Source organism: Vitis vinifera, chromosome 12, assembly GCF_030704535.1.
Source record: "Vitis vinifera cultivar Pinot Noir 40024 chromosome 12, ASM3070453v1".
In the NCBI taxonomy this organism is placed as follows: domain Eukaryota; kingdom Viridiplantae; phylum Streptophyta; class Magnoliopsida; order Vitales; family Vitaceae; genus Vitis; species Vitis vinifera.
This window is the reverse complement of record NC_081816.1, coordinates 21,954,256-22,026,344: the sequence shown is the minus strand read 5'-3', so window position 1 is coordinate 22,026,344 and position 72,089 is coordinate 21,954,256. Positions and strand designations below refer to the sequence as shown.

General features: G+C 32.9%; 4 protein-coding genes, 1 long non-coding RNA gene and 1 pseudogene across 5 annotated transcripts; 5 read left to right on the top strand and 1 right to left on the bottom strand.

Annotated features, from left to right (window-relative positions):
* Positions 1 to 17,271: 17,271 nt before the first annotated feature.
* Positions 17,272 to 19,516, top strand: LOC100252572 (cytochrome P450 CYP82J17). Its single transcript, XM_002264428.4, has 2 exons — positions 17,272 to 18,231; positions 18,654 to 19,516. Exons 1-2 carry the CDS (start codon positions 17,293 to 17,295, stop codon positions 19,272 to 19,274), a joined length of 1,560 nt encoding a protein of 519 aa, XP_002264464.1. The 5' UTR covers positions 17,272 to 17,292; the 3' UTR covers positions 19,275 to 19,516.
* A 1,368-nt stretch (positions 19,517 to 20,884) lies between these two features.
* On the top strand, positions 20,885 to 22,455 carry LOC100247463 (cytochrome P450 CYP82J17). Its single transcript, XM_010659809.2, is given in 3 exon segments — positions 20,885 to 21,247; positions 21,822 to 22,213; positions 22,215 to 22,455. Coding segments are annotated over 3 exon segments (813 nt in total). The 5' UTR covers positions 20,885 to 21,067.
* A 35,324-nt stretch (positions 22,456 to 57,779) lies between these two features.
* LOC132254780 (uncharacterized) lies at positions 57,780 to 58,804 on the top strand. The gene is made up of 3 exons (XM_059741295.1): positions 57,780 to 58,053; positions 58,136 to 58,246; positions 58,341 to 58,804. The coding sequence occupies exons 2-3, from the start codon at positions 58,136 to 58,138 to the stop codon at positions 58,773 to 58,775; spliced, it is 546 nt and encodes a 181-aa protein (XP_059597278.1). The 5' UTR covers positions 57,780 to 58,053; the 3' UTR covers positions 58,776 to 58,804.
* A 75-nt stretch (positions 58,805 to 58,879) lies between these two features.
* LOC132254740 (uncharacterized) lies at positions 58,880 to 59,904 on the top strand. The gene is made up of 3 exons (XM_059740952.1): positions 58,880 to 59,429; positions 59,538 to 59,714; positions 59,796 to 59,904. The coding sequence occupies exons 1-3, from the start codon at positions 59,200 to 59,202 to the stop codon at positions 59,902 to 59,904; spliced, it is 516 nt and encodes a 171-aa protein (XP_059596935.1). The 5' UTR covers positions 58,880 to 59,199.
* A 1,883-nt stretch (positions 59,905 to 61,787) lies between these two features.
* LOC132254812 (uncharacterized) lies at positions 61,788 to 67,615 on the top strand. The gene is made up of 3 exons (XR_009467192.1): positions 61,788 to 61,881; positions 62,504 to 62,632; positions 67,517 to 67,615. It is a non-coding gene; the product is annotated as an uncharacterized LOC132254812 (long non-coding RNA).
* On the bottom strand, positions 63,182 to 66,871 carry LOC100853728 (putative pentatricopeptide repeat-containing protein At1g56570; annotated as a pseudogene).
* Positions 67,616 to 72,089: the final 4,474 nt, after the last annotated feature.

The following is a 72,089-nucleotide window of genomic DNA, read 5'->3' as shown; positions in this document are numbered from 1 at the left end:
GAGTTCTCGACCCAGAGTCGATTTTCATTTATGACCTAAAGTAATTTCTTTTCCATTTAGAGATCAGAGTTCTCGACCTAGATTCGTTTTTCATTTATGATTCAGAGTCATTTATTTATTTATTTAGAGCCCAAAGCTCTCGACCTAGAGTTGTTTTTCTTTTATGACCCAGAGTCATTTACTTTTCCATTTAGAGCTCGGAGCTCTCGACCCTGAGTTGTTTTTCATTTATGACCCAAAGTCATTTCTTTTTCATTTAGAGCCTAAAGCTCTCGACCCAGAGTCAATTTTCTATTTATGACCTAGAGTCATCTCTTTTCCCTTTACAGCTTAGAGCTCTCGACCCAAAGTCGATTTTCATTTATGACCTAGAGTCATTTATTTTCAATTTAGAGCCCAGAGCTCTCGACCAAGAGTCAATTTTCATTTATAACCTAGAGTCATTTATTTTTCATTTAGAGCCCAAAGCTCTCGACCTAGAGTCGATTTTCCATTTATGACCTAGAGTAATTTCTTTTCCATTTAGAGCCCAAAGCTCTCGACCTAGAGTCATTTTTCAATTATGACCCAAAGCCATTTCTTTTGCATTTAGAGCCCAGAGCTCTCGACCCAGAGTCGTTTTTCATTTATGATCCAGAGTCATTTATTTTTCATTTAGAGCCCCGAGCTCTTGACCGAGAGTCGATTTTTCATTTATGACCTGGATTCATTTCTTTTCTATTTAGAGCTCATAGCTCTCGATCGTGAGTTGATTTTCATTTATGACCTATAGTCATTTATTTTTCATTTAGAGCTCAGAGCTCTCGACCCAGAGTCGATTTTCATTAATGACCCAAAGTTATTTCTTTTTCATTTGGAGCCTAGAGCTCTCAACTTAGAGTCGTTTTTCATTTATGACCCAAAGTCATTTTTTTTTTCATTTAGAGCCCAGAGTTCTCGACCCAGAGTCGATTTTCATTTATGACCTAAAGTAATTTCTTTTCCATTTAGAGATCAAAGTTCTCGACCTAGAGTCGTTTTTCATTTATGATTCAGAGTCATTTATTTATTTATTTAGAGCCCAAAGCTCTCGACCTAGAGTCGTTTTTCTTTTATGACCTAAAGTCATTTACTTTTCCATTTAGAGCTCGGAGCTCTCGACCTTGAGTTGTTTTTCATTTATGACCCAGAGTCATTTCTTTTTCATTTAGAGCCCAAAGCTCTCGACCTAGAGTCAATTTTCTATTTATGACCTAGAGTCATCTCTTTTCCCTTTAGAGCTTAGAGCTCTTGACCCAAAGTCGATTTTCATTTATGACCCAGAGTCATTTATTTTCAATTTAGAGCCCAGAGCTCTCAACCAAGAGACAATTTTCATTTATAACCTAGAGTCATTTATTTTTCATTTAGAGCCTAGAGCTCTCGACCTAGAGTCGATTTTCCATTTATGACCTAGAGTAATTTCTTTTGCATTTAGAGCCCAAAGCTCTTGACCTAGAGTCATTTTTCAATTATGACTCAGAGCCATTTCTTTTGCATTTAGAGCCTAGAGCTCTCGACCCAGAGTCGTTTTTCATTTATGATCTAGAGTCATTTATTTTTCATTTAGAGCCCCGAGCTCTTGACCGAGAGTCGATTTTTAATTTATGACCTGAAGTCATTTCTTTTCTATTTAGAGCTCATAGCTCTCGATCGCGAGTCGATTTTCATTTATGACCTATAGTCATTTATTTTTCATTTAGAGCTCAGAGCTCTCGACCCAGAGTCGATTTTCATTAATGACCCAAAGTTATTTCTTTTTCATTTGGAGCCTAGAGCTCTCAACTTAGAGTCATTTTTCATTTATGACCTAGAGTCATTTCTTTTCCATTTAGAGCCCGGAGCTCTCGACCTAGAGTCATTTTTCATTTATGACCCAGAGTAATTTCTTTTTCATTTGGAGCCTAGAGCTCTCGACCTAAAGTCGTTTTTCATTTATGACTCAAAGTCATTTCTTTTCCATTCAGAGCCCGGAGCTCTCGACCTAGAGTCATTTTTCATTTATGACCCAGAGTCATTTATTTTCCATTTAGAGCCCAGAGCTCTCGACCTAGAGTCGATTTTTCATTTATGACCCAAAGTCATTTCTTTTCCATTTCGAGCCTAGAGCTCTCGACCCAGAGTTGATTTTTCATTTATGATCCAGAGTCATTTATTTTTCATTTAGAGCCCAGAGCTTTCGACCCAGAGTCGATTTTCCATTTATGACCCAGAGTCATTTCTTTTCCATTTAGAGCCCAAAACTCTCGACCCAGAGTCGTTTTTCAATTATGACCTAGAGTCATTTCTTTTTCATTTAGAGCCTAGAGCTCTCGACCCAGAGTCATTTTTCATTTATGACTCAGAGTCATTTCTTTTTCATTTAGAGGCTATAGCTCTCGATCCAGAGTCGATTTTTCAATTATGACCTGAAGTAATTTCTTTTCTATTTAGAGCCTAGAGTTCTCGACCAAGAGTCAATTTTCATTTATTACCTAGAGTCATTTATTTTTTGTTTAGAGCCTAGAGCTCTCAATCCAGAGTCAATTTTGATGTATGACCTAGAGTCATTTTGTAGACCCTCAATTTTGTCCCTTTAGCACATGTCTTTAAATTTGTTTTTAGTGCTCCACAGTAACTCCTTAGTGACCCATTATTACTCGTATAACTTACCCTTTTCTGAGTCACCTCGGAGACTTTGGTTGAGGGATTATCTGACCCCTTATTGTGACCCTTGGCAGCCCTATTCTAGACTTAGGTTTTTCATTCATTTTTAAGATAGCTTTTAGGGTAGTCTACTTGGCCCATTTAGACACCCTAGGTCCATTTAGGCACCCTTGTCCCAACCTTAGGCTCATTTAGGTTCACCTAAGCCCTTTTAGACGCACTTGGCCCATTAAGACATTTTTTAGTGTGACTTGTATGACTTGCATGGCCCGCATGGGATGGACTGTTTTATTTCATTTCATTTTATTATGTTTTAATTTATTTATTTTTATTTTATTTTAATCCTTGATAAGTTGTAAGATTGCTAACTTTTTTATTTTTTTTATTATTCTCTCTATTTTCGTTTTTTTTGTTTGGCAAGAGAATGGGGGCTACTATTCAAATCTCACTAAGGTATGTGCACTAAAAAACGTAAGAAAAATATTTTGTGTGGGAAAAAGGAATTAATGTGGCTGCATACATATGGAAATAAGAGATCCTAAAGGAGCATTTTGATTTTCGAAAAAGGAAAGGAAAGTGGATTTTCTTTAGCATATTTGGTTTGAGAGGCTGATACAAATATAAGTGGAAAAGGAAAAAGAAGAGGGGGTGGATGAGAGGATCGTCTGAAATGAGGCATAGAAGAGAGGGACTTGGAATACGTATAGAGATGGAGAAGATTGGTGGACTGAAAAAGGTTTGGGGAGCAGATTTCTCAGTCGGGAAAAGGTGCAACAGCTTAGAACCAAGCAATTGGAGAGGAGAACGTGCAGGTATGTTTCCAGATTTTTGCTATATCACCATTTAGTTTCAATCTTTCCTGACTTCTTAGTTTTCTGAAGATTCATTCTTGTCATTTGTTGTGGACGCAAGGGCCACAATTTGATTATTTGAGACTGGTTTGCTTGCATGTTTATGCTATTTTAATATTCCTTTTAATGTCTTTGGTTCCATCCGAAAGCAATCTGAATATAAGTTTACCTTTGAATTTGATGCTATGGGTCTTGCGCCCATTTATGTCCCAATCTGGCTTTAAAATACCCACCGACTGTCTTCTTTTCCCCTGTTTTCTTTTCTTTTCTTTCTTGGTCTTTTTGCGTGCTTTTATATCTACGTTTCTTCCCTTTCTTTACCTTGGTATTCTTGGATATGGAGACCATGAACATTCCGAGAAAGTTGGGAACTTGATAAAGGCTATGTAAAACAGGTTTTCTTGGAGTTAAACAGATGCAGAGGTTACCATAGTTCTTGAGGGTTCTTAGTTTATGGCATCGCTCATTCCACCCGGACGAAAATTCTCACCAATTCCACCCGGATGTCTCACAGCCGCAATTCTATCCAGCCAACATCCCACTTTCTCCGGATGTCTCACAGCCGCCATTCTATCCGGCCGACATACCACTCTCTCCGGATGTCTCACAGCCGCCATTCTATCTGGCCGATATCCCACTCTCTCCTGATGTCTCACAGCCGCCATTCTATCCGGACGATATCCCACTTTCTCCGGATGTCTCACAACCGCAATTCTATCCGGTCGACATCCCACTTTCTCCGGATGTCTCACAGCCGCAATTCTATCCGGCCGATATCCCACTCTCTCCAGATGTCTCACAGCCGCAATTCTATCCGGCCAACATCTCACTTTCTCAGGATGTCTCACAGCCGCAATTCTATCTGACCGACATCCCACTCTCTCCGGATATCTCACAACCGCAATTCTATCCGGCCGACGTTCCACCTTCTCCTCTATTCGCTTCTTTGATTGGGAACTTATTGTTTTAAATTGAATTTTTGAACCATTGTTCAACTAAACATTCTCAACTTTGAAAAATTCATCTTTAGACCTTCTCTAGGCAATAAAATCCAGACTTCATCACCCTTTTGCTGCCATTTTCCTTCCGGCACGCGTTTTCACTATTTTATTTGATTTTCAACTGATTTTCTTGATTTTCCCAAGCATGAACAAACTTCATGATTCCAAACAATGGAATTCATTGAATCAATACGTGCAAAAGTAATATGGACTTTGGTGGGTGGTCCTACATTCTTGATATCTTCACTAATATTGATTTTAAAGATGATTGTTTGGTATTTAATTGATTTTTGATTCTTCTTGATGATATACATGAATTTGTTTCGTATTTATTGTTGAGATGCTCTTGATTTCCATAGAGGAGTACTAGCTTGCTATCCAGGTACGCTCTCTTCTCATCTATTTTTTAGAACTCTATGGACTTGAATGCCATTGATGACCATATCCATATTTGACGTGATTCTTGGATGACTTGATATATGCCTGACTTGCTTGAATAAAACAAATGTTGTGTGCTACATTTCTACACTAACTTTTATGTTTTATGATAGCGCTTGAAGAGCGGTTCAGGTACGCACCTTAACTCTCCTTTATTGCAATTTGATTGTGTTTGACATGCCACACTTTAAAATCACCTAGCCTACTTAGGTATCTATGACCAATCGATTAATTGCCATATTTCCGTCAACTTAGTCAGTAGAGACCTTTATAGGGCTTAGAGGGGTGCTACCTTTTAAAGGTACCTTCCCAATAAGTAACCTGATCCCCGGACTTAGACTCGGGTTTTTCAAAGACACGTTTTTTACAAAAATCATGGAGTCATTTTTTAGGGTTTTATTTCTTGTTTCATTTTCCCCTTTAAAAAAAATAAAATAAGTGGCGACTCAAACTTTTTTTCAAAAATCAAATTTTCACAAATAAAAAGCGAGTCTCGCCGATCGAGTGGGGGCGCACGTGAAAAATGCGGGTCCACACATTTCTTTTTCATTTGGAGCCTAGAGCTCTCGACCCATAGTCGTTTTTCATTTATGACCCAGAGTCATTTCTTTTCCATTTAGAACCCGAAGCTCTCGACCTAAAGTCATTTTTCATTTATGACACTGAGTCATTTGTTTTTCATTTGGAGCATAGAGCTCTCGACCTAGAGTTGTTTTTAATTTATGACTCAAAGTCATTTCTTTTCCATTTAGAGCTCGGAGCTCTCGACCTAGAGTCGTTTTTCATTTATGACCTACAGTCATTTCTTTTCCATTTAGAGCCCAAAGCTCTCGACCTAGAGTCGATTTTTCATTTATGACCCAGAGTCATTTCTTTTCCATTTAAAGCCTAAAGCTCTCGACCTAAAGTTGATTTTTCATTTATGACCTAGAGTCATTTATTTTTCATTTAGAGCCCAAAGCTTTCGATCAAGAGTCGTTTTTCTTTTATGAGCCAGAGTCATTTCTTTTTCATTTAGAGCCCAAAGCTCTCGACCTAGAGTCGATTTTCCATTTATGACCTAGGGTCATCTCTTTTCCATTTAGAGCCTAAAGCTCTCGACCCAAAGTCAATTTTCATTTATGACCCAGAGTTGTTTTTCATTTATGACCCAAAGTCATTTATTTTCCATTTAGAGCCTAGAGTTCTCAACCTAGAGTCATTTCTTTTCCATTTAGAGCCCAGAGCTCTCAACCTAGAGTCGATTTTCATTTATGACCCAGAGTCATTTCTTTTTCATTTAGAGCCTAGAGCTCTCGACCCATAGTCGTTTTTCATTTATGACACAAAGTCATTTCTTTTTCATTTGGAGCCTAGAGCTCTTGACCCAGAGTCGTTTTTCATTTATGACTCAAAGTCATTTCTTTTCCATTCAAAGCCAGGAGCTCTCGACCTAGAGTCATTTTTCATTTATGACCTAGAGTAATTTATTTTCCATTTAGAGCCCAAAGCTCTCGACCTAGAGTCGATTTTCCATTTGACCCAGAGTCATTTCTTTTCCATTTAGAGCCTAGAGCTCTCGACCCAGAATTGATTTTTCATTTATGACCCAGAGTCATTTCTTTTCTATTTAGAGCCTAGAGCTTTTGACCCAGAGTCGATTTTCATTTATGACCCAGAGTCATTTATTTTTTATTCAGAGCCCAGAGCTCTCGGTCCAGAGTCGATTTTCATTTATGACCCATAGTCATTTATTTTCCATTTAGACCCTAAAGCTCTTGACTTAAAGTCATTTTTCATTTATGACCTAGAGTCATTTTTTTTTTTTTCATTTAGAGCCCAGAGCTCTCGACCTAGAGTCGATTTTCATTTATGACCTAGAGCAATTTCTTTTCCATTTAGAGACCAGAGTTCTCGACCTAGAGTCGATTTTCATTTATGATCCAGAGTCATTTCTTTTCCATTTAAAGCCCAAAGCCCTCGACCTAGAGTCTATTTTCATTTATGACCTAAAGTCATTTCTTTTTCATTTAGAGCCCAGAGCTCTCGACACAAAGTTTTTTTTCATTTATGTCCCAAAGTGATTTCTTTTCCATTTAGAGCCGAGAGCTTTCGACCGAGAGTTGATTTTCATTTATGACCCAGAGTCATTTTTTTTCAATTAGAGCCCAGAGCTCTCGACCACAGAGTCGTTTTTTTTTTTTTTTTCATTTATGACCTAGAGTCATTTCTTTTTCATTTGGAGCCCAGAGTTCTTGACCCAGAGTCGTTTGTCATTTATGACCCAGAGTCATCTCTTTTTCATTTAGAGCCCGGAGCTCTCGACCTATAGTCGATTTTTCATTTATGACCTTGAGTCATTTCTTTTCCATTTAGAGCCCAAAGCTCTCGACCCAGAGTCGATTTTTCTTTTATGATCCAAAGTCATTTCTTTTCCATTTAGAGCTTAGAGCTCTCGACCTAGAGTCGTTTTTCATTTATGACCCAAAGTCATTTTTTTTCCATTTGGAGCCTAGAGCTCTCGACCTAGAGTCTGTTTTTCATTTACGACCCAGAGTTATTTCTTTTCCATTTAAAGGCTAGAGCTTTCGACCTAGAGTCGTTTTTCATTTATGACCCAGAGTCATTTTCTTTTCCATTTAGAACCCTTATCTCACGACCCAAAGTCATTTATCTCATCTATGACCTAAAGTCATCATTTTTCCACGTAGAGCCTTGAGCTCACAACCTAGATTTGTTTTATTTTGTGATCGTGGCCCCGTGTTTTGATCTTACTCTTGTCATGTGCTAGGACAAAATCTCAATTCCTTCTTTAGTTCTTCGGTATAGTTTAGTTTGTTCCTCTCATTATTCGTATTTTTACTCACATTCCCTACACTTGTAATCTCTATCGAAGAGGGGCATATTTGTAGACCCTCCATTTTGTCCTCCTAGCACATGTCTTATTAAGTATTTGTCCAGTACTTTACAATAATTACTTGGTGGCCCATTACTACTCGTGTAGCCTATCTTTTCTAAGCCACCTTGGGGACTTTGGTTGAGAGATTTACCTAACCTCATTGTGACTCTTGGTAGCCCTATTTAGACTTAGGATCACTTAGGCAAGCTCACTTAGGCACCTTAGTGTCACAGGATGCTTCAAATGACCCTCCCCATGGGCTTATATAGGAGGAGGGAAGCTTCTAGAGACTCCTGGAGCCATCTACACTAGGCCATTGGTGGGAAGAGTGTGGAAGGTTCTAGAAATGCCTAGAGATGTCCACACATCTCTACACTATGGTGGAAGGCATGGGAGGAGTCCAAGACTTTCTAGAGACTTCTAGGAATCTCTTGTATATTCTTGTACATAGGGTTGTACATAGAATAGGGTAGGATGTTCTAGAATATTCTTGATTTGTAAGGAACCCTCCAAGGTTCTAGAGAGTTCCCTTGGTGCCTATAAATAGGTAAGGGCCTCATTTGGCCAAGGCACCACCCAAATCACTTCCTAACCAAGCAAGTGAGCATCCAAGCACTTGTAAAGGCTTCTTGAGTTAATAGAGCTTCCATTCTTTCAAGAGTTGCCTACCAAGCTTCTTAAGCTTTTGAGTCGCGAGTGTCTTAGCCGAGCAAGCTAAGCATTGGGGAGTAAGGCTGACTTAGCAAGATCAAGCGTCTTGGCTTGTCTAAGTGCCGCACGAGCTTAGTGAACGACTAAGTCCGTGACATTAGGCCCACTTAGGCATCCTAGGTCCGTTAGGCACGACCTTAGGCCACTTAGGCACCTTAGGCCCATTTAGATGCCCTTGGCACGTTAGGCACCACCTTAGGCCCACTCTATCCCACTTAAGTCACCTTTCAGGTAATTTTTGCATGTTTGCATGTTTGCATGGCTGGTATGGATTGTATTTTTGTGTGGTTTGCATGGTTGCATGGCATTCTTGCATGGCTTGCATGATATTGGATTGCATTTCTTTCTTGCATGATATTTATTTTGTATTTTTAATGACTTTTATTTTATTATTTTCTAAAATAACTTTTATTCATTTATTAAACCTAATAATTTTATGTTTTTGTAGGAAACTTACCAAAGGGGTTTGGCATAGGAGAAATGGAAGATATTGATACCTCTCTTCGGACTGGTGAGGTGTCCTTTCCAGGCCGGTGGAGTCAACAGGATGTGTATGGGAAGTAGGGCTGTGTTAAGGAAACTCACCAAAGGGGTTGTGATTTTTTTGGAAAGAGAGAACCAGTCCGATGAGCAAATTACCAAAGCTGGTTTTGGCAAGTGAAAAGAGAAGGTTCAATGTGTATTTGGACAGAATGAGGGCTATGTTCAAGGAGGAGGAGTTCTGATCATGCTGGACTTTTTGAGGGGAAAGATGACCAGATTTTGGGAAGGGGGTATAAGGGGATTTTTGAAAGGGAGGCACCAGATTTTTGAAGGTGGATGTACCAGATTTTTTAAGGGAGATGCACCAGATTTTGGAGAGGAGTGGACACCGATTGTGATCAGGATAAAGGTGCAATTGCACCATTGGAAGGGAAATGTGAAAAGGTGCAGCTGCACCATTGAGATGAAAGAAAAGGTGCAACCACACCATCGAAAGAAAGTTCCCAGCACGTGGAGAAGGCTCGGAAAGTTTGATTTTACCAGAAATGAGGCTTGGATGAAGCACGCATCCAGAAAAAAAAAGGCCACACCAAAGAAAAAACGTTTTGAGCACGTGATAGAGGGTGGAAGAGGCACCATTCAACAAAGAAGAAAAGTGCAGTTAAATTGACAGAAAAGGAGAACGGCTTGGTTGAGATTGGAGAGGTTGGATCAACACTTTTGGGGAGGAACACGCATAGGCCAGTTGGGAGAGCAACACACAACAGGCCGGATACATCCAGAATCTTTTTGGAGGGGAAAAGAGGTTTTTAGAATGGATTTTCAGCATGCACTGGGGAAGGGCAGTAGGTTTGGAACCAGATATAACAGCAACAAGCATGTGTATGAGAGGGAGGTTCCAGGTTCTGGGGATTAGCATGCGTATGAGGATGACATGCTGCACGATATGTACATGGATGATGATTTACCTCTTCATCAAGAACAACATGATGATGGTGCAACGTATTTTGATTCCAATGACAACTTGGAAAACCTTTTTCGCTCATCTTGATGCTCTCCTTGCCAACAGTGCGGAAACTTTATCCCACAAAGCTGAAAATGTCATGTCATGTCCTTTAGTGAAGTTGTTAGTGGCCAAGAAAAGCACGATGCGGCACGATCCTCTTCTGCACTCCTTCAGCTGGTGAACAATGAAGATGTCAAACTGGATAGGGGTGGAACTGATAGTGAATCCATGTGTTACACAGATGCAAATCCTTTTTATATTAAGCTCCTTAACCGTGACAAGAGACGAGAGGAAGTGCAGCTCCGTTCAATCAAGAAGAGAGCTAAATCTTCAACCGAGAAAGAATGCACCAAGGGCATTGGAACAATAAAATCTTTCTTTGATGCCAACTTGGCTCTTACAGAACAGCCTCCAAAGTTTGAATTTTATGATCCAAAGACTCCCTTTTACACATCTCTTAGGAATGTAGCGCCCAACACTCCATAGTTGGTGTGCGCTCACTTTTGGAGTATGGTGTTGAGCTTAGGGATACTATGATGATGGGTGCAGACTATTATCAAACTGAATCTGAAATTGCGCCTCTGCTAGCAGAAGGTAAGTTAGAATTTTTTAGATTTTAGTTTTAATTTTTTAATAGATTGAAAGTTAGACATTTAAAAAAAATGTTAACTTGTAATTCTTAATGATAGATTGAAAGTTTGATTTTTTTTTTCATTATTTATTTATTTATTTAATGTTAGTTTATGATTCTTAATGATAGTTCAAAAAAAAAAATAGAATTTTTTTTTAAGAAACTTGTTTTCCATAGTTCTTAGTAATAGATTGAAAGTTAGACTTTTTAAAAATGATAGCTTGTAATTCTTGATGATATATTAACAATTGGATTTTTTCATAATTTATTTATTTATTTATTTAATGTTAGTTTGTGATTCTTAAGGATAGTTTAAAAGATAGAAATTGTTTTTTTAGACACTTGTTTTCCATAGTTCTTAGTAATAGAATGAAAGTTAGATTTTTTTAAGATATTAACATGTAATTTTTGGTGTCAAATTGAAAGTTGGATTTGTTAAAATGTTAGTTTACTTGATATAAACACCTTTGGTTGGTTGCTATAATAATTTTATCTTTAATTTGATTTTCAGAAGCCATCGAAAAATAGTGAAGATTGGCCTCCATTCCCACCACTTCAATTTTCTTGGTTGTAAAAAAAAAACTCTACCTTGTGATTTTGTTCTCTTTTGTTTTTGCTTGACATTTTATTCCTTATGTCTTGTTGTTTTCAAATTAATTTCTTTTATTTAAAAAAAAACACTTTTCTTAAAAGATCCCTTTGAAAAATCTATTTTAAAAAATACATCAATAGTCCTTAGAATCAAAATTTCATCTTCTTAAATAATATGCAACCATGTCTTGGTCAGTTAGCATCTTTCTTAGTTTTCAATAAAAGTTCCAGTTTTAAGTTTAAGTATAACACAAATCTAAGCTTGTGATCCTAAACAAATGGGATAATTTCTGGCTAGATTTGTGTATATCAATTGGGGAATTGGCGAAACCCTTACATAAGAAACTTTTTCAAAACTTTTCCTTGTTACCAGTTTTCACTCAACCACTGACCCTTTAGATTTAAAATTCGTTTTAGCAACTTTGAAATGTTTTTAAAAATTTTCCAAAACTTGTATGACTTTCCTTGCTCCTTGAAATTGAATTTAAAGTCTTGTTTGAGTTAGAAAGTAATTCTGGAATAGAAGATATAAATGAATCTTTAGGGAGGCTCTGTTTTCACCCAATTCTGGACACCCGAGATCTTTTTTCAAAATTAAAATGACAAACAACTTTTTAAATTTGATTCAATATTTTTCCTTAATTCTAGGCTTTTTGAAATTGATCTTAGACATGTGAAATATTAAAAAATATACCTTTTTGAGGGAGATATGATTTTTCAAAGTCGTACTTACTGCATATGCTGAATTTTGGACATCTGACTAACTTGAGTGTTTTAAAAATATTTTTGAGTACTATCCGACCCTGGATTCATTTTTTATGTGATATAGACACTTTGAAATAAGTATGTGATTTTTTTTTTATTTATGATTTTAGGTGATCATTTATTATTTTAAAAAAATTCATTTATGCATGACATTTTTTCTTACCTAGTCTGGACCTTTTGGAATTTTCGGGTGTCTTTGTTGCAATTTGTCATTCGAATGAGTGTTTGGATTTGGGTATCTTGTTTTAGACGTGTAGGAGTTGTTTCCTAAATTTTTTTGTGATTAAATTCCACTCCAAGACATTTTTTTTTTAGAAATTATTTTTGTGATGCTCTCTTTATTATATGCATGCTAATGACTCAGTACTTGCTTGAATTGGTATTATTTTTGGAGTCATTTGATTTATCTTAGCTCAATTTTGGATTTGGCAATGTATATTAGAAATAATAAAGATGTTATATGATATATACTTGTCTTAACCACTCTAGCATTTTTTTGAGGAATCTTATAAATTATGCAAGCTATCCAGGTACGTTTTCTATCACTAACTTTTTGAAATTTTATGAACATGCATGTTATTGTGAATTTCATTTATGCTTGATATGATCCTTAGGTGCTTAGATGTATGCTTGATTCGCTATGATTAAATACATGTTGTGTGCTATATTTCTATAATAACTCTGATGTTTTATGATAGCGCTTGAGAAGTAGTTCGCATACGCATCCTAACTCTCATTTATTGTGATTTGACCTTGTTCGGCATGCTATTTTTTGAAATCACCTTACTCTACTTAGGTACCTTCAATTAATCAATTAATTGCCACATTTCCCTCAACTTAGTTAGTAGAGACCTTTATAGGGCTTAGAGGGGTGCTATCTCTTAAAGGTACCTTCCCAATAAGTAACTTGATCCTCGAACCTAGACTCGGTTAAAGACACGCTTTTCCAAAAACCGTGGAGTTATTTTTTAGGGTTTTATTTCTTGTTTTATTTTCTCTTTAAAATAAAATAAAATAAGTGGTGACTTCGACATTTTTCCAAAACATTTTTTTTTCACAAAATAATAAAAGCAAGTCTCGCTGATCGAGTGGGGGCGTACGTGAGAAATGCGAGTCCACACCTATATATGGGGTTTAGAGATATTGCTACTAGTCTACTGCCTTTGTTTAAAATGGTTTCCCACAATACAATTAAGGGTGACATAATGAAGATTTATGAGGTTGAGAAAGGAAAAATGATTAGCTACTTAGAGAAATTTGAAAATAGAATTGCTATCATAACTAATATGTGGACATCAAATCAAATGAAAGGCTATATGTTAATTTCATTGATTAATTTTGGTTATTGCGACATCATATTGTAAGGTTAGCTATGTTAATTTTTTTTTAACTTCCTAAGTGCTTTTTAATTTGATCCTTTAATGATATCACTTGTATTAATGATATAATCTTTATATATATATATATATATATATATATATATATATTTAATGTAGGTTTGTTTATGTGCTACCTCCACACACAAAAAAAGTTCTTTCGGATGTGTTAATTAATGGATTTTTTATTGGATTGGAATATGAATAGAAAAAGTATATGAATAATTGCTCAAGTAATGACAAAATGATTGATATGCCTGTGAAAAAATTATCTTTGAGTGGTTCACTTTTATTGAATGGAAATTTTGTTTACATGTGATGTGCAACACATGTCTTGAACTTAATTGTGAAGGAAGGTTTGGACATCATTGGAATAGAAATTGAAAAAGTTCATGAGAGTGTCGCATATTGGTTGGCAATACCATTAAGTGTGAAAGAGTTTGAAGATGTAGCTCGCCAATTGTGTATTCTATGCAATAAGAAGTTAAGTCTTGATTGCAAAACACAATGTGTTGGGCTCCCTCATATGTGAGGGAGTGGTCCCCATATGCTTGGGGACCAAGTTGGTTGAATTGGAAAAGACAAAAAGAGACAAAAAGGTGATAAAGAAAAGTGGGCAAGAAAAAAAAGATTGGGAAAAACACAGAGAAGAGAAAAGAGAGAAAAACGCATCTCATTGCCCAAATTTCATCAACAAGCCGATCCCGCTTCATTTATGGTCCGATTGAGTTGAAATTTGGAGGAGAGGTTTGAAACTCAAGTAGCTACAATCTGAACGGTGGAGATCAGATTTTGAGATCAGGAAATTATGTTATTGCCCATGAATAGTAATGACATTTTTGGTATATTTTCTCCAATTTTCTTTGTTTTTGACAAGAGAGATTGTATAATCCAAGACTACATGTGTTCTTGATGTATTTGGCAGCCTCTAGAGATTATTCTAGAAAAGACAAGTGTAACACTATTGATAGTGGAAGTTTGAACTGGATTAGGTCCCGTGGTTTTTCTCTTCGCATTGGGGGGTTTTCCACGTAAAAAATTCTGGTGTCTGATTTATTTTCTATTGGATGAGTTCAATTATTTTTTGTTGCTAATTGATATTGCCTATTTAGTCTTGCACAAAGAAAGGGTAGAAAAATTATGGTGTTTGTTGGAATATTGTGAATTTACCTAATAAGTGGTATTAGAGTCAGGTTGATTATCAGTGGGATCTCTTGTGTGAATTAAATGAAGGACGATGACAGTGGAATGATTAAACTCATAACTTCCAATTATTCAATTTAGAAGACTAAGATGGACGATATTCTATATTGCAAAGAGTTGTTTGAGTCCATTGAATATAGGGGTTATAAGCCAGTTACTACAACTGAGGATGAGTACTGGAAGAAATTAAATAGGAAAACCATTTGATAGATTAGACAGTTAATTGATCAGAGTGTCTTCCATAGTTAAGAAAATTTTCTAATGACACCCTTCCTCAAAGAGAGGAGTTTGTCGGTTTATAAGACTTCCTTTTTACATTTTTTTCCTTGTACATTTTTTTTGGGTTATAGAAAATAACTATTGATCTCCAATTAATAGCGGTATACGTTTCTATTAATTGAACAACCATATATCCTGAAGACTACCTAAACTTTGTGTAATTTGGCAACTAGAATGGGTAAAATACGTTGGAGTTATGTTCCTATAAAAATTTTAAAACCAGAGCTGCCATCTTGAAAGAAGACAATTTTAAGTAAGAGGTTTAAGAATCTGATCCTTTTATAAAAGAAATTCTTCATATTTTTTTAATCCCTCTTTGATTTCAGATAACAGTATTTGTACTCAGAGGCATTACCATAACATTTCCTCTAAATGTCGAGTACACAAGTGTTCTTCAGAAATTTATTTATCCCAAAAGGCAAGAAAAATCTGTTTGCCTTTGATTATCGAAATGCGTGTTTGACTCCTTCTCAAGCACAACAGCCATGAAAATTTTGTATTGTATATAAAATTATTCAGTCTCGCAATCGAATGCAATACTCCATTCTTAGTGTTGAAAAATCAAACACATGCATTGAAAAAGCAGTAGAAAGGACAAACACATGAGAGGAAAAAATTTCCTGACGGGGAAAATTATTCCAATTTGGTGGCAGCGGGCATGTTGGAGTTTAAACATTGAAGCAAGGGAAATCAGTATAATAATTAGGCCAGTGAGGCCAGCAGTAGGCAGGATGATGCCATATCCGAATATTTAAGATTTGGACCAAAAAATCTCGAATCTAATCTTTACCAAGTATTTACATTTAAATTTTAGAATAAAAATTTATTTTTATAAGTATTTATTGATTAATTATTTAAAATTGATGAAATGATCTCGAATCTAATATTTCATATTTTTTTATTTAAAAATATATTTTACCATTTTAAGAATTTATATTTAGGTTTTAAAAGAAATATTCATTTTTACCAAAAAGAAAAAATATATATATTTTATCAAAATAAAACTCCAAAAAAAAAAGAAAAATTAAAATTTTAAAATTTAATTTTTAATAATTCTTTTAATCAAATAATCCAATATTTATATATTCATCTCAGACACAATCCGAGATGAGATTAAGAGGTCTTAAACATCTTCATAAGTTATTAAACAAAAAATTTACAATGAAGTATTTTAATAAATAACTGTGTAATTAAGAAGTTGAAAAAATATAATTATTTTTCATATTTTGTATATTTTAAATAAAACAATAAATAACATAACTGAAAAACATTTTAAAATAATAATAATGTACGGTTAAATGTGAAATTTGACCCTTATGTCAATGCCAAATTTTTGGGGTCTGAATCCTTTTAATCCAGCCCAATCATAACCCAGACAAATGGATAAGGCGGGATTTTGCAAGCATGGCAATCCGGAAATCCTTGTATTTAGGGTCCAAGTCATCAACATCTTCCGCTGAATTATCACGCATTCCTCTAAAGTAGTTAAGAAATTCTTCTAATGACACCCTTCCTCAAAGAGAGGAGTTTGTCAGTTTATAAGACTTCCTTTTTTTCTTTTTTTTCTTTTTACTTTTTTTGGGTTATAGAAAATAACTGTTGATCTCCAAACCTGATGAGCCGTCTCTATTTGAACAACCATAAATCCTGAAGATTTCCTAAAATGAGTATAATTTGGAAACTAGAATGGGTAAAATACATTGGAGTTCCTATAAAAATTTTAACCTGAGCTGCCATCCTGGGAAGACAAAAGTTTCAGTAAGCGGTTTAAGAATCTGATGATCCTTTTATAAAAGAAATTCTTCATTTTTTTTAATCCCTCTTTAATTTCAGATAACGGTATTTGTACTCAAGAGGCATTACCATAACATTTCCTCTAAATCTGTTTGCCTTTGATTGTAGAAATGGGTGTCTGACCCCTTCTCAAGCACACCAACTATGAAAATTTTGTATTGTATATAAAATTATTCACTCTCGCATGCTTCTTCAATAAAAAATAGAACCTCCAGATTTGATTTTCCGATACCTAATGTGATTTGAAAAACTCTGTATGCTACTAGCTAGACATAGCATCAAACGCAGCTAAATTCTTTGACTAACGCAATTGAATGCAATATTCCATGCTTAGTGTCGAAAAATCAAAACATGCATTGAAAAAGCAGTTGGAGGAGATTGCTCTGTAAGAGTGCATGCCGTACGTCTAGTTCCAAAAATAAATTATTGATGTTAGTGGACCATTATAGAGGAAATTAGAAAGGACGAACACGTGAGAGGAAAAAATTTCCTGAACGGAAAATTATTCCAATTTGGTGGCAGCGGGCATGTTGGAGTTTGAACATTGAAGCAAGGGAAATCAGTATAAATGTCTGGTAGTGAATCCTAAGTTGAGCACCATTCCCCAATCTCTACTCCAACATGGATTTGCCTTCTCATTTCCTAGCAATTGCAGGGCTTATTCTGGGGTTGGTGTTATGGTATAATCACTGGAGAGGTAAGACTCTTACTCACAAGAGTAAGGGCATGTCCCCCCCGGAGCCCTCCGGTGCCTGGCCATTTGTAGGTCACCTGCACCTACTACATGGCAAAGTCCCAGTTTTCCGAACCCTTGGAGCCATGGCTGACAAGGTTGGTCCTGTGTTTGTGATCCGGCTTGGAATGTACCGAACACTTGTGGTGAGTAATCGTGAGGCTGCTAAAGAATGCTTCACTACCAATGACAAGATTTTTGCCTCACGCCCAAATTCTAGCGCAGCCAAGATCCTAGGCTACAACTATGCCGCATTTGCCTTTGCTCCTCATGGACCTTATTGGCGTGAGATGCGGAAGCTATCCATGCTAGAAATTCTCTCCACCCGTCGCCTCGGTGACTTGATGCATGTGCAGGTTTCGGAATTGCATGCTGGCATTAAAGATTTGTACATACTTGGCAAAGATAACAACTGGGTGAATCCAAAAAAGGTGGTGATAAGTGAGTGGTTTGAACACCTGACCTTTAATGTAGTCCTGAGGATGGTTGCGGGGAAGAGATATTTTAACAATGTCGTCCATGGGGGTGAGGAAGCAAGGTCTGCTATAGCAGCAATTAAGAAAGTCCTGCTTCTAGTTGGGGCCTCTGTGGCATCAGATGTGATCCCATTTCTTGAGTGGGTGGATTTACAAGGCCATTTGTCCTCTATGAAACTTGTTGCAAAGGAAATGGACTCACTTATTGAAAGCTGGGTAAAAGAACATACAGGGAGGCTCAACAGTGAGGCCAGCAGTAGTCTGGACTTCATAGACATCATGCTAACCAAGCTCAAAGATGCTTCCCTGTTTGGCTACTCGCGCGAGACTATTATCAAGGCAACAGTACTGGTACGTTCTTTTATATCTATATATCTATTTCTTTATATATATATATATATATATATAGGGCATCTTCTTGATTATCAGGAATAGTAAGTAGGTTGAGCAAAAGAATTGACTGCCATCACCATGTTCACCCTAGTCATGGAAAACACATATACATCAAGCAAGGAAGACCAGAAAAGACTTGTATGAAAACTACTAGACTTAATCAATTGATCAACCCCAGGTCTTCCAATGATGTAGAAACGGGCAATATAATCATTGAAAACAACTACCAAATAATTCAAGCAATGCATACCCAAACTTTTTTGAACTGTCAATTCCCTTTCATATATATTATGCATTTGGATCAATTAGGTTCTTTCTTTTGATACCTTCTCTCTTCTAAAAGCTTTTGTTTTGTTATTTTCTGAAATTTAACACTATAGACCATGATCGTGGCGGGCTCTGACACCACTTCTCTTACCTCTACATGGCTCCTGTCCGCATTGTTGAACAATAAACATGTTATGAAGCATGCTCAGGAAGAGCTAGACTTAAAAGTTGGTAGAGACAGGTGGGTGGAACAATCAGATATCCAGAACCTAGTTTACATTAAGGCTATTGTTAAGGAAACCCTAAGGCTATACACAACATTTCCCCTATTAGTACCACACGAGGCAATGGAAGACTGTCATGTTGGTGGGTATCACATTTCCAAAGGCACCCGCTTGCTAGTCAATGCATGGAAGTTGCACCGAGATCCTGCTGTTTGGTCTAACCCTGAAGAGTTTCAGCCAGAGAGGTTTTTGACAAGCCATGCAAATGTAGATGTGTTTGGCCAGCATTTTGAGTTAATCCCATTTGGTTCTGGTAGAAGATCTTGCCCAGGACTCAATATGGGCTTACAGATGTTACACTTGACAATTGCTCGGTTGCTTCAAGGATTTGACATGACTAAACCATCAAATTCTCCGGTGGACATGACAGAAGGGATAAGTGTCGCTTTGTCTAAGCTCACTCCATTGGAAGTTATGCTCACTCCCCGCCTTCCTGCAGAACTTTATTAGTGCTACATAAGCTAATACCAAAAAAATAAAAAGACGAGCACACATAGCATTGTGTAGATCTCATGATTCCAACATGGTAGGGCATTGGCTCCATTCTTAGTTGATTCATCAGATTGTCTATTATGGGTATAAGTCATTGTAATGAATAAATGTAAGGGCATGGAGGATGAGCTTGAAGCCCATTTGTTTTTCATGTAAGTTTTGGCGAGTGGCTGCTAAGATATGCAAGTGATCTTTCTAACCATGTCAACATGATCTCTCCATATATGATTCTATGGATCAAAGTGGTCTAGAGATGGCAACAGGCAAGGTTGAGACAAGTGGCCCCTATCCCAACCACATTCAATTTATGAAAACTTATTTTCATTCTCATCCCATTTTAAAATTTAAACGGGTAAGAATATGGTAGGCATGAGAATTTCTCATACCTTTTGCATTACTGTCAGTTTACTTTTTATTTATTTATTTTTTATTTTTTTATTTTTAGTTTTAAAAAAGTTTTAATTACATTATGAAAGTTAATAGTGAAAAAACCGAAAGTCCAATAGGGAACACCTAGAGGGGGTGAATGGGTGATTTAAATATTTTCAATAAATTTTTTTGTGTCATACCCAATTTTTTTACCCTGCAAGATGTTAGGATAATCAATCCTATCAATTATATGCAATTCAAACAAAATATCAAATATAGAAATATATGAACAATAAGACACAAGATTTTTTATATGGAAAACCCTCATAGTAAACTCCAGGAGGTCTAAGACCTACTAATCTAAATCCACTAAACAAAATCTTCTAATGACACCCTTTCTCAAATAGAGGGGTTTGTTTCATTTTTTTCATTGTACTTCTTTTTTTGGGTTATAGAAAATAACCGTTGATCTCCAATAGAGCTCCATATCTGATGAGCTGTCTCTATTTGAACAACCATATATCCTGAAGATTTCCTAAAATGAGTATAATTTGGAAACTAGAATGGGCAAAATACATTGGAGTTCCTATAAAAATTTTAATCTGAGCTGCCATCCTGAGAAGAAAATTTTTTTAGTAAGCTGTATAAGAATCTGATGATCCTTTTATAAAAGAAATTCTTCATTTTTTTTAATCCCTCTTTAATTTCAGATAACGGTACTTGTACTCAGAGGCATTACCATAACATTTCCTCTAAATGTCGAGTGCACAAGTGTTCTTCAGAGATTTATTTTTCCCAAAAGGCAAGAAAAATCTGTTTGCCATGGCTGACAAGGTTGGTCCTGTGTTTGTGATTCGGCTTGGAATGTACCGAGCACTTGTGGTGAGTAATCTGAGGCTGCCAAAGAATCCTTCACTACCAACGACAAGGTTTTCGCCTCAGGCCCAAGTTCTAGGGCAGACAAGATCCTAGGGTACAACAATGCCGCATTCGGCCTTGCTCCTTATGGACCTCTTTGGCGTGAGATGCGGAAGCTATCCATGCTGGAAATTCTCTCCACCGGTCGCCTCAGTGACTTGATGCATGTGCATGTTTCCGAATTGCATGCTGGTATCAAAGATTTGTACATACTTGGCAAAGATTACAACTGGGTGAATCCAAAAAAGGTGGTGATGAGTGTGTGGTTTGAACACCTGACCTTCAATGTAGTCCTGAGGATGGTTGCGGGGAAGAGATAATTTAACAACGTCGTGCATGGGGGTGAGGAAGCGGGGTCTGCTATAGCAGCAATTAAGAAGCTCGTGCCTCTAGCTGGGGCCTTTGTGGCATCAGATCTGATCCCATTTCTTGAATGGGTGGATTTACAAGGCCATTTGTCCTCTATGAAACAAGTTGCAAAGGAAATGGACTCAGTTCTAGAAAGCTGGGTTGAAGAACATACAGGGAGGCTCAACACTGAGGCCAGCAGTAGGCAGGACTTCATAGACATCATGCTAACCAAGCTCAAAGACGCTTCCCTGTTTGGCTACTCGCGCGAGACTATTATCAAAGCAACAGTACTAGTATGTTTTTTTATATCTACATGTCTATTTCTACATATATATATATATATATAGGTGTGGACGGGGGTCTACAATAGGGCATCATCTTGATTTTCAGGAATAATAATTAGTTTGAACGAAAGAATTGACTGCCATCACCATGTTCACCCTAGTCATGACTATTTAGTAGCTAGAAATTAAATAGGAAAACACATATACTGATGCTGTCGGTATATAAATCGAATTTCTAGGTTGGTTCACCTATGATCAGTTGTTATCGGGCATGAACTACCGCCCATGGGTTGAGTAGCAGTCCATGAACTCAATAGAGTGCAGAAACAAGGAAGACCAGAAAAGCCTTGTATGAAAACTCCTAGACTTGATCAATTGATCAACCCCAGGTCTTCCAATGATGTAGAAACGGGCAATATAATCATTGAAAGCAACTACCAAATAATTCAAGTAATGTATTCCCAAATTTTTTTGAACTGGTCAAGCAATATTATGCATTTGGATCGATCCTAGGTTCTTTCTTTTGATACCTTCTCTCTTCTAAACCTTTTGTTTTGTTATTTTCTGAAAATTAAAACTACAGATTTTGATCGTGGTGGGCTCTGACACCACTTCTATTACCTCTACATGGCTCCTGTCTGCATTGTTGAACAATAGACATGTTATGAAGCATGCTCAGGAAGAGCTAGACTTAAAAGTTGGTCGAGATAGATGGGTGGAACAATCAGATATCCAGAACCTAGTTTACCTTAAGGCTATTGTTAAGGAAACACTAAGGCTATGCCCAGCAATTCCCCTATTAGTACCACTCGAGGCAATGGAAGACTATCATGTTGGGTATCACAGCAATTCCCCTGGGTATCACATTCCCAAAGGCACCCGCTTGCTAGTCAATGCATGGAAGTTGTACCGAGGTCCTGCTGTTTGGTCTAACCCTGAAGAGTTTCAGCCAGAGAGTTTTGACAAGCCATGCAACTTTAGATGTTTTTTGCCAGCATTTTGAGTTAATCCCATATGGTTCTGGTAGAAGATCTTGCCCAGGAATCAATATGGCCTTACAAATGTTACACCTGACAACTGCTCGGTTGCTTGAAGGATTTGACATGGCTACACCATCAAATTCTCTGGTGGACATGACAGAAGGGATAAGTATCACCATGCCTAAGTTCACTCCATTGGAAGTTATGCTTACCCGCCTTCCTGCTGAACTTTACTAGTACTGCATAAACAAATAGCAAAAAAATAAAAAGGCGAGCACACTTAGCATTGTGTATATCTCATGATTTCAACATGATAGGGCACTGGCTGGATTCTTAGTTGATTCACCAGATTGTCTTTTTTAGGTATAGGTCATTGTAATGAATAAATGTAAGGGCATGTAGATACTATCCGTAAGTCTTATTCCTCAATATTTACACTAAACTTCATATTCGTGATACAACACCATGCTTGCTCCCGGTGGACCCTACCTTAGTGCTTGGGGCATGTAGATCTTCTCAATTTAGAGAAAGCAAAGACAAACTTATTGAGAGTTTTGGGTGTGGGGAAGGCTGATAGGGTTTTTCCAATGTTCACATCATGAAACAAAACCTCTTTTTGGCATGATGTTTATGGGATAAAAATACCTACCAAATGGAAAGTTGAATTCCACAATAAAACCAATTAAAATATGGGAAAAATATAATTGTGAAGAGTTGAATTTCTGCCTTGAGCACTTGAGTGCCCTTAGGAGCGGTTGAGGGATTGAAGACTTAATTAAAACCAAGTTTAAAGCATTTTTCACTTAAATTAAAACCCTAATCCACTTCACGCCTTAATTGATTCCAACTAACCTTTCTAGGATCCCTTTAGACTTACCTATGTCATTCCTATTGAACATAAAACAACTTTGAATCTTCAATGGAGAATAATAAAACACAATCTAAAAAAGTCCTAAGTTAGAATGAATGAAACAAAATTGTCAACTTAAAATACATACCCTAATGTACCAACATATTAAAAATAAATATGTTTTATAAATAAATAAATATTTTAATTTTTATAATTTATTTTTTAGAAGTAAATAATTTTTATTATTTTTAATGTGTTAGAAAGAAGAAAATGAAAAAAATAATAAATTAAACCATTTTTTATTATAATTATACATTCAATCAAGGCATGATGAGGTGGGAGAAGTCAATACTTGAATCATCTTAAGTTTTAAAAAATATTTCAAACTCACCCCTATATCCTATTTATCCTCATTCCAAAAGCAGCTTTATTACTGGTGTATGTGTGAGGGGTGAGAGGGTTACCCAAAACGACCCGCTCCATTGTCATCCGTAAAATGGTTTTACCCCACAACTAGGGGTTCAACTAAAGAAGCATGTAAACAAAGTTTGTTTTGTACACATTAAATTTGCCAATATAGGCATTATGCTCACCGTTTACATCTCATATATAGGCCACTTAAGAACTAAAATTTATTCAAAATAAAAAGACGTTGGAAATGGACTTAAGAAAATAAAAAATTGAACAATTATGTTGTAATAATACTAATAATCATAAAGATATTTAAATTTCAAGATTACAACTTCTCCTTCTCAAGACTATATCGTTGACCTATCTTCTTTTAACTTCCATGATATTTAATACATTTTAACTTCTACTACATCCAAAACCATTAAATAGAGAATGTAATATTCCATAAAGTTTGGACTAGATGAAAAACATGGTTGGTAATAAACTAATTAAATTTTGTGATACTTGCTAAATTGTTTTGCACATATGCACTTGGACAAAAATTATTATCAAATATCTGTTAGTGCATTAGTTGCTTAGTTTAAGTTAGCAACTTAGTTCCATTCATCTTGGATGAGGATTTTTCTTGTTGACTGTGTCTTACTCTCCATTGAAGACTCAAGCTAGGTTGTTGCATGATCAACCCAAGATGGCACAAGTAAATAGAGAAAGGTCCAGGAAAGGCTAATTTGATTAAAATATGGCATAAAGTGGGTTTTAGATTTTAATTGGGCTAAAATATTTTTTAATTTAAATTTAAAAAGTTAGTCGAGTGCTTAAGCACTCAAACTTAGCACTTGAGCACTCAAACCTAGCATTGAAGTGTTGCGAGTGCTCCTTCAAGTGTTCAATCATTTAAAGTAGATTTTCCTAATTTCAAGTAGTGATTTGTTTTAATTCTTTCCATTTTCTAAAGTTTTGAAAACTTTAGGATTTTGTCCACCAGAATTTCATCTTTATAAATTCTATGCACAAATTTTTGAAAAATGATTATTAGCCTTTCCCACATCCGAAAAACTCTCAGACTATGTTTGTATTCTCATTCTTAGCTTTATGAAAGAGATTTACTTTCCCTTCACTACAAGAAAAAGGGTCATTGTTAACATATATTATCTTTACTTAAAGTAGTATATGTCAATATCTTTTATTTAAATGGGCAACTATGACATATAAAACTTAGTTAAAAGAAATAATGACATATATGAATTCCAGTGATTATTCCATGACTTATGACGATGCAACCTTGACAGAGAATTTATAAGTCAATATAAAATTAATATATTCATATGTAAAGGTATCTAAATAAAGGCAATAATGACATATGTGGAATTTGCTAAAATTTTCTTTAATTTATAGTAATACAATCTTGATAGAAAAATTATAAGTCAATATATAGAGTTAAAATATTTTTATGTCAAGGTTGGTAAAAGCTATCTTGACAAATAATTTATAAGTCAATCTAATTTTATTAATAAATCTATCAAGGTTATATTAGTAAATATTGAAAATCTCACTTCTCATTTTTTTTCTTTTAATTCTTTTATTTTTCTTTTAATTCTATCTAGGCCCATTCCCATCTACAAGCAACTTGAAAGAAAATCCTAAGACAATAGGCACCATTAAAAATTTTGTGAAAAGTAAAAATAATTTTTATGAAAATTTATTGAATTAGATATTTATTCTCCATGCAAATATATATCCTTTATAGGGTTTTAATTTTTGTTTTTGCTTTTTTTGTTTTTGTTTTTTTGCATTTTTTATGACATTTATTAAATGATGTAACATGACTTCCTTTTATTTTGCTTATTGTTGCAACCATAATAATGTACGCATGTAAAATGTATGCAGTCAGTGGTCTTTGTCACACATGGACAAATCATTTATAATGATATTTAGATTTAACAATTTGGTGTTATTTGTGCCTAATACTTAAATAGCCTCTGCAACTTGCACCCCAGTTACATAATACCATTTCAGAATTTCTACTAGTAGAGGGACATTTGGTGGGATAATAAAAATTATATGCCTAAATAAATGCCTTTGTGGGCAGTTTAAAGTTGCCCCAAATTATTTGAGTAAATTACAAAATCTCATAAATGCTCCAACGGGACCATTCAACTGTAAGTCCCAGAAATGACAACCAAAAAATATGTTTGTCAACCTTCTCATGGGATCATCCAAACATATGAGCGTGAGTTTAGCAGAATACTACAACAAAAAATGCCAAACCCACAAAATAGAGGGTTATTGGCTACAGATTTAACATTCATGGATTCATCTCAATCCTCCTCAAGCTCCATATGAAGGTCCAAACCCTAATAAACCATCTAATTCAAGAAAAGCTAGAGGAATATTATATTTGCAAACTAGCGCATGTAGAGTTTAGCATGTCAAATGTAGTTGTAAGAAGTCTTAACTAATGTAGGTGAAATTTAGCTGAAATAAAATAAGGGTAAAATTGGCAGAATATAGTCACGTGTCCCTGAAATTTCTCTTGTATTTGGTGTAATAATTATGAACTTTAGCTGTCTGTGTGAAATTGATAATCCTTTTAAAAGTAAGAACTAGGAAACCAGTCTCATTTCTTACTTTGGAATGTTCATGTATTATTCATCTCATTATATGCAAACAGTTCTTATTTAATAAAGAAATTCCACGGGGTAGGACATGGGATTGGAAGCTCAATCTGAACACTCATTCAAGGCTTCCACATCTGGTCAAGGGCGGCGCATTGATCTCATTTACAATGACCTGTTTCTTATGAAATACAAATTGTCCACTTACACTTCAAGGCACCGCATCCTCACACGTACATCACAACACGCCAAAACATGGCCAACTCATACATCTGCATTTTATTCTCCAAGGCAAGCTGTCAATAAACACAAGGATCATTGCTAAATTGTATCCCTGTTTCTACGTCCATTGTTTTTGTCCTGGTTTCGCTACCATTGATATGACTTCCAACAATGGAATATTATCTTTCGAAACAATCAGGAGAGAAACAATGGTATTCCCATTTCTCATTAATGGAAGAAACTTTCTGGGTGGTTTCTCCCCTTATTTCAGAGGGTTTTTTTTCCATATTCAGGAAGAATGGTGAACGTGTCTGCATGTTTTGGGAAGCTTCATGTGTGTCCTGGTTTCATCAGAACTGATATGACTGACCATTCCCGTGCCCAATCCACCAAACAAATGGGCCCGAGTTGCAAAAGCCCTAACCCCACTTAAAGATCAACTTTGAAGTGGACCAAGCAAAGCCCAATCCAAAAAATAATTGAACTTGGGTTGCAGCTAGAGCTCTTCCCATAGCCATGGAGTAAAAAATAGAAAAATTCCATTAGAAGTCAAGAATTTTGTGCGACAAAGATAGAAAGTTAGAGAGAGAGTTGAATAGGCCAGCAACCCCCGCTCAATTCCTAAGAGAATGTGGGACTTTTCTTAATAGTACGGTAATTTAAAAAAGTTATGCTTAAATTATTGTAGTAAAAGAAGTTATTACAAATATACGGTAGTTTTTGCCACTTAGGAGAGAGGAGAGAGGGTGAATGGATAATTTTTTTTTTAAACCAAAATCATCTTTTCAAAATTCAAAAGACAATTTTAAAAAAATTTAAAAAAGGAAATCATCACTTTAAGAGACGAGTTCCCATGAAAAAAAATTCTAAAATTAAAAAAAAAAAAATTCCATTTAAAAAAAATAAAAAAATAAAAAATTCGAGTTCCTTGAAAAGACAAGTTCCCATGAAAAAAATATATTTTTTTTTAAAAAAAATTCCCAAATTATAAAAAAAATAAAAAAATTCCTCAAGAGAACTCGTCTCTTGAAGAGACGAGTTCCCGTGAAAAAAATATATATATTTTTTTTAAAAATAATTCCCAAATTAAAAAAAAAAAAAAATTCCTCAAGGAACACGTTTTTTCAAAAAAAAAAAAAAAAATTTATATATATATATATTTAAAAAATTCCCAAATTATATTAAAAAAAAAAAAAAAACAATTCCTCAAGGTAACTGTCTCTTTTGAAGAGATTTTTTTTTTTTTAAAAAAAAAGAATTCCCAAATTATAAAAATAAAAAATAAAATTCCTCAAGGTCTCTTCAAGAGACGAGTTCCCATAAAAAATATATATTTTTTTTTAAAAAAAATTCCCAAATTATAAAAAAAAAAAAAAAAAAAAAAAAAAACAATTCCTCAAGGGAACTTGTCTCTTCAATTGGTTTTTTTTTTTAATAATTTGGGAATTTTATATATATATATATATTCATGGAACCCTCGAGGAATTTTTTTTTTTAAATTTGGGAATTTAAATAAAAAAAATATTTTTTTTATGGGAACTCGTAATTTTTTTTTTAATTTGAGGAATTGTTTTTTTTAAATATTTTTTTTAAAAAAATTATTTTTTTTCCATGGAACTCGCCTCTTGAAGAGACAAGTTCCTTGAGGAATTGTTTTTTTTTTTTTTTTTTTAATTTGGGAATTATTTTTTCAAAATATTTTTTAAAAAAAAATTATTTTTTTTCCCATTGAACTCGTCTCTTGAAGAGACGAGTTCCTTGAGGAATTGTTTTTTTTTTTTTTTTTTTAATTTGGGAATTTTTTTTTTTAAATATTTTAAAAAATATATTTTTTTTTCCCATGGAACTCGTCTCTTGAAGAGACGAGTTCCTTGAGGAATTGTTTTTTTTTTTTTTTTTAATTTGGGAATATTTTTTTAAAATATTTTTTTTAAAAAAATTATTATTTTTCCCATGGAACTCGTCTCTTCAAGAGACGAGTTCCTTGAAGAATTGTTTTTTTTTTTTTTAATAAATCGGGAATTTTTTTTCCATGGAACTCGTCTCTTCAAGAGACCAGTTCCTTGAGGAATTGTTTTTTTTTTTTTTTTTAATTTGGGAATTTTTTTTAAAAAAAATTAATTTTTGTTCCCACGGAACTCGTCTCTTGATTCCTTGAGGAATTGTTTTTTTTTTTTTTTTTTCAAAAAAAAAAATTGGGAATTTTTTTTAAATATTTTTTAAAAAAAAATTATTTTTTTTCCCAAATTAAAAAAAAAAAAAAAAGAATTTCCTCAAGGGAACTCGTCTCTTCAAGAGACGAGTTCCCATGAAAAAAAATCCCAAAATTAATATTATTTTAAAAAAAATCCCAAATATAAAAACAATCCTCAAGGTAACTCGTCTCTTCAAGAGACGATTTCCCATTAAAAAAAATTAATATTTTTTATTTTAAAACAAATTAATTTTTTTTTTAAAAAAAATCCCAAAAAAAAAAAATCTTCAAGGAACTCGTCTCTTCAAGAGACGATTTCCCATTAAAAAAAATTAATATTTTTTTTAAAAAAAAACCCAAATTAAAAAAAAAAATCCTTAAGGGACGAGTTCCCATGAAAAATAAAAAAAATTAATTTTTTTTTTTAAAAATCCAAAAAAAAAAAAAATCCTCAAGGAACTCGTCTCTTCAAGAGACGATTTCCCATTAAAAAAATTAATATTTTTTATTTAAAAAAAATTAATATTTTTTAAAAAAAAATCTCAAATTAAAAAAAATATTCCAAAAGGGAAATCGTTTTGCAATTTTTTTTTTTGTTGGCAAATCATTTCCAATAAACTAGCAACCAATAAAAGTTAGTATTCATCATCAATACAAATAAACGAAGAATAAAAAAAAACATGTATCATCAATTTATGTTCCATACAAGATATAAAAGTCATCAATGTGTGCCGCATGAAGGAGGCTTCCTTCTTCGTTGTGGCCGTTGGTGACATATTTCCAACTCGGATTGATCTGAGGGACCATCTAATGTTGCTTCATTTCCTCGTCCTCGACCTCTTCCTCGTCCACGTCCTTCATCTTGCACTTGTGCCTCTCGCTGTTGTTTAACAAGTGGTGACGGAAAGTATTGCATTTGTGTCGCCACATCATCTCTAAATGGATGTCCTAATGACTGCGGTGACAAAGCAATGAGTGGTGTTGTAGGTGGAGTAAATGATACATCGATACTAGACGACATAGGTATATGAAAAGAAGGCCCATCAATATAAGAATGCAATATCTCCTGCATGAATGATGTCCCAACATCTTCTTGTATCACCCCCTCAGCAATGGATGGAACTGATGAATAAGGCAGTGACTGGTCAAGTGGTGTAGAAAAATTGAAGGAAGAATGTTCCAGAGCTGATGGTGGAAAATTTATAGCTACATCATCGCTATGGAAGTGTGGATCATCAGAAATATGGCCTCCACGTGTTCGTACACCTCCGCCTCTAGTGCGAACACCTCCACCTGTAGGATGTACCCCACCACCTCTAGTCCGCACCCCACCACCTCTGGTCCGTACCCCAATATCTGTCATCCCAACCTCCTCATCTGATGAATGTCTCTCCGCATCAATGACATTAGGGGGAATAAGAAACTCATCGGCCTCGTGGATCTCTGAACGTCTAGTCCGTACCCCACCACCTCTAGTCCGCACCCCACCACCCTTAGTCCGCACCTCACCACCCCTAGTCCGCACCCCACCATCTCTTATCCCATCCTGATCCGATGATTGTCTCTCCGTATCAACAACATTAGGGGGAATAACTAACCGATCAGCCTCGTGTATAGCCTCTAAAGTGGTTGCACATAATTGATGAATTACATCACGATAACCGATATTCAGTGTGTCTGGAGCAGTCCATAAATGTATTTGTTGCAAACTGCGGTTCTGTAAGAATTAAGAATAAAAAGTTAGATGTTTTTGTAATAAGAAGAAAATATAGTAATAAATAAAAAGACATTGTAATTACCACTATCTCCCACGAAGATCCATGTGGAGTAAAAAAAAGGCGAGTGATCGAACGATACCACACCATATATGGGTGGTTATACCCGTACGAAGTATATGCTGCCTCAGCTCTAGCAAGATGATCGTACCTAGCCTCCCACCTTTGAATATAGTGGTGATGAATACTCATCCAATCAAAATCATGTCGACCCCTCAAATCATATCTATGTAAGCCCAATTCTGTATCGCATTGCTCGGGAATATGTTGTACTAGCCCAAATTGCCGCAAAACACGATCAGGTCTATGCCACTCCACTATGTGGAAACAGATAAGGGGTGAAATAGTCAACCACAAGTCAGAGGCAATAGTACAGTAATCTGGGAGTGCAGAGATCACATCATCAGTATATGGCTTCCATATAATCTGCAATTAAATTTGAAATATAACTCACATTATTTAATAATAATTTCATTATAAATCGTTTAAAAAAAATTATTCAAAATAATGAATTTATCACCTGCTCTGGCATAAGTCGATCAAGTAGATATCTATACTGGGATAGCACATGCATAGGCGTCGAAGTAGTACGGAATTCATCTCTCCAACTACAAAAAGAATATATATTAAAGGTTTTAGTAATTGTTTATTTATGCATATATGTGTTTACATATGCTATAACTATGGTTGAATACATACCGCATGCCTAAAGGTTGTTGTGGCAGTACTTCATCATGTGGTGCTAGATGTAAGCGCATAGGTGCCATAAAAGGAAATCCATCCCATATCCATAACTGTAACAAAATCAGAGGACTTGATACATCATGTGCATCAATACGGGATGCTCGACACATCTCTCGATATAGCCAAGCTAGGCAAGCACTACCCCAACTGTAAGTACCAGTAACTCCAAGATCCTAAAGTAGTGGTAAAAACATTAAGTGTGCCCTATTGTTTGATTTATCCGCAAAAAGAAAACCTCCAATCAACTGTAAGATGAATGCCCTAGCATAGCATCTCACGGACTCCACATCAGCATCAGGTGGCAATGAAGGAAAATGTTCTGTCAACCACATCAAACGAAGTCTTTGTCCAAATATATCTCTATCTCCAGGCACCACTCCTAATAGTGTAGCATACACCTCTCTCCAATCTAAGCACGTGGCACCGGTAACTGCAACACCATCAATCGGTAAGCCTAAAATAATGCTAACATCTTGAAGTGTTATGGTACACTCTCCCTGAGGTACATGGAAAGTGTGGGTCTCAGGACGCCATCTCTCTATGAATGCTGTAATAAGATGCCAATCCAATGAAATAAAACCTAATCGAGCAACACCGTAGAATCCAGATTGTTGCAAATATGGAATGATACGTGCATCCAAAACACTATTACGAAAAAAAACTGGCTTCACGACGTCGACAATGGAGCTCTCCGGGATCATTTCCTTCCCATATAAGTGAAGATCGGTGTATTTCCTGGTTATATAGAACTGAACGATCTACTGGTCCAGGATCCATGAGAATGTATTTCCTGCATCATTCAAATATTTTTTAATATTTTAATATTCTAACATTTTACAATTATATATTTCTTTTCTCTTTTAAAATGGATATTTAAATGTATATAATATTTTAACATTTAAATATATATTTTATACCTTTCATACTCACTGTTACTATTTTATATTATAGAAAATTACTTATATATATATATATATATATATATATTATACATTAAAATATCCATTTAAATAAATCAAATAATATTTTAGTTTTATTTATTTTTTATATTTTGGTCTCAATATCTTACAAGAATTATTTCAATAATTTAATACTAATATTATTTTTCATAAAATATAGAAGATAAATTCATAATTTCGATAATGTTCTACTTAAATTTCTTTTAATTTAATATTTTTTAAATAATATTATATGGAAAAAAATAATTTAACACTAACAACCATTAATAAATTTATTTATTTATTTTATTTTATTATATATTCTAACATTTTACAATTATATATTTCTTTTCTTTGTTAAAATGGATATTTAAATTTATGTAATATTTAAATATTTAAATATATATATATATATATATATATTATACATTAAAATATCCATTTAAATAAATCAAATAATAATTTAGTTTTATTTCTACTTTTATTTATTTTTAATTTTTAGCTATCAATATCTTACAAGAATTATTTCAATAATTTAAGAATAATATTAATTTTTTAATAATTTAACACTAACCACCATTACTAAATTTATTTAAATTAATTCATGTAAACAATAATTAATTCATGCACGTAATAATTAATTCTGTCTAATAATCCTCAAGTATAAAAACAACAGAAATATTTAATTTATAATACTGTATAATTTATTGCAGAAATTTAAACACAAATATTTGAATATGAAAAATTTGTTTATTGAAAATATACATTACAGAGAGTTGATGATTACAGGCTGGTTTACAGCAGAGGGATGACTAGACTGAAAAAAGAAAATTACAAGAGAAAATTTTTTGAACTCTCAAAATTTTGCACTCTCTAAATTTTTTCTGCTCTTTTTCTGCTCTTGAAGCTCCCAACTCTGCTTGAAGAAAGTTGAGGCTCTATTTATAGGCGAGGATTCGGACTTGAAATTCTATTGAATCTGCAATCTTGAAAAGTTTGAAATCCATCACGTGTAGAGACAGTTGGGTACTGAAGTCTACAGAGGGAGAATTTCTTTAGAGACAACTGGGTACTGAAGTCTGCAGAGGGAGAATTTCTTTTCTTTGTCAAAGACTTGAAAAGAGAAAAATTCACTTTATCTTTTATTTCATCTTTATTCTATTTTTGAATCGGTTTTGTTTTTCCTTGAAAAATTTCATGTCCTAAAAATCTAATTTTTGTTTGAAATAATTTTATTTTTAAGCAGAACAAGCCATTACATGTGCTTTAATGACATTGAAAATATATATTTTTAATTTGAGATTTTTTTTATAAAAAAAAATTTCACGGAACTCGTCTCTACAAATTCCCTTGAAGATTTAAAAAAATATATATATTTTTTTTCATAGGAACTCGTCTCTTCAAGAGACGAGTTCCTTGAGGAATGTTTTTTATTTTTTATTTTTTTTATAATTTGGGAATGTTTTTTTAAACAAATTTTTTTTTCATGGGAAATGTTCCTTGAGGAATTTTTTGGGATTTTTTTTTATTTTTATATAATTTGGGAATTTTTTTTTATAAAATATAAAAAAATATATTTTTTTTCATGGAACTCGTCTCTTGAAGAGACGAGTTCCCTTGTGGAAATTTTTTTTTTTTTTAAATTTGGGATTTTTTTTTCCATGGGAACTCGTCTCTTGAAAAGACGAGTTCCCTTGAGGAAATTCTTTTTTTTTTTTTTTGTTTTTTTTTAATTTGGGAATTTTTTTTAAAAAATATATATATTTTAAAAAAAAAATAATTTTTTTTCCATGGGAACTCGTCTCTTCAAGAGACGAGTTCCCTTGAGGAAATTCTTTTTTTTTTTTGTTTTTTTTTTAAATTTGGGAATTGTTTTTTAAAAAATATATATATTTAGAAAAAAAAATATTTTTTTTCCAAGGGAACTCGTCTCTTCAAGAGACGAGTTCCCTTGAGGAAATTCCTTTTTTTTTTTTTTTTTTTTTTTTAAATTTGGGAATTTTTTAATATATATATATATTTTTTTTAAAAAAAAAAATATATATTTTTTTTCCAAGGGAACTCGTCTCTTCACTTGAGGAAATTCATATATATATATTCTTTAAAAATATATTTTTTTCCATAGGAATCCTTGATGAATATTTTTTATTTTTTATTTTTATTTTTATAATTTGGGAATGTTTTTTTGAACAAATTTTTTTTTTTGGGATTTTTTTATGGGAAAGAGACGAGTTCCCTTTTGAGGAATTTTTTTTTTTAATTTGAAATTTTTTTTAAAAAAATATATATTTTTTTCCATGGGAACTCGTCTTTTTTTCATGGAACTCGTCTCTTGAAGAGACGAGTTCCCTTGTGGAAATTTTTTTTTTAAAAAAAAATATATTTTTTTTCCATGGGAACTCAAGAGACGAGTTCCCTTGAGGAAATTTTTCATGGCGAATTGTTTTTTGTTTTTTTTTCATTTGGGAATTTTTTTTAAAAAAATATTTTTTTTTCATGGAACTCGTCTCTTGAAGAGACGAGTTCCCCTGTGGAAACTTTTTTTTTTTTTTTTTTTAAATTTGGGAATTTTTTTTAAAAAAATATATATTTTAAAAAAATATTTTTTTTCCATGGAATCTCGTCTCTTGAAGAGACGAGTTCCCTTGAGGTTAATTTGGGAATTTTTAAATATATATATATATATTTTTAAAAAAATATTTTTTTTCATAGGAACTCATCTCTTCAAGAGACAAGTTCTTGAGGAATTGCTTTTTTTTTTTTTTTTTTTTTTAATTTGAGAATATTTTTTATTTTGGGATTTCTTTTTTAAATAAAAAAAATATTTTAAAAAAAAAATATTTTTTTTTCCATAGGAACTCGTCTCAAGAGACGAGTTCCCTTGAGGAATTGTCTTTTTTTTTTTTTCTTTTTTAATTTGAGAGTTTTTAAAAAAATTATATATATTTTTTTAATAGGAACTCGTCTCTTGAAGAGACGAGTTTCTTTGAGGAATTGTTTTTTTTTTCAAGGAATTTTCTTTTCTTTTTTTAATTTGGGAGAACTCGTCTCTTAAGAGACGAGTTCCCTTAAGGATTTTTTTTTTCCATGTAACTCGTCTCTTGAAGAGACAAGTTCCTTGAGTAAATGAGAAATTTTTTTAAGCATAACTTTTTAAAATTACTGTACTATTGAGAAAAGTCCGAGTTCAACATTGGCCTCGTAAATAAAATCATCATTTAATTATTCATATGAGTATCCACAAAGTGCTTGTTCTCACTATTCTCACCATCCTCATTATCCTTTCCGCAATAGTAGCTTCATTGTACATGATGTCCTCATCCTCGTCCATATTTGACACCCTTCTTTCTACTATATTTTCTCCCTTCTTTACGTGTCACTGTCACCCTAATATCAGAAGCTTGACACTTTATGAACTGAAATTTATTTGGATGTTTAAATTGCATCAAAATTAGAATTTGTTTAAATTAAAAATAGTTTGAAACTCAAAAGTAGACTAAATTAGTATTAAAACTTTTCAGACCAAAATTTGTTTAGATTAACTATATTGTTTTTCCTTTTCCTCACAACTATAATTTTTTGAATTTTTTTAATCAAGTGCACAAACTCCAAATTAAGAGAGACTTGAAGTGCTGGATTTGTTCATAAATTTAATTGTGTATAAAGGAAAAACCAATGCATTTAGTTTATCTAGAGCGAACTCAAAAAAAATATAATTACGGGTAAAGAAGAAACCAACATAATTATTCTATACCAATTTTAATTTAAGAAATTTAGTGCATGCTTGTACATAGTTCTTATCTTTTATTTGAAATAGAAAGTCTTACATAAAATATTAGAATTTTTATCACAACTATAATTTTTTGAATTTTTTTCATCAAGTGCCCAAACTCCAAATTAAGAGAGACTTGAAGTGCTGGATTCATCATTGCACCAGGAACAATATCAATTAGCATACCCAATAAATTCTTGAGCAACATCGCTAACGCACAGGTATGGTCGGTCCCCAACGGGTGTTTTTTTTTTTCAAAGAAACAACACACACCCCGACACCAGCGTTATTCTTTCTCCTTCTTGACGCCGTCGTCGTTCCTCTCTGGGCATTCTCGACGCTGGGAGCCGCTGCTGCCATTTCTATCATTGTCCATGTCGTCATCCCCCCCATGACAAACACAAGACCTGACTGCATGACTCCATCGGGTATTTAAAACATTGATATAATTTTTTTTTTCCCTTTTCCAGAAAAACCCACCAAAAAACACCCATAAGCATAAAGCTTGAAATGCTCTTTTAATTCAACAATTAATATCTAAAACAAGAGCTGAACAAAAGTTGCATGTCGACTTACCCGTGGTGACTTCCGATGGAGTTGACAATTGAGTTCGACATGATGAGCCAAAAAACGTTCGGGTCGAGCCATCCCAGCCACCTCTTCACTGATCATTTGCTGCATATTGAAAGTGCTATGGTGTTCAGTTTGAAGGAAAGAAGAGACGGAATCACAGTGAAGCTGGGAAACTGCTATGGTGTTCAGTTTGAGGAAAGAAGAGACAGAATCACAGTGGTGGTGCTGATCAAAATGTGCATGTGCGGAGGGATAGGGAGGGAGAATTAGTGGATGGCAAGCATGGATGGCTATTCATTGTGACAGATGGACTTTGGGCAGCCCAAAGCACGGGCTGTGATAGAAGAAAGACGGTTGATGTGAAGGTGGTAGGGATAGGTTTTTTTGATTGCCTATAAAGGATAGGCTGTTGCAAGGTATGGCATGGCCTGACATACTTGTCTTGAGCAACTAAAAATAAGCTTTAAAGAGAGGGTGGTATGGCTCATGGGTTAAGATACGTTTTCAGCCATATCAAATAGCAAGAAAACACGATTGATGGGTGAGAGAAATGGGAAGCTAGGCTAACTACCTATGGAGACTATTGTTGGATGGTTGACGCTTGGGTTAGATTAAGGTGTGTTTGCCTTGTTTTAAATTATATGAAGGCTAAATATAAATACTTCATAAAAGCATACAAGTTACATATATTTTTTTTTATTTAGAAAATTAATTTATTTTATATTTTGATGTGTGAATTTTAATATCATATATGGACTTTACTTATGATTCATGATATCTAAAAATAATAATTATCTTGACATGTTTATTATAAAAAAATAACACATTTTATTTTATATTTTAAGACATAAATTAGATAATCATAATCAACTCAAATTTTAATTTTGTTTTTGGTTCATAAAGTATTAAAAGGAGAATTCCTTTGATATATTAATAAACTCAAATCTTTATTTTGATTTAGGATTCTTGTAATGTTAAAAAGGAAAATTATTTTATCATAAAATAAATCTTAGAATATATATTTAATAACTTTAACATATTATTTTTTAGTTGAATCATTCAATATATTGATTAATAGCTCAATTTCTATAATTTATAAGATAAAGTTAACAAATTAAAAAAACTTGAATCTTATTAAATTATTTTAAAAAAAAACAAAAAAAAAAAAAAACTCATTCCAATTCATTATCAAAACTCTTATTGCAATTCATATTTTTAAAGAAAATGAAATCAATTATTATATTATTTTAAAACATGAATTTATTTGTAATAATTAAGGTTTTAGAATTCTAAACAAACTTAAATATGTTGTAAATCAATAAGAAAAAAAAAAAACAAAGTCCTAAACTAAGAATTAAGGGTAACTATAGACAAAATTGGGATCCACTTAGTCTCTTCAAAATATCTCATTAAAAATCTAAAACTAGTGATCGATATAGTCTTAGTGAACCATCAATAAGAGCTCAAAACAACTCAAAAAATGACTACGATTACACACTAAAGGGTAAAAGAATATAGGAAAACAATCCTATATGGAATGTGTCAAGAGAACAAAATAGAGGATTTATAATATTCTAAGAAAAAAAACACGTTACCATATACATAATCACTTGGTAAAAAATGTTTTCATTAGGATTATACTTAAAATGCTAATATATAAATTAAATAAGATGTAGAAATTCATTATGTTTCTTATATATTATTGTATTAGGATGGCATATTAAATTATAAATAAGAATTTATTGGAAAACAAATATAAATCGTGTTTAACTAACTATCAAATGAAAACTAGATGGAGCTAAATACAATTTTACAGTATTGTGTTTTCCTTTATTTGTATTTTATGATTTTTGATTTATTTAATCTTTTCGTGTATTTTTTTTTTTTAAATATGGGCAAAAATTTTCTCTTAAGAAGTTCCCTATGAGAAAACAATTGTATGATAATGATGTTAATTTCTAAAAATAATTTTTAGTTTTTAAAAATGAAACTATAGTTTGAATGGTAGTACTATTAGAAAATATTGTTATGATTGACTAACTTGTCTTATCTAGTAAAACAAAATGTTCTCTCTCCAAGTTCAAGATGTCTGTTTTGAGATTAGTTTATTTTTATTTTTTCTTATTTTCTCTCTTTTTAATCTTTCTTTTGTTTTACGATTCTCTAAGCATAATATGTGTTTGTCTTTACATTTATTATAATAATTATAAGAGATGGATGAATGCACCTCCTTATTTAAATTTTAATTTTGGGTGTTTAATGGTTAAGTTGTAATACTATTATATATTATTTCAGTTCTTCAAAGTACATTGATTTTTCTCATTCCCCATTTAAAAAAAATAGATTAATACAATGAGCTTTAAAATTTCATTTTCATCTTGAATTTTTCAAATGAAATGTCGTGTTAAGAAAATTAGGGGAGAGAAAATGGAAGAATATGAAATTAAAAAAAAATTATATTAAAACTTTATAAGTCCTTTTTTGGTATGTTATGTAATTTAAATTTATATATATTTTATATTAGAAAATGTAGTTTTTTTTAAAATATACTATTATTCCAAATGGTGGTCTTGGTAGTGAGATACTAAATGAATATATATTTACTCAATTCCAAAACTGCAAGAAGCATGACAAAGAGTTCATTGAAAAATAAATTGGACATGTTATCCTCCTAGCCAGCAAGTGTAAATTCAATGTTAGAGAAGGTTAGGAGCCTTGGAGGTAGTGGAGTCACGTCATCATCATCCTAACTATTGAGTGCTATCAAGTGCTTATTGGTTGCATGACTAATGGGAAGTGGAGAATTGTTATTCTTAATAATTATTTATATAGAATGAGGAAAATTGTTCTCATAATTTGTTTTTTTATCTCTACTAAATCTAAAAATCAAAAGGCCACCCACTTCACTGGCTCGGGCATCGAGAAGCCATTTCTAAAGTTGTCTTCCAGATATCTCTACTAAATCTAAAAATCAAAAGTCCACCCACTTCTCTGACTTGGGCATCAAGAAGCCATTTCTAAAGTTGCCTTCGAGACAAGAGAATCCCTAAAAAGGCCCTTGTTTTCCTCTGCCACTCTCATTCCTCCCAGGTACTAATCTAATCAGGTTATTATTATTATTATTATTATTATTATTTTTGCAATCCTTGTTTGATTCCTAAGAAAATCCATCCCCCATTCGACTTCCGGGAAGATTCATCCTCCTTTGATTTCCGAGAAAATCCACACAAAACCCCCAAGGAAAACAAAAAATATTGCTTTTTTTTTTTGCTCCCTGTGTTTTCTGGATTTGTTCTAGGGGTCTCTTTGCTTTTGTGCCATTGGATTTAAATTTCCTGAACCCTAAATCCACGATTTTTGACCCAGGCTGAAAACACAACCTTGGCTTGCAAATCATGATAAGCTTACCGAATAGCATCTTATGTTTTTTTTTAAAAAAAAAACGACGGATAGCTTTTGTATCCTGCCTTGGTTAGGATTTACTGTTCATATTTTAATTTCCGAAATTGCCCTTTATTTTCTAAATTTCTGAAATATTATATATATATTTTTTTGCTTTTTTTTTTGGGAGAATTATCTTTTAGGGGTAGATGGGCCCCAAATTAACAAAAGGTCCATATAACTCTTGAAATTGAGTTGAAGGATATGAAATAGTAACGGACAAATATACCTTTTAAGAACACATATAAAATATTTTATAAAATTAAGTTAAATAATTTTTGTTTCAAAAATAATAAATTAAATAAAAGTAGTTTTCAAAAATATTAAATTAAATAATTTTTTTTTCAAAAATATTAAATTAATTTTCTTTTTCAAAAATATTAAATTAAATTAAAGTATTTAAAAAAATATTAAATTAAATATTTTTTTAAATATTAAATTAAATAAATTTATTTTTAAAAAATATTAAATTAAATAAATTTATTTTAAAAAAAATATTAAATTAAATAAAAGTATTTTAAAAAATATTAAATTATATAAAAGTATTTTTAAAAAATATTAAATTAAATAAAAGTATTTTTCAAAAATAATAATTTTTTTTCTCAAAATCAACAAAGGGCATTTTTGGAAATAATGAAAGATGATATCCTTCAACTCAATTTTCATACTTTTATTGGGTCTTGGGCTCAATTTGAAGAGTTACATGGACCTTTTGTTAATTTGGGGTCCATCTACCCCCAAAACATAATTCTCCCTTTTTTTTTTTTCTCCTCCCTGCGTTTTGAGTCTCTGCCGCCGCCGCTGTTGCCGCTGCTGCTCTCCTGTTCGCTTTCTGGGAACCATGCAAACAAAAAAAATTGCTTTTTTTTTGGCTCCCGTGTTTTCTGGATCTCCTCCCTTATTCTTTTTCCGGGAAAATTCACCCTCGTTTGATTTCCGAAAAAATCCATACAAAAACCCCAAGGAAAACAAAAAAAAATTACATTTTTTTCTCCCTAATTTCTCTAGATTTGTCGTCGCCGCCTGCTCCTATGTTTTCAAGTGTCGCCGCGCCACCCCACCCTCCAGCATTCGTTTTTCGGGAACCATGCAAACAAAAAAAATTGCTTTTTTATGCTCCCGTGTTTTCAACTCCGTCCCCCCCCCCCCCCCCGCCATTCGTTTTCCGGGATGGTTGCAAACCAAAAAAATTGCTTCTCCCATTTTTTGCTCCCGTGTTTTCTGGATCTGCCACCGTCATCCCCCCCCCCCTCGCATTCGTTTTCTGCTGCCGCCCCGCCCCATCCTCGTTTGCTTTTCGAGAAAATTCTTGCAAAACCCCCAAGGAAAACCAAAAAAATTGTTGTTTTTTTGCTCCCCATGTTTTTTGGATCTTGGATATGCCGTGCGCCCCCAAGAGAGGAAAAAAAAATTCCGGTAGGAAGACCCCTAACCCCAAGAGAAAGAAATTTTTTTTTCCGATGGGAAGCTTTAAGGGTAATTTCGGAAATTAAAATTCAAAACCATATATTTATCATATGGAAGCCTATAAACACAACTTTCCCCTTTATAAATATGACTTAAGCTTGAATCTAAATTGATAGAATAAATAAAGTTAATTTTTGTATCCTACATCCTAATAATGACATAAAGTAAAATCCAAAACTAAGTCACTTTAATTTACAAGAGATTTCATTTTAATATAAATTCATATAAAATATTTAAATAGATTCAATATAATTCTTATAAATGAATTAAAATAGTATTTTATTTAGAATTATTATGAAAGCAATGAAAAAACTTTGTATTAAAAAAATATGAAAAATTTTATGGTAAAATTATTTATTAATAAAAATGTGTATCTATAAAAAAGATAAACATGAAATATGAAACTTCTAAAATTATTGAAAGAAAAAGATTATAAATGAATATCATAAATAAATTAAAATGGATATTTTATAATTTTAATGTATTTATTACAAAATTCATTATAAAATATTTTATTGCTATGTAATAATGGTCCAAAATTTCCAACCCATTATAGAAATAAAGCAAACCTTTCTCAAACTGCATTGGTACTTAATGATGATCTTATTTTTTAGCCTAAAAGTACAATAAGAAACATGAAACCTAGATGAGAAAAAAACCAACAAACAAGGGGAAAAAGAACTAAGAGTTTTAATGGAAATTGGTGATGTTCCTTCTCAAATATCAAAGACTAGTTCAGGTGCCAGTTTCAAAGTATTAAAATTTTAGTATGCATATTTCTAACTCTTCATCTATTGCACTTTCCTCCATTGATGACTCATTTCCACACTATTTGTTTGCTTTAAAGATATTCAATCTAGGGACATAAGGATTTTATTTTTTCCATCTCCTTCTTCATTCTCTACTCAAAGATCTAAGAGAAGCTTTTACCTATTCCAGCTACTGTTTTCCATTTGATGTTCTATTTGTACGTAGTTAACAAGTTTGTCTGCATCTAAAAAAAGCTTTTGCCTATTCTAGCTATTGTTTTCCATTTGATGTTCTATTTGTTGTTTAAAAGTTTATCTTCTTGTACCAAAAATGTAGGTCCTCTTAATCATGGGTTAGCTTTTTAATCTCTCAATCACTAGAGGACAATTTCAAGGGACAAGTCTTGTTAAGGTGATTCTTTACTCTCTCCGGTTTCTCTCTCTCTATACTTTGCAATGAAACTCTAACTTCTCAATACTTCATTTTTTTTTTAAAGGAAAATGAACATAACTAATCAAACTTGCAGTTGAGTTATTAGGTGGTTAGTAGATTTGGTCTAGTGGGTGGGTTTACTTTGGATTTAATTTGATTCCATTGAATGTGAGGTTATTTAATGAGTTACAATTTTTTTTAATGGTATATATATCAAAATCATATCGTCTTCAAGTCTAGAAACCCATAAAAAGATCAATGAACTTCATAACTATTGGGATATTGCCTAAGAAAACTCTCTTTCCTGTTAAATAATCACTTGTGGTATTCAAAACTTTCAGCAATTATATAATGTGGATCAAGTAGAGTTAACCATTCAAAGAAACGAGATCTCTATTGTTTCCAACACTAAAATAGCTTGTATCAAATTGGTGGCTAATTCAACTTGTCAATAACACTAATATATGCTTTGTGTCCTTAAACCTCATAAGAATCAACAACTCTTGTGACCTACTAAATCCAAAAAAAAAAAATTATATGATGTATGATTAGGGATATGTTATGAAAAGACTAAACTCCTTTCATTATGAATTTCCACATTCTTTGACATTTTCTTTTTAAAATATTACTATCTCTAATTTTTTTTTTCGAAGGACAAAGGCTCATTGTTATTACATATTATTATTATTATTTAACTTGCTCATTAGTATTGTAAAGAATATTGCTTATTTTAGAAACTTAAATGGCCTACATTATCATCTATGTATGGGTTTGCCTGTGAAGTTGATGACTTTATATTTTCAGTATTAACTTCTGTTTTTTTGTTGCCAAGTCTAATTAAATTTCCCTACTCATGAGTTTTCAAGTAAATATATTTCTTTTTTCTTCTACTAGGCAAATAACAAATATGTTAAATGATTTAAATGTATTACATTTTAATGTGTTTAGGATACTTAGATAGGATTTAAATAAGTTCATGCATGAAACATTAGAGTTCCCATTCTAGCATCCTTGTATGACAAAAAATTCTCTTATTACATGCTAAGGACATTTAAGTTGTCAAAGAATGAAAATGGTTCATTGATGAACAACTTTGAAGTTGACAACTTCTAAATTTGTCTAGCATGTGAATGAGACTATTTTTTTTTCTACAAATGATGCTTGAATTGTCCAATTGGACAATATAAGGAAAACATAATATCTTTGAAGTTACGCTCTTATGCTTGGTTCATTTTTTAGAAATTTCGACAGTCGTTCCTTTTGTTCTCTGAGTGCATATTTGGACAAGGCTGAATAATATGCCTTCTCCATTTTGTGTACTTAGAGAACTATAGGGAAATGCTGCCGAAATTTTTCTAAAATGAAACGAAACATAATAGTTGTTGACATGTAGGGATTATGTATTCCTATATGGGATAGGAACCACCACCTAAACTAGGAAGTTGGAGATGTTAGAATGCATAAGACATGTAGTATAAGTTGATATTAGTTTAACAAGATAGAATCATGAGAGTTAATTATGTTTCTTGGTTTAATATTTTGATATATAATTTTATTTTAATTTTACAGAAATATGCATAATAAATTATCTTTGACGATTCGAGAGTGAATAAAGACTTAAACAAATGTAAGATATATTTATTTCTCATTTGCATGGTAGCACATCAACTAGATAGGATCATAATTCTATAAGAGAACCACATTTATTACTTTGGTTCAATACCTAATGAAATTAAATGTATTTAATAAGATGAAATATCATGAAGTAATAGAAATTTTAAATTGATAATTTGTGGCATTAACTACAATGACATGAATTGAATAAGACAATTTTTATAATTAACTACCCCACTTTCATATACTTGTAGACAACATGGATATATTACATGATGAATCCTTTTGATATATGATACAACATTAACATTTCAAAAGTGTTAAAACAATTGCTTTTGTAGACAAAAAAAAAAAAAGGTCTAATGCATGGAGCAAGAGCCCTTACTCTTAACAAGTTGATTCTAATGTTAAAATTCCTCATGATTAATTCATTGTGTATTTGAATCATAGAATGGATCAAAGTTGGAGTCTAAAGATAGAATGTCAAGGGAGTACGAGGAAGGAGTTGAATACTTCATTAATTTTGCATTAGAACATTGTCCCAATCAACGTGGAATTCGTTGTCCTTGTATGCGATGTGGAAACTTAATACACATACACCTAACAAGATTCGGGAACATATGTTTTTCAATGGAATTGACCAGAGTTATTGTACATGGTATTGGCATGGAGAAGCAGGTCCTACTAGTAGCCAACCAACTGAAATGGCACAACGTTATGACACGATGGATTGTGGTGACGTTGCTAGTATAGTAGAAATGGTTCATGCTACAGAAGATGAGTTTATGACAGACCCAATGTCATTTAAAAAATTGCTTGAAGATGCTGAAAAACCTTTGTATCCTAGTTGTATAAAGTTCACAAAACTTTCTGCACTAGTTAAATTGTACAATGTGAAGGCACGGTATGGGTGGTCAGATAAAAGCTTCTCAGATTTACTCCAAATATTAGGGGATATGCTGCCGGTCAACAATGAGATGCCCTTATCCATGTATGAGGCAAAGAAAACATTGAATGCATTAAGGATGGAATACAAAAAGATACATGCATGCCCAAATGATTGCATACTATACAGGAATGAGTTAAATGAAGCATCTTCATGTCCTACTTGTGGAATGTCAAGGTGGAAGGTAAACAAGGCAGGGGCAAGAAACACTAAGAGGATTCCTGCAAAAGTGTTGTGGTATTTCCCACCCATCCCTAGGTTTAAGAGGATGTTTCAATCTCCCAAAATAGCAAAAGACCTAAAATGGCATGCACAAGGAAGAGAAAATAATGGTAAACTTCGACACCCAGTGGATTCCCCAACATGGCAACTAGTGAACCAAATGTGGCCTGAATTTGCTTCGGATTGTAGGAACCTTAGACTTGCCATTTCAGCAGATGGTATCAATCCTCATAGCTCCATGACCAGTAGGCATAGTTGTTGGCCTGTTCTCACAATAACTTACAACCTTCCCCCTTGGTTATGCATGAAGAGGAAATTTATGATGTTATCTTTACTAATATCAGGACCACGACAACCTGGTAAGGATATCGATGTTTATTTGGCACCATTAGTCGATGATTTGAAAACATTGTGGGAGGTAGGGGTGAAAGCCTATGATGCACATCAACAAGAGTTCTTCACATTAAAGGCTATTTTGTTATGGACGATTAATGATTTCCCTGCATATGGAAACTTGTCTGGGTGCACCGTTAAGGGATATTATGCTTGTCCAATATGTGGTGAAGAAACAAATTCACATTGGCTAAAACATGGGAATAAGAACTCATACACTGGGCATAGAAGATTTCTTCCATGTAACCATCCATTTAGAAAGCAAAAGAAGGCATTTAATGGTGAACAAGAGTTTAGGTTACCTCCAAAAGAACTTACTGGAGATGAAATATTTACAAAGGTTGATATGATTCATAACTCATGGGAGAAAAAAAAAAGGCTAAACAATGTGAATCCTTTGCTAATCCGACAAGTTGCTGGAAAAAGAAGTCTATATTTTTTGAACTTGAATATTGGAGATATTTTTATATCCGACACAACTTGGATGTCATGCATATAGAGAAGAATGTTTGTGAGAGCATCATTGGAACTTTGCTTAACATTCCAGGTAAAACAAAGGATGGAGTAAAGTCTCGACTTGATCTTCTCGAAATGGGCTTAAGGCCTGACTTAGCACCAAGGTTTGGGTTGAAGCGAACTTATCTTCCTCCTGCATGCTATACTCTTAGTAGAAAGGAGAAGAAAATAGTATTGCAGACTTTAGCTGATTTGAAGGTTCCAGAAGGTTATTGTTCAAACTTTAGAAACCTTGTGTCCATGGAAGAGCTAAAGCTTAATGGTCTTAAGTCCCATGATTATCATGCACTTATGCAGCAACTACTACCAGTAGCATTAAGATCCATGTTGCCTAAGCATGTCAGATATGCCATTACAAGATTGTGTTTTTTCTTTAATGCACTTTGTGCAAAGGTGGTGGACGTGTCAAGATTGAATGATATACAACAGGACATAGTGGTGACTTTGTGCTTGCTAGAGAAGTATTTTCCACCTTCCATCTTTGACATCATGCTTCATTTAACAGTGCATTTGGTGAGAGAGGTTAGATTATGTGGACCAGTGTATATGAGATGGATGTACCCATTTGAAAGGTACATGAAAGTCCTCAAGGGTTATGTTCGAAATCATAATCGTCCAGAAGGGTGCATTGCTGAGTGCTATATCGCAGAGGAAGCCTTAGAGTTTTGTACAGAGTATTTATCGGGCATGGATGCAATTGGGATTCCTTCTAGTATGAAAGATGAATGGAAATGTGGGGAACCATTACTTGGTGGTCGTGCAATAACTATTCATGATTATAAATTGGTGGAGCAAGCACATCATTATGTTCTACAAAATACAATCATTGTACAACCGTTTATTGAGTAAGTGTCATATATGTGAATATATGATTTTAAAACTCTAACTAATGTTTATACAAACCATGACTTGCCTATTTTTGCTTGATAGAGAACATATGAAATATTTGAAGACAAAATATCCTCGTCAATCAAAGAGAGTGAAGTGGCTAGAGGATGAACATGTGCGCACATTTAGTCATTGGCTTAGAAAAAAGGTATGAAACTATTCATACTCCCCTTAAAATTTAATGCTTACAAAATTTAAATTACATTAACTTACATATCATTAATGAACCTTATAGGTTTCAGATGACATAAGTAAGAAAGAACCTATTGAAAAGGAACTTAAGTGGCTTGCACAAGGACCAAGACAACAAGTTCTTACATACCCTGGATATATCATTCATGGTTGTCGTTACCACATCAAGAACCGTGATGAGGCACGAGTCAACCAAAATAGTGGTGTTAGTATTGTGGCATCGACCATGCAAATTGAAAGTTCCAAAGATAAGAATCCTGTGCTTGGTGACATGTGTTTTTATGGCATTATCACAGAGATATGGGACCTTGATTATAACATGTTTAACATTTGTGTTTTTAAGTGTGATTGGGTTGATAGCAAGAATGGTGTCAAAGTTGATGAGCTTGGTTTTACATTAGTTGATTTGAGCAAGATAGGACATAAATCAGATCCTTTCATTTTGGCAACGCAAACCCAACAAGTTTTTTATGTAGAAGATCAAGTTGATCCAAGATGGTCTATTGTATTATCAAGGCCAAAAATGGAGTTGTTTGACATAGAAGGTGATGACAACATAGCCGACAATTGTATGGAGCATCACCCATTTGCGAATGGGATGCCTAATATTAAGTCTTTTGATGAAGTTGAAGATTATGATGAAATTTGTATGCGTACTGATTGTGAGGGGATTTGGATTGAAAATTAAGCTTAATACTTTTTTTTGGTTGTGATTGTGATTACTAAGTGTATTATGTGATTTTTGAGTTATTGTTAATATACAATATGATGCTCAACAATGTTATGTTTTTATTTTATTCTTGTCAAATATATTTTTATTATTATATACTTGCTAAGCTATTCTAAATAAATGTACACTACAAGAAAAAAGTGAAATAATGACGCTTTTTAAGCGTCAAGAAAGGTAAAAGATGACGCTTCCCCGAAGCGTCATCTCCGCCCCTGTCATTAAATGTTACAATTAACAATGACACTTCCAAGAAGCGCCATCTTTTATTAATGCTTTCAATGGCGCTTTAAGAAGTGTTATCCTTTAATAATGTCAACAATGACACTTGTGAAAGTGTCATCTTTGAACATTTTAATTGAAATAATTTTTATAAAATTACCACTCTTGACACTTTTGCGAACGCCATCTTTGATTTAATCTTATTAATGACACTTTTAAAAATGTCTTCTTTGTTTCATGTTAACAATGACGCTTATAAAAGCATCATCTTTGAACAGTTTCTATTAAAAAATAATATTTTGATTCTGTTATTAAAACAATTGATTTCTTATATAATTAAATTAAAAAAACAATTACAACCAATAAAATAAAATCAAATATCCAAATATTGATACACGTGAACCTAGTTTAAACAATTAACGTAACCACCTATATATATTAATTACACATAAACTTGTTAATTATATCAAAATATTTCAATAAGAATTTCTAATTCTAACATAATAACAAACATTGGTACTAAGACTACTAAAATAAACCATAATCTTTAAAAGCATAGTTCAACCTCCTAATGAGTTCACTGATGTAATCTTCATGGTTTTTGACTTCATCTTCTTTAACACAATGGTTTCTCTTCTTTTAGCAAACAAGTTTCCTTTGCAACCTGTAAATAAAAATAAGGAAGAGTATAAAAAGTCTAAATTATTTATACATACAATAAATAATAAGCATAAATGAAATAATAACCTTCACAAAATTAATTTAGGTTATCAAGTTTGCTTACATGAATCCCCTTAGCCTCTTACATACATGGATTGTGCTCCTTTCAATTCATTATATGAAAAAAAAAAATTTATATTATGAAGTGTTTTCGAAATAAAATATAATAGATTATTCTAATGTAGATAAAAAGCTCTCCATTGTCATCTCTAAAAAGCTCTTCAAAAAAGACCTCATAAAAGAATTCATCAAAGTAAAACTAGACATACAAAACATTTCATTAAGGAGACCAATGAGTTGAAACTAAATAAATAAATTTGTACTCTATCAACAAAATACCCTGAACTACAATTTCAACTACCATATTATGCTTTCCCCAAAATAAGGAAAAAAAATGTACTTAAATTTTTTTAAAAAGTTTGATTTTTTATTCAACAACATAGAAGAAATAAATTCTGTTTTTATGGCAGTGAGTCTCATGTTAAACATTTCTTCTATGGTACGTTGTGGTTGGTCCACTTGATTGATTCCTCATGCTATTATGGTTCATAACAATTTCAAGTTCTGTTCTTGGTTGGATTGGTGTAATAGATTAATACTTTGTCCCAACTTGAATAATAAGCTTAAGAGATGTCAAAAAGCTGAAATTATTAAGCACTTCAACAATCCAACACATTGGCTTTAAAAAATAATTATTCAAGTCATTAAGTTAACACTTATATTGTTTTTCTTTTTTCTACTTTTTTACCCATTGTTTGGTTGCTAAGAAAATAGAGGATAAAAAAAAAACAACAAAATGGATTCTCACAAATTCTGTTTTTTCAAATTCAATCAAATGGAAATATCAATCCAACTAAGCCAAGTATGTGTATGGTGTATATATTAAACTCAATTAAAGATTTTGATTTCACTCATTTGCATATATTTCTCAACAATTAAAACAGAGCCTTATAAGAAAATCATAACTTTGAGAGATCTATATATACTCCATCCAAATCTTATATTTCCAAACAAAACAAACATCAAAACACATTAATCATGACATAATAGTCTGTTTGTCTCCAGGAAAATTTAGAGAGAAAAAAAGAAAAATAAATAAATAAAATTTTTCTTCCTCAGATTTTTCATTGCAACTGAGACTAATAAAACAAGCAGAAGACATAAAGATCCAAAAGCTTCATTTCCTTGTCTTTTTTCTTTTCAGCTACCAAATGCACTAAGTAATCTAAATATTAATTTTAAAGACAATAACACAATGAAGGATTCAGTCATTAATGGATAAAAAACAATCTTTCATCAAATCTTGATTCTCATATTTCTCACTCCAACTGTTGTAATACTACCACGTCACTCAAATCAATCAAATAACACAAAACACAAAGATTCAAAATTTTCTTTTAAAAGGAAAAAAACGAGATATACAACCACTACAAGGAAAAAGGTATATGGTGACATTTATAACGAGTCACCATAAACATAGGGTGTCACTACAACATAGCGTCACCTTCTCCACTGACACCATAGAGGGTACCAATTGGTGACATATTTGGAAGTGACACCAAAGTAGATAAATGGTGACCCATTTGGAAGTGACACCATATATTTCTAGTGATGATAGGGTGTCACATTAAATACATCATCTTTGAGTTATGATGTCACATTAAATGCATCACCTTTAAGTTATGGTATCACATCATTGTAAATTATTGTGGAAGATATGATTGGTTTTAGTTGTTGATTTTTGTAATGCTTATGAATTAATAAGATTAACCTATTTATATTTTGTCCATAAATATAACAATCATATTATATTTAACTCATTTTTCTGTAATGTTTCTGAAATAACTCATAATACATTGATCATCTAATAATATTTGTATATCAAATGTTCACAAAAGGATAGTACGTCCAACATATCAAACCCATCAAAACTAAAAAAGAAGAGTGAATACATACCAAAACATGATTTAGAAATGTTAAAGATCCCAAGATTCATGTATACCTCCATTTCCTAAGCATAAAACCGGCTAACCATAAAATGACATAAAAGTCCCATAAAAAAAATCTAAATTTCTCAGTTGCAATTAAAGTAATGTTTATGTCCTACAACGTATAACATAAGAGTTGCATTTAAAAACCCAAAATCTTGTTGCCTTCTTCTTTCTTTTTATTCTCCATTTCACCATCCCAAGAGTGTATACCTGCATTTCAAAATTTAATGAGTTTTAGAGATTTTTATTGAAGAAAATAAACATGGATCAATGTTATCATAAATGAACAAATCTAAGAACTATTTTTTTTTTTCAAATAGAAACATTATTCAAAGAATAAGCATTACTATACAATACCTATGGAAAAATTCATGTAGTAGCTAAGGGACTCACCATGCATGGTGATCATGATGCATTAACATGATTCATGATTAGTTGTAGCACAAAAGTAGCCCATTCTCCTCTAATTTCATCAAAGGGCGCTTCTTCTGATGAATAAATGGAAATATAATTCTACTTGAGAATATGTTTTTTTTATCACAAAACTGAAATCAAATAAGAAAATAACATTAAAATGCATAACATTTGGAAGCCTAAAACTATGTACAATTCATTAAATAAGTAATACCTTTGAAGCAATAATTGTAGGATAAAAAATTATCTCTTTAATGAATCTGATAACAAAGTAGCCACATTCGAACCCTCCTTCTTGTCTTGGACACTAATCGATCAATTATAAAATAACATTAGTACTCACATATATAAATGGTGCAAATGCATAAGCTAATGTGTAAAGAAAAATTTTTGGATGTCACTTGCACTAGTTGCTAAGATGACTCCCTCTTAGATGTTTTCTTTGCAGATATTCGAAGAGTCCTATGCAAATAAGTTCAATGGGTACATTTTAAAAATAGGTAAATGTTATATGTTTTAATATATATAAATAATAAAAAAATGTGTTTGAGGTGAATGTATTTTTTTTATTTAAAAGTAATACTATGAAAAATAATAGGAAGAACTTACATGTTTACGATATCCTTTAAGTCCTCACATGGTTTGTGATGCATAGGGTCAAGATAGTGGACTATCATTTTCCTTGGCTCAAGCACTACCTAAATATAAACCCTTTAAGTCCTCATATCTATTTTTATTAACAAAATATAAAAACTTTCCAAAACTCAACTACTTAAATATAAAAACAAAATCAAATAAAATATCTAGCTAATTGGATTTTAGAAACTAAATAAACTATAAATAAACTAAATATAAAAACTAAATAAAATATCTATGCCCATGAATTAATTGAAGGGGATAGAAAGACACAGAGAGAACATGGTTATGGTTATGATTTCCATCTTATCATCTCCCGTCAATACCACACATGCCCATTTTAAGGTTGGACACTACTTTTGTTGATGGACTTGGAAAGGGAACTTCAAAATTGAAAACATAAATAAACCCTTATGTAAAAAAAAAAAAAACAAACATTAAAATATAATTGAGCATTAAAATATTTACTCTCTTTCATCACTTTCATTTGAATATTAATAATCTCTTATTGAGATAGATACTTACAATTTAACAAAATAGAAATTCCTAATAATAAAAAATATAAAAATTTCTATTTCTATTAACAAAATATAAAAACTTTCCAAAACTCAACTACTTAAATATAAAAATAAAATCAAATAAAAAATCTAGCTTTTAGAAACTAAATAAACTAAATATAAAAACTAAATAAAATATCTATGCCCATGAATTAATTGAAGAGGATAGAAAGACATAGAGAGATCGAACATGGCTATGGTTATGATTTGCATCTTATCATCTCCCGTCAATACCACACATGCCTTCCCGAATTGGTCCTTTTGGGGTTGGATACTCTCAACGAAATTCTATATCTCATTCCCACTTAGATACAAATAGAAAAATCATTTTTTTTTCTCTCTCGTTTTTTAGAAAGGATGAAGATTATGTGATAGTATATCTCAAAAAAATTCTGTACTTGTCATTCTCACACAAATAGATATTAAAAATCATTCATTTTTTTTTTCCTGTTTTTCACTTTTTTTAAGGATTTGATCATGTGTTTGGTTTAGATTAAAAAATCAATTAATCTACAGTTTTTTCTTCTATGCTAGAAGATTAAACCTAAATTTTTCTTCCCTACAACTCAAGAATACACAATTCACAAAAACCATAATACAAAGATGTTGAAACAATTAATATAATGACATTAATAAAAGAAAAAAAAATGATAGATCCAAGAGATTTTGGGTTACCTGGGAGTCCACAAAGTGAAGAATGTCGGTTGTGAGCGTGTTGACTATGGGTGAGAGAAAAGGTTGAAGAAGATCATGATTTTATATATAGGATTTATATATTGAGATTTTTTGGATTGTGGGTGAGATATGGAAATAATGGGATTTTTATATAGTATCCATCATTATTAATTCTAAAAATGGGTTATAATACTTAAAAAAAATTATTTTATATGATGTCACTTCCCAAAAAATGACACTATAAATATAAAATTAATATCATCTAACTACCTCAATTGAAGATTTTTTATATGATGTGTCACCTTTATTAATTATAAATCCTATGGTGTCATTATTTTAAAAGTGACACCGTAAATAGTGACACCATAAACTATTTTTGTAGTAGTGAACCATTGACAGATCAGATAGAATTCTCCATCAAATTTCTAGTCCCAGATTTTTCACTCCAACTGTTCCAATTCCACTACATGATCAACAAAAAAAAAATAATTAAAATAGAAATAATTTTTAAAATTCAAAATTTAAAAACACACATTGCCACCACCACTACCAATAACAACAATGAGAAATATATATAGTTAATAAAAATAAAATCAATCATTTGTCAAATCTCTACATGAAAAAATAAATAAATAAAATAAAATATAAAAAACACACACACACAAAACATAAAACACAAAGATTCAAATATAAATAATAAGTAGCAGAATGATCGATAGATTAAAAAATTCCCCATGAAATGTCAAGTCTCATATTTTTCAACATCCAACTGCTATATATAATACTCTATGGAATACTCAATCATGAACAAAAATATGAAACACAAAGATTTACAACTTTCTTTTCTCAGCAACTTAACAATAAAGGAAATCAGAGTTAGAACTCTTCCAGGGATCATGTGGAAGAGTCTGTTATAGTCTCAAAAACCTATTCTTCCCAAGAGTATAGCATATTATTCTCACTTCAACTGTATCTAAAATCACTACGGAAACTGTCACAACTCCACACCAAGTAAGCTAATAATTTCTGCCACATTAGAAAGAGTGGGAGGATTATGCATGATAACCCTTCACTTTTAAGTAGATCAAATGTGGCAAGATGCCTAACCGGTTTAATCAATATGGAGGTGAGGTGGCTCCCACACCCAATGCAGACCTTTTGCCTTCAATCCACCAACTATCCTCACCAGCTGATGCCAACACAACCCCCACCAAGTTGATATAACCACATAACACTCACCGCCACCACTTTAGATGTCACCACACAACCATGAACATTATCCTATTCCAAACTAATAAATGCACTGGGTTCATAAAATCAAATGAGTTTGAACCCAATACTGGTTTATTGTTTATTGAGTTAAAATTCTACATCAAATTTAAACTTAACGCTAAGGAATTAGAGAGCCTGACCTTTCCATGCCTACCAGTGCAGAAAGCAGGAGGAATGGGGTACCTCTCACTCAACCTCTCCCTCACTTTTTCCTTTTGGAATGGCGGGGTAATACTGCTACTCTGTTGGGCCTCCTTGAGACAGGCCGTCCGGGATGACTGTTCTTGGGAACATTTTTCAGCGGGTGTATGTTGCAGCTTCTCTGTTTCATCCCTGGCGGGACTACCATCTGAGAGGACTGTCAGTTCACTAACCAGGGAAGGAGTTTCCTCCAGCTCTTTGTCTGTGACAACCCTTAGGCTCGGGCAAACCTTCTATATGATGATGGACAATGAACAAAGCATCCTCTTTTGTTCTTCAGCATCCCTGCAGTCTACACGTAAGAAGAACTCCAAGACAAAGTCAGATGAAGGAACATGAATACTCTACAGGCGTATTGCAACAGCAGCACATCGAAAACAATTCTCCATCAGCATATTATTCTCACTTCAACTGTATCTAAAATCACTACCTGATCCAAAATATAAAAAAACACAAAACATGGAGATTCAAAATTTTCTTATTCTCCCAAATATAAAATAATGAGAAATGCAGTTAATAGTGGATCAATAATAGAACAAAATCAAAACTTAGCATTTCATCATGAAAAAAGAATGAATCATAGAACAAAGGAGACTATTGAGTTACTTTTGAAAGAAGTCTTCATCGACGACAACAGCTATGTCGATGAGAAGGTTGCTCGTGTTCAAGAGAATTCCTTTGTAAGCAATTGGTAGTGAGGAGGTTAAGCTTCTGGCACTCCTTGTCAGGAATGAAGATAGTTTTGGTGCGAGGGTAGTGATGGTGGATTTTCGGGAGTCTCTAATGGATTAGGGTTTCATTTCTAAATATTGTCGATAAAGTCTTTGACTAATGGCTGGTGGTCTGTAGTCGTTTACTGGTAGTCACCAGTTGGTTCCTAGTGGTCGCCCATGTGTTCGTCGGTGAAATCATCTACAGGTAGCTTTCCTATACAAATGGGGGTTTGTCGGGTTGAGATGGTGTTTGTGAAGATGAAATGCTATTTTAGAGAAGGGAAAATATGGATTGTGTATATATAACGAGAGACAATGACCCTTGTAAAAAGTGCTAAGAAAAGACATTATGTATATGCAGGAGACAATGACACTTGCAACAAGCGCCAAGGATGTTCATATTTATCAATGACACGTTTTTAAGCGTCATCTTCAATAAAGCGTCATTATTTTATATACGAAAACGCCAATGTTAATTGAATTTCTTCAAGCGCCAATGTAAATGTTAAGGAAGTGTCATCGTTTAAAAAGCGCCATTATTGGTTTAATTCATTGACGCTTTTTAAAAACGTCAAGAAATTAAGCGTCATTATTTAGTATTTTTGTAGTAGTGGTAGTTAGCATCATATTTATATATTTTGAATAGTTTGAACTTTCATTTGAGCTTAATTGATATGTAGTTAAATAAATGTTGCTTATATGTTGATAATGTATGTTTAATTTAAGATTAGACAAGATAAAGCCATTACTCACTTATTTCATATTGATTCAACTTTTAAATAATTTAAGGGGTAATTGCATTGAAGGTTTCCATAGATTTGAATTAAAAACTTTAAATCAAAGTGTTAAACTACGTACTATGCAAAACAAAGCAAAAGGTTTTATGGGAAGATAGATTGAATCCACCAACCCATAATGAACCGGTTTGAAACATTAATAAATAACATATATGAACTAACTGTAAACATAATAACAACCTACCTTATATGAAGTTGATCTTCGTTAGGAGTCATCTAACAATGGAAAAATATGTTTTTATTGATAGTTGAATATTCTTATTTCCAACTGAAACGGTGTATGAATACCATAATTTTTATTTTCTTGCTCCTTCCTTTGTTTTAGGTCACTTGTTTATGCTAGAGAACAAAACTTTTGAGAGATAATTGATCAAGTTGATAACATTAGTTTTAAAAAATTCAAATAAAGTTTCATTAATGTGAATTTGGTGGATTTTTGACTTTATGTGAATTTAGAGAAAATCTTCTTCAATTTATTTTACTTCAACGAATGTAGTCTTTGGTTTGTTATTGTTAACTATTAGTGACATTACTCCATCCTCAATATTGTGTAAGTGAAGCCATGTATCCTAGAATCATTAAAGTTAAGGCAACCACATCTCATTACATATGATTAATACTTATATGCTTAATAGTAGGAAAATCAAACACCTTGCAATGCATCCTCAACCCACACTCTTAAACTTCATTTTATGAGTATTGCATCCTAACTAGAAACATGCATTCCAATTAGGACCTTATAACAGCAGTGACTAAAATAGATGTAATTTAACTAAGCTATAATGGTAGAATGTGTGTGTGTGTGTGTTTATAAGATAAGTCATGGTAATTTTCTTTAAACTCGATGATATGTTGTTGTTGAGGTTTAGCAATAGATTAGCCTATTAATTTTATGCATATTTCATAATCAACATTTAAGATTAATTTTCATATATTGCAAAGTTTGTACAACAATGATTTATTCATACTTATGAAATCATTTCGTAACTAATTTCTTTAGATTTAGTTGAGATACATTTTCAAGTGTTGTTTATTATTGCCTAATTCTGAATTATTTGGGAACTTGGGAGAAAAGTGCTACATTTTTACGGATGGCTCCAAGAAGAGATAAAAAGCAGGTAACTATTAAAATATCATGTTTTACTTTTGAATGTAAGATATATATATATATATATATATATATATATGTATGTATGTATTATGAGATTAATCATATTCTTTTGATTGCCATGTAGATGGATGAAAAGGAAGGAAAACAGAAGATTACTTCACCAAAAAGGTTAAGAGGCCCAACTTTAAAACCTGAAATTGCTAAAAAGAGAAGTGAAGGACTGAAAATTGACATTCAATATAATGATGATGGTGAGGGAGTGGGTGAGGGATATGTACAGCTTGTATCATATATGGGTGTGTTAGCACGAACCATGGTGCCAGTTTATCATACTGATTGGAGAGTAGTGCCTGTGGAATTGAAGGAGAAATTATGGGATTGCGTTAAGGTATATAGAAATCTATTGAAATTATTTTTCTATATTTTGTGTAGACTGACATGATTATTAAATAATCAATATCTTCTTATAAAGTATGTAGTAATCTAATGAAATTATTTTCCTTTATTTTGTGTAAATAATCAAGATCTTATATTTTAGGGTGCATTCTTGGTTGATGAGAATAGCAAAAACAACGTCATATCATCTATTGGGACTAGCTTTAGGTCATTCAGGCACAGATTGACAAAAGAGTATATCCTGCCTTATAAGGATAAGCCCGAGTATCTTTTGCAGCCACCAACTGAATATAATTACATTCCAATTGAAGACTGGAGAAAGTTAGTGGCTAATAGGTTGTCAAAAGAGTTTCAAGTTAAATCAAAAAAAGGAAAAGAAAGGAGGGCAAAATACGTTTATATTCATCGAGTGAGTAGGAAAGGATATGCAGGACTTCAAGAAGAATTGGTAAGTTGAATTAGTATATTTTATTTTGTTGGACATTTACTTTTGTAAAGTTTAATTACTTCACTTTTTTGTTTTTTGATAGATGCAAAAGACAGGTTCGAGGAAACCTATTGATAGATGGGTCTTGTGGAAGCTAGCAAGATTGAAAAAAGGTGAATATGATGAAGTTACGAGGCCTGTAGTGGAAAAGATTGTAAGTTGTCAAACCTATACTTAGTTTTAGTCAATTTCATTTGTTTTTTATTTTATTTAATATGACTTTTGAAGTATCTTATATTTTTTTGGAGGATGAGTTGACAAAGGCTGTTGAGGAAGGGAAGATCACATGTGTTGGCCAAAAGGATATCCTCACTTTAGCATTGGGTACATTAGAGCATCCTGGACGGGTTAGAGGAAAAGGTGGAAAAAAAAAGCCCAAACAATTCTTCAACATACTAAAACCCACAAAAACTCTTGAAGAGGAGGAATGTCAAAGGATGTTAATGGAGAAAGTCAAGAGCTTGGAAGAGGAGATCATTGCTTTGAAATCTGGAAAAAAAGAACCCCTCACACCTCGCTCTAAAGTGAGCAGCACAAACATAAGGAAACAATTGTTGCAACATGAAGAAATAGGAGGGAAGACTCATGATAGTGCTCATGTGGAGAACCTATCAGCACAAGGGACTCGAAAAGCTTCTCCACTAACTCAGGTATATATGCCTTTTTCTAAGTTAAATTTATAAAAACAATATATAAAATAACTATAATGAAAGACTAAGGATTACAAAATATGTTTTTACAGGTTTATAAATGCAAATTAGCTCTTGAAATTGAAGATAACATTGTTGCATATGGAACTTATTTACGAGATTCACAGATTTCCATTGATGGTGCTAATATATTAGTAGTCATCCTTTACCCTCTTCAACCTAATGCACTTCTTCCATTCCCACTTTCTGAAAACATTAGGACAATAAGGGAGGGTGTTGGATATGAGGTTTTGTGGCCTATTGCATTTGTGATAAATGATGATGATGAGGTGAATAACGTTATACCCAAACTTTCAAAGTTGAGTTATATTTTCCTACACTCTTGGTTTCTTTATTTTTCATTTTAATGTCATGCATCTATTTATGTGTTTAGGATGTTGGCAAGAGGAAGAATAAAATGAAGAAGATACAAGCATCCCCAAAGAAAATCAAATATGAGAATCCTAGAGATGTACAACTTTTTTCTAAAACAGTTTCAGCAATGTTGGAGGGTAAACCGACACCCAAAGTTGACTTTCCAATCAATGTTTTTGGGATGAAATTTCAAACTTTCCTCTTGACAACTGAAATGAATGATGTAATTTCTGCAAAAGAGTTGACTATGAATTGCATATGTTTCTATATTTGGTGAGATTTTGTTGTAAATCTTTATGTTACATTCATGATATAAATAAGTAGAAGTTGTTTTTTTTTTTTTTTTGTTAAGTAATTCTAAATTGGGTGATATTTCATTAGGCGGTTGCATGAACATCTGGATGAGACACTACAGGAGAAAATTATATTTATTCATCCAGGAATGGTGTCCAAGGCTGGAACAATGGCCCCACAAATTGAAAAAAGAGCAAGGTTCATTGCTGATCGCCTAATTGACTCCAAATTGGCAAACTTGGTTTTTCTTCCATATAACCCAAGGTAAGTTGTTAATCATAATTGTTTTTAATTTCTTAGCCTTATAAATGCTATTTATCTAAATTATATGTTAATATATTGTAGGTTTCATTGGGTTTTGGCTGTAATTGACCTCAAATCACAAATAGTCTACTATTTAGACTCGCAATTGCAACAATCATACCAAGATATAAAAGATATTGTGAACATGTAAACCTACCATAATTTTAGTTTTCATATCTCAAAACGAACACTAATGTAATCTTATTTTTTGTAGGGGGTTTCAAATTTTTGTATCTCAAAAGAAGAAAGGATCTAAAAAAGAGCTCAAGTGGATGGTTGTTGAGGTTACATTTTTTTTTTCTCCTAAACTTTTTGAAGACTTACCTACATTTAAGTTGCTTTCTTGAATGAAAATTTACTTGATTTTTGAAATGTAAAGATTCTATATGGCTTTCTCTCACATGAATATATATATATATATATATATATGAATTTTCTTAGTTTATAATTGTTTTTGTTATTATTTCCTATTTCTAACTTGAGTTGAGAAGGATACCATATATGTTTGTTTCACTACCTTACGAAAATATAATCTAAAATGCTATGAATACAATGTACTCATATGTCCATTATTCCACTATTAATTAATGAAGTAGTACTAAAAAAGAACAAACCCATTTTTTCATGTGATTGAAAGATTTATGATCCATTTTTACCTTCTACAATTAATATTTCAAGAAATAGTAATAGAAACTAGAAGAAAAATAGTAAAATTTTTGTTAAAAATGCATGACTAGAAGACTTTTTTCAATTGTATTATGATGTGGAAGATCAAACCTTAGAAAATTCAAGCATAAAAAAATTAATATATACATAATTAGTCAATTTGAAATGTTGGTCATAGGAAGAACAATTATTAAATTTTGATCACTATATCCATAGCATTTACAATCCTTTAGAACAATTTAGATGTGTGTGTGGGTAAGGAAGCAATGGGGATCCTTTAGATAGCTTTGATCATGTTACTTAGGTGTGAGTTGTTCTTTATATCTTTCTTTTAACCTTAGTATGTCTTATATACATCCTATATTTAGTTTAGATGTTTCTTGTAAGGCACAACCTCTCTCTCTCTCTTTCTCTCTTTAATCAAAACTCTTTACTCTTTTATCCATCTTCAATCAAATTGTTCATATGTAAAACATTTATTCCTTATAATTACTAATTGCATTTCTCTTCTATAATGTCAATCTATGAGATGTAAAATGAGGTTAATACTACATATTTCCAAATATATTATCGATAATTGCTCTTGAAGCTTGATTGATTTACCTTAATGAAGTCTTCAAAGTCATGATCTTTTCTAAGGGATATTCTCACATAGACAAAAGTTAACTATTATATTTTTTTAAAGTTAATCACTATTCTTAATAAATATAATTAATCATTACCTTTATCTATTCATTTTTTTTCTCCATATTTCACATATACATGTTATTGTACATTCTTATATTTTACCTAATTTAACCCCCCAAGTTGTAAACATGGGAGCTTAAGGTATTATGCTAGACATGTATTGAGTATAATTTAGGTGCAAATTTTACTTGAAACTAACATTATGTCATTCATTCTTTTTTTAAATTTAAAATGTGAATGATGAAAAAATTGACCAAATTTATATGATGTCATATTTGATTGTGAAATTTTGTTGCTATAATTTTGCTCATAGGGGCCCAAACAGTTGGATGGTGTCATGTGCGGATATTTTGTCATGCGATACATGCGAGACATAATTGCAAATAGAAGTCTCTTAACATCTCAGGTTTATCTGCCTATGTATTTTCATAAGTACATGAGAACTTATACATATATTTAATGTTTCACAATAACATATTTTCTCTTGTCATATATTTTAGTTTGAAGGAAAAAAAACCTATTCACGAGCTGAGTTAGATGAAGTGAGATCTGAATGGGTCTCATTTTTTAGCACTCTTATCTTAGACCAAGTATAGTGGGTATGTTAATTTATAATTTTTTAATAAAATTTCAGACATACATTTCAATTAATGTTGCATCTTTTCTCTTTGCAAGGTTTCAGGTGACATTTGCAGTTGTTGCAATTTTGAGATGACAAGATCATAAGTAAGATCTTATTGTCATGCATAGATGCTGAAGTTTTGGATACTTTTGGGTGCATACCTATATCTTTTAAAAGATACATTTGATGAAAGTACTAATTCATGTTTTTTTTTTTATTATGTATGTTTGTTGGATTCTTTTCGCATAAATTTTGGTACATGTTAATATCATTTTAGTAAAATTTCAAATATAGACTTAAAGTAATGTTGTTTTGTTTTGTTTTTTTTTTACTTGCAAGAGGTTGGGTGGCATTTGTAGCACTTGCAATTTTTAGAGTATAAAATCATGTATAAATTCTTGTTATCATGCATAATTATTTAATGTTTGGTTCTTTTTTAGTAAATATCTTATATATATATATATATATATATATATATATATATATATATTTGATAATAGTATAAGATCATGTATACTTGTTAGGTTGTTTGTGGATACATTTTGATATATTTAGGATACATATTTATATCTTTTTAATGAACTTTCAAACACAAATATAAAATAATGTTGTTTTTTTTTCATACTTGCAAAAGATTAGGTGACATGTTTAATATACATTGGATGTAGATTTTATGAATAAAAAATGATACATAATCTATCTAAAGTAGATTTTACTTGGCTGTCTTAGTAATGCTACAAAATGAGTTTAACCTTGTCTTTTGTTAATCTTGCAGGTTCATAGAAATGTTATCCAACATAAAGGAAAGTGCCACTCTTCCTCTCCATTGAAATGGTGTTCACCATGGAAGGAAAGCTCCTCTCATCAATTAGTTTTTGGTTTGCCAATGCCATAACAAGTTAAGGTTAGCTCCTTGCTAGTGATTAAATTTGAGATTTCAAAATTTTCAAAGATCGTATCAACCTGAATTTGGTTTAGGAGTTGAATGTCTTAGTCCTACATGGTATGCATTTTAAATAACACATCTTGTCTTTCATTTCACATCCATGGATTTGAGGTTGTAAACATGTTATCAAAATCTAAAGCTACAGTCCTAGAAGTTGTCCCAAACAACAAAGGGCACTCACAACCAAGTAAGTTGAAGAATAATCTTTCAATGCATTTCTCTTTGGTTATTAATGTGTTGTAGTACAAATTAAGGTCATAAGATAAGTACATTATGAATTTTGTATATAAAAACAATGGTCTTTGTTGATCTGATAAGATGTCTTATTTGTTGCACACCATCATGTTATTACTACAGATCATTCTTCTTCTCTGTTATAATAAAATAGGATCTCTTTCAAAGATGGAAAGGTCAATTCACCTCGAAACTTTCTTGCTAGTACCCACTTCGAGGTTGTTCATAAAAATCAAATGACTCTCTTCAATCCCCCATTTGTATATGGTTTTCTCACCTTTTGGACTTCAACTGCTTCTCAAGTGCCATCTTCTAAGTCATATATCAAGCAATCTAAATCAGGAACATACCTTGATTCCTTCATATGCCCAATCAAATTTTCCAGAACTTGATATATCCCCTCTATTTTGGGGCCCACCTCATCCCCAACAACAAAACTATAGACATGATTTCCTACCTCGACCTAGCTCCTACTAGTCTCCTTTTTATTTCCCATTCTTTTCATCAACTTTCTCAGTCTTACAAACTCCCCCACTTACCATCAGCTGCATATATATTTGATAGCATCACATAAGTCCCTGCCATATTAGGCCTTAGATCCAATATCCTGTGAGCAGCTAATTTTCTGGAATTGGGAAACCTGTGTGCTTTACAAGCTCCAAGAAATGGCCCCCAAACGCACTCATCAGGCTTGAATGGCATGCTCTCTATGAGTTCATAAGCTTCCTCAACTTTCCCAACATGTCCTAGCAAATCCACTTCACACCCATAAATCTCTTGGTCTGGACTAATGTTATAATCACCCACCATTAATTTAAAATATCTCAAGCCTTCATCTACAAGTCCAGCATGACTGCAAACACTAAGAATGCCCATAAACAAGACTCAGTCAGGCTTAATATCTGACCTGACCATCTTGTCAAACAATTCAACAACCTCTTCTCCATACCCATGAGTCCCATACCCAATCATCATGGTAGTCTAAGAAACCAAATCTCTATGAGACATACCCCCAAAAACTTGGTGCGAATCAGCAATATTTCCACATTTGGAATACATGTCTATAAGGGCATTAGACAAGGCCAAATTCCCATCAAGGCCTCTTCGAATAATCCTCCCATGAATCTGTTGTCCACAATTCAAAAATGCTAAGGTCATGCAGGCAGCCATAATGCTGGTAAATATGAAGCTAACTAAGATAAGAAGAAATAACATGTAGGATAAATCACTCAAAGAGGGTATATTTGAAGTCTCAGAAGAATTTGACACTGGTCGGATAAATTTTATACTTAAACTGAATATAGAATGTCTACCCACCTGGTTTGAGTGAAGATCTAATGTCCCTAAAAGAGAAAGTGCCCCAATCTCTGCTGGTAGCAAAGACAACACGTTATTCTTGAAACTTGAAGCCATAACAACTAGATGAATATCAAATATAAAAAGATTTAAAATGAAAGAAAATCTACGTACACTAGACACTCCCAAATATCTAAATTTTGTTGCAACAAGGAATGAGAATATGACCCCATATAAAACTCTACAAGGAAACAACAACCCTTTATTGATGCTGGTATTGATGAAATTCCTGCATAACTCAGATGCACATGTTTCATTAGAAGAGTTGAGAGAAAATAGTTCAGATAAAAGAGTATACTTAAAAACCACTATTAATTCCTCTAAAACTTTACATACGTACTGGAAAAACCTTGTAGAGACTTGATTCACTCACTGTTCTGATGAAAGTCAAGATGAATGAGACGTGAAAGCCTTCAAATATTCTCTGGCAAGCCAGTCAACAAGTTTCTTGCTATGAAAATAGCAAGCAAACACAGTTTTGAGAATACTTTAAGTATATTTAAACAAAGAATCAGATATTGGTGGCATCAGATAAAGGACTATTTACATGTCTCAGTTGGATTGGATCTTTCATATCCTGCGATCAAGGTGTTCCATGTGATCAAATCCCTTTGATTCATTTCATAGAAATATCTATTTGCTTTAGAGAAACAACTACACCTGCAATACATGTCTAGTATAGAATTCATGACAAGAAGATTGGATTCAAACCCATGTTTAGTCACTGCTGCATGTAGTTTTGGACTAATTGAATCAAGTTTCTCACTATGAGTGGAATTGGATGAAAATGAGTGGTAGATAGTAGTCATGAGTGGATACATCTAGTGTTCTGGAATGTAATTCAAAAGCTTTGGTGGCTCTCGCCCATAAATGACATCGAATGGGGCTTATTAATAGTTGAATGCCAACTTGTGTACGTTGTAATAGTATTTTGCCCATGAGAGCTGGCCATTTCATTCATTCTTTTAGCCTAGAACTTGTGAAGCATCTCAAGTACATCTCTAAGGTTCGATTAACCACCTCACATTGACCGTCAATTTGAGGATGGCAACTTGAGCTAAAATTAAATGAGGTTCTATTTAAGCAAAACAAGCCTTTTCAAAACACACTAGTAAAAGGAGGATCTCGATCACAAACAAGGAATTTTGGTTGGCCATGTAAGTTGAAAATGTAATAAAAAAATAATCTTGCTACTTCAATGGCAGTATAAGGATGTGAAAAAGGAATGAAGTCTGCATATTTGGAAAGTTTATCAACAGCAACAACAAAAATAGTAGACTTACTATTTGACATGGGTAGGCCTTCCACAAAAGTCCATTGAAATATCTTCCTAAATTTGTTGTGGAATTAGATGTGGTTGCAACAATCGCAAAAGCTTAGTTTGGTCAATTTTATGGTGCTAACAAACATCACACCCATGGATAAACTTTTTAACTTGTCTCCTCATTCCATTCTAATAAAAATTTGCCTTGGTTCTCTTAAATGACTTCACGTACCCTTCATGTGTGCTTTCATGAAACTCTTGGATAATATCATTTGAGAGGTTAGAAGCATATGGAAGAAAAATACTCTCCTTATACAAGATCAATCCATCCACAATCTACCATGACTTTGTGGCTTCACTTTGTTGAATTCAATTCTTAAGCACTTCTATAGAAGAGTTGGCCTTAAGCTCTTCTTTGATGACATCTACCCAGTAAGGTATTAGACTTGAAAATGGAGAAATAGACCTGACAACTGGTTTAGCTTCATGGCACCTTGACAAGGCATAGACAACTATATCATCTCCTCCTTTCTTATACTCAATGCTAAAATCAAACCCCATTAGTTTGTTTAGCTAGTGTTGTTGATCTATTATAGTGATTTCCTTCCTAATAGATAAGGTCACCATTTTTATACTACCAAAACTAAAGTAAGAATTTCCTTCTCATGAGTAGATAAAAGGTGTTTCCCATATAGTACTTGGCTAAAGTAAGCAATGGGTTATTCTTGTAATAGCACTATACCTATACCAACACCAACACCAAAAGCATCGCATTCGACAATAAAGCATTTTGAAAATTCAAGAAAGGATGATACTCGATCTTGTGTCATAATGAGCTTTAACTTCTCAATTGCCTACACCGATGTCAGCATCTACTCAAATGAGTCTTTCTTCAACATATTGGTTAGAGGAGTAACAATCTTCCCATAGTTTTGAATAAACTTGAGAAAATATTCTCTAAGGCCTAAAAGTCCCCTTAGAGCCTTAAGTGTTTTCGGCTTTGACCATGGTACCATAGCTTCAATTTTTATTGGATCAACCCTCCACTCCACATTGAGATATAAACGAGTTTTTAGGGAGGCTCCGTTTTCACCTAGTTCTGGACACCCAAGATCTTTTTGCAAAAATAAATGCCAGAAGACTTTTTAAATTTGATTCAATATTTTTCCTCAATTCTAGGATTTTTGAAATTGATCTTAGACACATGAAATATTAAAAAATATACCTTTTTGAGGGAGATATGATTTTTCAAAGTCGTACTTACTGCATATGCTGAATTATGGACATCTGATTAGCTTGAGTGTTTTAAAAATATTTTTGAGTACTATCCAACCCTGGATTCATTTTTTTATGTGATATAGACAATTTGAAATATGTGTGTGATTTTTTTTTAATGATTTAATGGATCATTTATTATTTTTAAAAAATTCATTTATGCAGGACAGTTTTTCTTACCTAATCTGGACCTTTTGGAATTTTCGGGTGTCTTTGTTGCAATTTTTCATTCAAATGAGTGTTTGGATTTGGGTATCTCGTTTTAGACGTGTAGGAGTTGTTTCCTAAATTTTTTTGTGATTAAATTCCACTCCAAGACATTTTTTTCTAGAAATTATTTTTGTGATGCTCCCTTTATTATATGCATGCTTATGACTCAGTACTTGCTTGAATTGGTATTATTTTTGGAGTCATTTGATTTATCTTAGCTCAATTTTGGCTTTGGAATGTATATTAGACATAATAAAGATGTTATATGATATATACTTGTCTTAACCACTCTAGCCTTTTTTTGAGGAATCTTATGAATTATGCAAGCTATCTAGGTACATTCTCTATCACTAACTTTTTGAAATTTTATGAACATGCATGTTATTGTGAATTTCATTTATGCTTGATGTGATCCTTAGGTGCTTAGATGTATGCTTGATTCTCTATGATTAAATACATGTTGTGTGCTATATTTATATACTAACTTTGATGTTTTATGATAGCGCTTGAGAAGTAGTTCGGGTACGCATCCTAACTCTCATTTACTGTGATTTGGGGGCAAGAAAAAAACGATCGGGAAAACCAAAGAGAAGAGAAAAGAGAGAAAAACGCATCTCATTGCCCAAATTCCATCAACGAGTCGATCCCGCTTTATTTGTGGTCCGATTGAGTTGAAATTTGGAGAAGAGGTTTGAAAATCAAGTAGCTACAATCTGAACGGTGGAGATCAGATTTTGAGATCAGGAAATTATGTTACTGCCCATGAATAGTAATGACATTTTTGGTATACTTTCTCCAATTTTCTTTGTTTTTGCCAAGAGAGATTGTATAATCCAAGACTACATGTGTTCTTGATGTATTTGGAAGCCTCTAGAGATTATTCTAGAAAAGACAAGTGTAACACTATTGATAGTGGAAGTTTGAACTGGATTAGGTCCTGTGGTTTTTCCCTTCGCATTGAGGGGTTTTCCACGTTAAAAATTTCTGGTGTCTGATTTATTTTCTATTGCATGAGTTTAATTATTTTTTGTTGCTAATTGATATTGCCTATTTAGTCTTGCACAAAGAAAGGGTAGAAAAATTATGGTGTTAGTTGGAATATTGTGAATTCACCTAATAAGTGGTATTAGAGCCAGATTGATTATTGGTGGGATCTCTTGTGTGAATTAAATGAAGGAGGATGATAGTGGAATGATTAAACTCATAACTTCCAATTATTCAATTTGGAAGACTAAGATGGACGATATTCTATATTGCAAAGAGTTGTTTGAGCCCATTGAATGTAGGGGTTATAAGCCAGTTACTACAACTGAGGATGAGTGGAAGAAATTAAATAGGAAAACCATTGGACATATTAGACAGTTAATTGATCAGAGTGTCTTCCATAGTTAAGAAAATTTTCTAATGACACCCTTCCTCAAAGAGAGGAGTTTGTCAGTTTATAAGACTTCCTTTTTACATTTTTTTCCTTGTACATTTTTTTTTTGGGTTATAGAAAATAACTATTGATCTCCAATTAATAGCGGTATACGTTTCTATTAATTGAACAACCATATATCCTGAAGACTACCTAAACTTTGTGTAATTTGGCAACTAGAATGGGTAAAATACGTTGGAGTTATGTTCCTATAAAAATTTTAAAACCAGAGCTGCCATCTTGAAAGAAGACAAAATTTTAACTAAGAGGTTTAAGAATTTGATGATCTTTTTATAAAAGAAATTCTTCATATTTTTTTAATTCCTCTTTAATTTCAGATAACGGTATTTGTACTCAGAGGCATTACCATAACATTTCCTCTAAATGTTGAGTACACAAGTGTTATTCAGAAATTTATTTATCCCAAAAGGAAAGAAAAATCTGTTTGCCTTTGATTATAGAAATGGGTGTTTGACTCCTCAAGCACAACGACCATGAAAATTTTGTATTGTATATAAAATTATTCAGTCCCGCATGCTTCTTCAATAAAAATATAACCTCCAGATTTCATTGGCTGATACCTGATGTGATTTGAAAAACTCTGCATGCTACTAGCTAGACATAGCATCAAACGCAGCTAAATTCTTTGACTAACGCAATTGAATGCAATACTCCATGCTTAGTGTTGAAAAATCAAAACATGCATTGAAAAAGCAGTTGGAGGAGATTGCTCTGTAAGAGTGCATGCCGTTTAGCTCCAAAAATAAATTATTGATGTTAGTGGAACATTCTAGAGGAAATTAGAAAGGACGAACACGTGAGAGGAAAAAATTTCCTGACGGGGAAAATTATTCCAATTTGGTGGCAGCGGGCATGTTGGAATTTAAACATTGACGCAAGGGAAATCAGTATAATAATTAGGCCAGTGAGGCCAGCAGTAGGCAGGACTTCATAGACATCATGCTAACCAAGCTCAAAGATGCATGCGTCCCTGTTTGGCTACTCGCGCGAGACTATTATCAAGGCAACAGTAATGGTATGTTTTTTTATATCTATATATCTATTTCTATATATATACTTGATTGTCAGGAATAATAATTATGTTGAACAAAAGAATTGACTGCTATCACCATGTTCACCCTAGTCATGACTATTTAGTAGCTAGCAAGTAAATAGGAAAACACATATACAGATGCTGTTGGTATATAAATCGAATTTCTAGGTTGGTTCACCCATGATCGGTTGTTATGAGGCATGAACTACTGCCCATGGTTTCAGTAGGAGTACTCCATGAACTCTTTAGTAGAGTGCAGAAACAAGGAAGACCATAAAAGACTTATATGAAAACTACTAGACTTAATCAATTGATCAACCCCAAGTCTTCCAATGATGTAGAAACGGGCAATATAATCATTGAAAGCAACTACAAATAATTCACGTAATGTATTCCCATACTTTTTTGAATTGTCAATTCCCTTTCATATATATTATGCATTTGGATCGATCTTAGGTTTTTTCTTTTGATACCTTCTCTCTTCTAAAAGCTTTTGTTTTGTTATTTTCTGAAATTTAAAACTATAGACCATGATCGTGGCGGGCTTTGACACCACTTTTATTACCTTTACATAGCTCTTGTCCGCATTGTTGAACAATAAACATGTTATGAAGCATGCTCAGGAAGAGCTAGACTTAAAAGTTGGTAGAGACAGATGGGTGGAACAATCAGATATCCAGAACCTAGTTTACATTAAGGCTATTGTTAAGGAAACCCTCAGGCTATACACAACATTTCCCCTATTAGTACCACACGAGGCAATGAAAGACTATCATGTTGGTGGGTATCACATTTCAAAAGGCACCCGCTTACTAGTCAATGCATGGAAGTTGCACCGAGATCCTGCTATTTGGTCTAACCCTGAAGCTAGAGAGGTTTTTGACAAGCCATGCAAGTGTAGATGTGTTTGGCTAGCTTTTTGAGTTAATCCCATTTGGTTCTGGTTGTGAAAATATGCAGAATTGCAAAGGAAAACATAGGAGAAAACAGAGGAGCACTTAAATGTGTATTGAATCAGAAATTCTCCTTACATTCAAATAAGATAAAACTGTACAAGTGAGGTCTATTTATACACTTGAAATAGATTAATAAAGCTGTTAAGTATTGACAATTGGCATAACTAATTTAACTGACATTAGTTAGATGAATTTTGTTTGGCTACTTGTGACTTTAACTCTAATTCATCTATCAGATTTTGGATATTCCAACACCCCCCCTCAAGATGAGAATGAATGTTTATCATTCCCATCTTGCTGATAAGATGATGAAAATTGAGACATCCGAGAGGTTTGGTCAATATATCTGCCAGTTGATGCTTGGAAGGAATGTGGATTATTTTGATCAAACCCTCTTGCAATTTCTCTCTAACTAGATGGCAATCGAGCTGTATATGTTTTTTCCTTTCATGGTGTACTGGGTTGGAAGCTATTTCTAAAGCAGGTTTGCTGTTAGTATATAGCAGTGCTGGTTGAGGATGCTTAACATTCAAATCAACCAACAAATAAACCAACCATTGAAGCTCACAAGTTGTAGTGGCTAAAGCTCTGTATTCAGCTTCTGCCGAGGACCTACTTACAGTAGGTTGCTTATTTGATTTCCAAGATATGAGAGAGTCTCCTATGAAAACTGTGAAACTAGTAACACTTCGCCTAGTGTCAATGCAGCCACCCCAATCACTATCGGAATATGCCTTTAAATGTAGATAAGATGAAGCCTTTAGGAATAAACCTTGACCCGGTGTTGCCTTAATGTATCGAAGAACTCTTTCGGCAGCTTGTAAATGTGTTGAATGAGGATTAGACATAAACTGGCTAAGAGCTTGTACTGCATATGCCAAGTCAGGTCTAGTGATTGTTAAGTAAAGAAGTCTGCCAATGAGTCTTCTGTATGATGCAGGATTAGACAATAAAGGACTTGAATCATTGGCAGTAAGTTTTAAATTTGATTCCATAGGAAAACCAACTGGTTTAGAGCTAAAGAAACCACTATCTTTCAATACATCCATAGTGTACTTTTGTTGAGACAACACAATACCTTTTGCTGATCTGGCTACTTCAATGCCTAAAAAATATTTCAGTTCACCTAAATCTTTTATAGTAAAAGATTCATGGAGAAACCTTTTCACAACATCTATTTCCTTGAGATCATTTGAAGCTATTATAACATCATCAACATAGATTAATAGAGCAATGAAACTAGTTGATGTTTGTCTGATAAAAAGGCTTGAATCTGACTTTGCTTGATTGAAACCAAACTTGAGTAAAGATGAAGACAACTTTGAGTTCCACTGCCTCGAAGCTTGTCTCAAACCATATAAACTCTTTTTGAGTTTACAAACTTGAGGGTCATTTGGTGTTGAAAAACCTGGTGGCAATTGCATGTAGACCTCCTCATTTAAGTCTCCATGTAAGAAGGCATTATTTACATTAAGTTGATGTAAATACCATTGTTTAGCTGTTGCAATAGCAAGAAGCACTCTAACTATTGTCATCTTTGCAATAGGAGAGTATGTGTTAAAAAAATCAAGCCCCTCTTGTTGAGTGTAGCCCTTGGCTACAAGCCTGGCTTTGTACCTTTCTACACTTCCATCTGCCTTAAATTTCAC

Bases quoted from the DNA above. Each gene is read 5' to 3' on its own strand.
- LOC100252572 (XM_002264428.4), top strand. From the start codon at position 17,293: ATGGATTTGCCTTCTCATTTCCTAGCAATTGCAGGGCTTATTCTGGGG. The intron at 18,232-18,653 runs GTACGTTCTTTT...TTAACACTATAG, and splicing joins TTATCAAGGCAACAGTACTG to ACCATGATCGTGGCGGGCTC.
- LOC132254780 (XM_059741295.1), top strand. From the start codon at position 58,136: ATGCAAAAGACAGGTTCGAGGAAACCTATTGATAGATGGGTCTTGTGG. The intron at 58,247-58,340 runs GTAAGTTGTCAA...ATTTTTTTGGAG, and splicing joins GGCCTGTAGTGGAAAAGATT to GATGAGTTGACAAAGGCTGT.
- LOC132254740 (XM_059740952.1), top strand. From the start codon at position 59,200: ATGAAGAAGATACAAGCATCCCCAAAGAAAATCAAATATGAGAATCCT. The intron at 59,430-59,537 runs GTGAGATTTTGT...ATATTTCATTAG, and splicing joins TGCATATGTTTCTATATTTG to GCGGTTGCATGAACATCTGG. The intron at 59,715-59,795 runs GTAAGTTGTTAA...AATATATTGTAG, and splicing joins TTTCTTCCATATAACCCAAG to GTTTCATTGGGTTTTGGCTG.